The sequence below is a fragment of the Triturus cristatus genome, chromosome 2_1 (genome assembly GCF_964204655.1).
Source record: "Triturus cristatus chromosome 2_1, aTriCri1.1, whole genome shotgun sequence".
NCBI classification, from domain to species: Eukaryota; Metazoa; Chordata; class Amphibia; order Caudata; family Salamandridae; genus Triturus; species Triturus cristatus.
Window position 1 is genome coordinate 103,835,404 of NC_140581.1, and position 72,089 is coordinate 103,907,492.

The window sequence follows — 72,089 nt, forward strand, 5'->3', positions numbered from 1 at the left end:
ACAGAGGTCATTTGACGGGGCAGGTTTAAGCGTAGTTCTGTCCGAGAATGCCAGATTGTGAACGATGGAAAAGATCTCCTTGGACTGGTTCTCCGCTGCTAAGATTTTGGAGGAAAAATAAGCTGTTTTGGCCTCCAGGATGTTTTGTTTGTACTGGTTAAGAATATTGATATATTCCAGTTTCAAAGTGGGGCAGTAATTTCTTCTCCACGCCCGCTCTGCGCGGCGAACAATAAGTTTGGTGGCTTTAAGTTCTTGGGTAAACCACCGGTTGGCGTCTTTGTCGCGTTTAGAGGTAATGCGTTTGAGCGGGGCAACGGAGTCGCAGCTGCGGGAGAGCCACTGGTCTATAGCATCAGCCTGGGAGACGGTGGTGAGGCCCTGAAGAGGCGGGAGAGAGCCAGCAAGGAGAGAGGAGAGATTCTCAAGGTTGACTCGGCCCCATGATCGGACCCAGATGTTTTTGGGTCGGGGGGGCATAGCAGGGGGGAGGATAGGAAGGAGAAATGAAATCAAATGATGGTCGGACCAAGTGCAAGGGGAGATAGATAAGGATTCCACAGGACAGTTTAGGGACCAGATTTGGTCAAGCTGGTGACCCTTGATGTGAGTGGGGGTGTGAACGTGGGGAGTGAAATTGAGGGAGTGGAGGGTTTCAGAGAAATCCTTAGATGACAGACATTCGGCAGGATCGGAAGGCCAAAAATTAAAGTCGCCAAGGAGCAGGATGGAGGAGTTGTTGATTGCAATGGTAGTCAGGACCTCCAAAAAATCTGGGAGAAACTGCACGGGGGACTGAGGAGGACGATAGGTAAGGAAACAGGTAAGAGGAGGGGAGGTGGACACCGTGCGGATCACCAAGAAATCGGTGGTGGCAATGTTAGGTAGAGGGAGAATTTGGAAAGGGAAGTCGGTGCGTGCGATGACTGCCACGCCGCCCCCGGCTCTGCCCGAAGGGCGGTCAGCCCTGAGGGCGTAGTAGGAGGCAGGAAGAGTGGATAGGAGTGCGGGGAGGGAGTCATCGCAGAACCAGGTCTCAGTTAGGAAAAGGAGATCAGGGGCCTGTAAGTCCAATAGGACCGAGAGTTCGTGCGAGTGGGCAACAGCAGAACGGGTGTTGAGGTAGAGGGCTGTGATGGTTTTAGGGTTTGGCGAAGGAGCAGCCCTACAGGACGTAGGCGGGGTGTCCAGAATAGGAGGGGGGTGAGAGGAAGAGAGGGAGGCAATACCGAGAGCAGAAATGCGAGAGCTGGTACTGGTCGTGATAGGCCAGGGGCCCTGGTAGCTGCGAAGTAGGTCCGGGCTATAGGTGATGGGTGGGGCAGAGTGTAAGGCCCCTAGTCCCGGCCAGTCGCGGACGGGCGCAGACGGGCTTGCCTTAGGCGCGCCTTCGGCGCGCAATCGTCGCGCCCGCTGCGCTCGTCCGCTGCGCTTCCTACCAAGACACATATTTATGGTCGTGAGGCGGGGAGTAGAAAGGGGCGTGGCCAACAGAGTGGGCGTGTCTGTGGCGCGCCTCGCGCTCGAGAATGGCGTCTGGAGGTGAGGGGTCGTTGCAGCGAGGAGCGCTGTGAACGAGAAGCCAAGAAGTGCAGGTAGGGGGGGTGGGGGTGATAGGAACACGAAATTTACAGTATTTTAAAAGTTTTTGTTGAATTAAAAAACAGGGTTATGCATTCTCCCGGCTTCCGCCTCAGGAGTCCAATAGCTAGTGAAGCGGCTGGTTCAGCGCTCGCTTATATATACCAGGGGTCGAGGGGGCGTGGCCAACAGAGTGGGCGTGTCTGTGGCGCGCCTCGCGCTCGAGAATGGCGTCTGGAGGTGAGGGGTCGTTGCAGCGAGGAGCGCTGTGAACGAGAAGCCAAGAAGTGCAGGTAAGGGGGGTGGGGGTGATAGGAACAGATTGGAGTGAACAAGGCAACACCCACTTGGGAATGTTATTGTTGTGATGAGACTGCAAATACCAGAATGCAATTTAGCAAACGCCCACAGAAGCGGGAGTATTGGCCAACTGGGGCGGGACTAACCTTAATAAAATGCAGGTGTTCACACAATGGTTGCTGTTTGTTGCTCTGTGAATGGCTTGTGATCAAGGATGCAAATCTAAAACGCGTAAAGCTTAAGATACAAAGATCTAAGTGGTATGCAGAGGTTGCTGAAGACCTCACTGGAAGAGATGGTAGTTTCCAGGAGGGTGTCCTCACCTGGGCAACTTTGTTGTTGGATATAGATGTATATATAGATATATTTTTCCTACTGGCCAGTAGGTTGTGTGAGCTAGGACCTAGTTTCCATAGGAAAATCACTTATTGATTTGCCAATAACTTTGGCGGCATTTGACGAATCTTCGCAAATTTTTCAAAACAAATGGCTCATTCACTTCAGCTGCAGTTTTAAACGTTTCAGGGTGATTTGTGAAGCAGGGGCTAAGAAAAAGGGGAGGTCCCAAAACACTTTTTATCCATGTTAATTTCCATAGAAAACTTTAGACATGGCTACAGCCCGAACTGCTGGAACAGAATTACACCAAATTTGGCAAAAAGGTAGCTCTTGGTTTAGAAATCACTCTTTTTGTTTGTCACCTAGTGTAAATCCATTCAGTAGTTCCTGAGAAACTTAAATATTTCTCAGATATACAACTGTGGCCGCGGTAGATCCGCAAATCCTCCTGATCTCGCGCCTGAGATCTGATTGGCTGTAAAAACTTCAAACCAGGAAGTGTTGGCAGCCATCAGGTGAACTGAGTCACAAGAAAAAGGTGAAAAAACAAGAAAAGAAACACCCTGACCTCCAGGGCCTGCTCAGGGGCTCCAGAGGTACCCCAGGGCCAAATAAAGCATTTGTTTAAAACATTTGGCGTTTGTCGCGGTGGATCCATGAAACCCGCTGAAAAAAAATAATGAAGCTTGGTCTCCCGCGCTTAGTTTAATTAGGCCTCTGGGTGGGCCAGGTCCCGAGGGCAATTGAATTAATAATATGGGGGCAGTGCAGGCCTCTGCATCCCCGGGGACCGCCACTTCCCCGGAGCTATTTACATAATGGAAAACATGCAAGTCCCCGTGGCTGCATTAGGGGGAGCTGGAGTTTAAAATGTGTAGGGGGCATGTGCCCCCCGCTGCCTCAGGGACCACTACCTCCTCCAAGCTATATTCATATTAGAATGGGTGGGGGGGGCTCCAATCCCCCCACAGAGCCACGGGGACCACCACCTCCTTAGGGCTAATGTATTTAAAATGCGGAGGGCCACGAGGCCCCTCTCGGAGCCCCTGGGACCAACACCACTCTGGATCACAAATTAGGTGAAGAGGGTGGTCCATTGGGGCCCCCAGCCCTGGTGACCCCCACCTCCCCAGTGCTAAAAGTAGAAGGGAGGGAGGCCATGTGGATAGCCACCCACTGGGGATGGCTCCATCAATGTCCTGGGGTGCCCACCCCCGGGACTTTGCAGTTTGCTTTGGCTGCTGCCAAGCCATAGCAAACTCTGCCCACATGCCCCCCTACCCATTTGAAGAAGTTAGGGGCTGGCCCTGGGGGGTGGGGTCCCCGGCACCGCAATTGACCTCAGGCGGGAGGCCATGTGGCCCTCCTCCTTTAAATGTTAATTTAAAAAAAAAGAGAAATGGCCTGGCCCTGGGGGATGGGGATCCGGGCCTGAAAATGGCCCGGGAGGGGGGCCGTTGGGCCTCTCTCCCTTTTTATTTTATTTAAAAAAAAGAAAATGTGTCAGGCCCCGGGGGGTGGTGTCCCCAGAGCCAAAAAGGATAAAGGAAAGGGGGGGGGCACACTGTCCCCCTTCCTAAAACCAGAAGCCGGCAAATCGCATAGGCCCCGCCCCCTTGCCCCCCAAAAATTAAAGATAGGCCTAGCCCCGGGGTGGGGTTCCCGGGGCCGAAATTGGCCTTGGGAGTGGGGCAGCGTGCTCCCCTCCATTTTAATTTTAGTTTAAAAAAATTTAAAATGGGTCAGGCCCCGGAGGATGGGTTCCCCAGGGCCCAAAAGGATAAATGGAAGGGTGTCCACACAGCCCTCTTCCTAAAATGAAAATAAAAATTGGAAACCAGCAACTCACCGGAGGCCCCACAATTCTCCACTACTCTGCAAATGCGCCTCCTGGTGTGCTCTTGGTTGGGGGATGATGTCCCCTTTGCTGCTGAGGATCCTTAGGAGCCGACTAGCCCAACTGTTACCTTCAGTAAGCCTGACATAGTGGGATTGCTGAGAGGTGGTCGGAGGCCATGGCCCTTTTTCCACCACGATGCAAACGCACCTCTTGGCGCACTGCTCGTAGGGCAATGAGGTTCCCATTGCTTACTGTGGGCTCAGGAGTAAAGTGGACTTCATCCCCCAAGCAGCAGTGCACCAGGAGGCGTAGCTTCTGACCAACTCTCAGCAATCCAGCTGTTTGGGGCTTACTGGAGGTAACAGGAGAACTAGTTGGCCCTCCTGGTACCTCCTGAAAGTCTTACGCAGTGGAATTCCTGGGAGCTGGTTGGAGGCCCATCCCCCTTTCTCTAACACTCTGCCAACTTGACTACTATTAAAACACATGAAAATTCACTGAAAAAATCAAAGGTTACAAAGACGTTATAGTTGGGATTTAGCATTTAAAAAACCTTAGAAATTAACTGAAAAAACCCACAGGTTTCAGGGACTGCTGATGATGTCACATATTACATCACTCATCACATGGTCAGTGACATCACTGATTACATCACTGATGACACCTCAAATGACATCACTGATGACATCATCCAGAGACTGTGAGTGTTTCTAAAAAGTTTAAGAATGTTATAAATATATATATATGCCAAGGTGTATTGAAGAATGAGTGGGTATATGAGTTTCTGTTTGGATGATTTAGTGGGTGTGTCACTGACTGTATAAGTGAGTGAATATAAGTGTCTCAGTGAATGTATGGGCGAGTGAATAATCTGTGTGAATGTCTGCATCAGTCTGTAAGTTGGTGTGTAAGTGGCTGCATGGTATGTGAGTAGCTCTATGGGTGACTGATGGTGTGTGAGTGTCTGTATGGGTGCATGAGTGGATATATCAGTTGCTGTATTGGTGAGTGACTGGGTGTATGAGTGGCTGTATTGGTGAGTGAGTGGATGTGTGTGTAGACCTATGAATCAGTGCATGGGTATGTACGTACTGGTATTAGTGTGTCAATAGTTTCAAGAATGGTAGTCTGAAATTTGGAGTGGGTGTATGAAAGGTTATATTGGGGTGTGAGTAGGTGCATAAGAAATTATGGAGATTATGTCATCAGTGATGCCATCAGTGATATCATTTGAGATATCATCAGTGATGTCACTGACCATATCATGAGTGATGTATGATATGACATCATCAATAGTGTATTTTGGCGGTGCGAGCTATAGTGGCTGAATTTCACAGGTTTGGTACAAGTGAAATGTCAGCCTAACTATAACATTTATGCAAACTGTGGTTTTTTCCTTGAATTTCTAAGGTTTGTTTAAATGCTAATTCCAAACTATAACGTCTCTGAAACCTGTGTTTCACACTAAACTAACAAAACAACTGAAATTTACAAATTATAGTTATATCAAGTAACTGTAACTCGTCCCCTAAGGTAACTATAACTTGAACAAAATCCGGTCTTTTTAATCCTGGGATTGGGAATCTGGTGGAAGTTAGCAACAGACGAGCATAGAGTTCTGACAGGTATGTAGGGCTGATGGTCATCCTGAAGGTAACTATAAATGGCTCTGTGGCACAAGCATGAGTCTTCAAGAACAGTGCTCTTGACCACTAGAAGCAAGTGTAGAGAAAGCAAATGTTGCACATAGCAGACTGGTAATGAAGTAGCAGCAACATTCAGATCCATTTACAGATGTCGAATAAAGAGGGAAGGATGCCCATCATATAATTTACAATAAACAATTCTCCATAGGATAAAAAACCAAACCACAGCTTTACGGCAGTCAAGGGCTAAAAGGTATGATCTTGTATAAAATATGAATGTGATAAAAAGCAGCAACCGTGGTAATATGACCTCTTTATTTTATTTTAATTTACATTTCTAACATGCCTGTCTGCAATGTTAGAATTACAAATAAAAAATGTCCACCTGTGCCCTGAAGCATGTGCATACAGGTATCATGATAAACGCATGCATATATGGCATGACACGTGTGTGCAGTGGTGGCCATCTTGGAATGGGTTTTCTTTAATTGAAAACCCATTCCAACCATTCCAGCCAGTCTTGACCCATGCACATGGTTTGTTATTGACACATGGAATGGAAAAAGAGAATTGGCAAAGCCAACATCTTGGCCTTTTAGAGATGAAGTCTATTGGATTTGCAAACGCTTGTTTTAAACATGTACCTTTACAAACAAATGTATAACACATATTATGACAATCTGAAATACAACTTTAAATAGCATTCCACTGACCTTCCTGAACATCTCGACTGCTTTTACGCATATGTCCTGAAAGTGGAAAAATGACATTATACATATGGTGTGTGGGTCTGCGTGACTGAAAAAAGGTTGCACGTGTTCAAAGGAAATTTCAAATCTTAGCAAGGTATGTGCTACCAATAAAGAGAATTCCTCAAAGTTCAAAGATAGTTGGACCTTACCATTGACAGCAGTGGTGAAGCAAGTTCACACTGCTAACGTACCATACCACTGACAGCAGTGCTGAAGCAAGCTCACACTGCAATACCACAGTCATATCACTGACAGTAGTGCTAAAGCAAGTTCACACTGCTGAAGTACCATACCACTGACAGCAGTGCTAAAGCAAGTTCACACTGCTAAAGTAACATACCACTGACAGTAGTGCTGAAGCAAGCTCACACTACCATACCACTGTCATTCCACTGCCGGTAGTGCTAAAGTAAGTTCACACTGCTGAAGTACCATACCACTGACAGCAGTACTGAATCAAGCTCACACTACCATACCACAGTCATACCACTGACAGTAGTGCTAAAGCAAGTTCACATTGCTGAAGTACCATACCACTGACCTTAGTGCTGAAGCAAACTCACATTACCATACCACTGTCATACCACTGGCAGTAGTGCTAAAGTAAGTTCACACTGCTGAAGTACCATACCACTGAAAGCAGTGCTGAAGCAAGTTCACACTGCTGAAGTACCATACCACTGACAGTAGTGCTGAAGCAAGTTCACACTGCTGAAGTACCATACCACTGACAGCAGTGAGGAAGCAAGTTCACACTGCTGAAGTACCATACCACTGACAGCTGTGCTGAAACAAGCTCACACTGCTTGAATACCATACCACTGACAGCAGTGCTGGAGCATGCTCACGCTGCTGGAGTACCATGAAACTGACAGCAGTGCTGAAGCAAGCTCAAACTGCTGGCGTACCATACCACTGACAGCAGTGCTGAAGCAAGCTCACACTGCAAAAGTACCATACCACTGACAGCAGTGCTGAAGCAAGCTCACACTACTTGAATACCATACCACTGACAGTAGTGCTAAAGCAAGCTCACACTGCTGGAGTACCAGACCACTGACAGCAGTGCTGGAGCAATTTCACAATGCTGAAGTACCATACCACTGACAGCAGTGATGAAGCAAGTTCACACTACTGAAGTACCATACCACTGACAGCAGTGCTGAAGCAAGCTCACACTGCTGGAGTACAAGACCACTGACAGCAGTGCTGGAGCAATTTCAAAATGCTGAAGTACCATACCACTGACAGCAGTGCCGAAGCAAGTTCACACTGCTGAAGTACCATACCACTGTCAACAGTGCTGAAGCAAGCTCACACTGCTGAAGTACCATAGCACTGACAGCAGTGCTAAAGCAAGCTCACACTGCTGAAGTACCATACCACTGACAGCAGTGGTGAAGCAAGCTCACACTACTTGAATACCATACCACTGACAGTAGTGCTAAAGCAAGCACACACTGCTGAAGTACCAAACCACTGACAGCAGTGCTGAAGCAAGCTCACTCTGCTGGAGTACCTTACCACTGACAGCAGTGCTGAAGCAAGCTCACACTGCTGAAGTACCATACCACTAATGCACCAGTGTTAAAGCAAGCTCACACCGCTGAAGTACCTTACCACGGACACCAGTGCTGAAACAAGCTTTTACTTTTAGGGCACTGTAACATTATATCTGCTGTGCTGCTGCAGTGCCTAACAACACCAGGGGACTCTACGAAAGGCAGGGCAGAGCTGTGGCAACCTCCACCACCAGTGGATAACACTGTAGAGTGGTCAGTGTAGTGCTACTTCACTTCAGGGCGTTGCTGGAGGAACCAAACATCTCATGTCATCTGTGGTCCTGTATCTGTAAACAGGCAATGCTGACAGAAACACACACACACTGCTGGGGTGCAGACAAAGTGAGAGACGATACAGAGACATGCACAATCAAGTGCCTAAGGAGCTTGAGACTCAGCTGGAGGCACAGAATCACACCTGGGGCACAAAGGGCAGGGTTTGAAGCACATAAACACGCAATTTAGTGCACATGTACAGCATAGCGATGAGATCAGAGGTTGGGCCGCACTGACAATTTGAGGAGCGTGGGGAGGTGGACAGAATGTGTGACAAGCCTGAGGCATATGGACATGCATGTGATGAACTTAAGGTTCATTGAATACCATTCATAAATGCAGAGATGATATACCTCACAATAAATGCTTCATAAGAAGTCTGTTCTCCATTATCCTTTGCAGAATGTGAGGTGCACACTCAAATTGACTAATCAAATACAACATTTAGATGTCTGTAGATTTTGCTTACTTTGGTGACTAGAATACCATCTAGACACAGTGTTCAAGAGGTGCATAACGAACTACACAGGCTTCGGCTACAAATACAGTCCACTGAGTCACTGGTCGAGTACCCGCATACTTCAGAACCAGGTATCCCTTATGTTTAATGAACTTCGCCCTGATTTCCTGCCAGTAATCCAAGAGTATTGACTTCTCCTAAGGAGGGTTTTCACACCTCATAAAGGTTAATCACTATTCGGTGGAGAAGGGATAGGTTAGTTAACCCTGGTATAATTACTGTCCAGTCTTTCGGGTTTTAAGAAATCATCTTTGCAGTCTATTTAATAAATAACTCTGAAATGGAAAATCACATACACACTTATATTAGGTATTAGAACATTGGAATGTTGGAAGCTTCATTGAAAACATTGGAGTGCTCCGGGCTTCTAATGGCTTGTATAAGCCCGGAGCTCCAACATTCCAAAGTTTCTTTGTTCACAGCTCTGGCTGTGAACAAAGGCTTCAAGGAGCCTGAGGGAATTTTAATCCCCTCGCGCTCCCTGAAGGCTTTGTTTTATTTGTTAGAACATTCTGCCCTCTAGTGGCAGAATTTTCTAATAGCCTTATAGCAGGGCTATACCGGCTATTAAAGTCCCGCTGCTTTGTTAAAGTCCCTCGCCTTTGGCTCGGGCCTTTAACACTGCAGCGGACCATTAATAGCCGGTATAGCCCGCTTCGGTGGGCTATAAGGCTATATTAGACCATTGGAATGTTGGAAGCTCCATTGAAAACAATCGAGTGCTCAGGGCTTATAATGGCTGGTAAAAGCTCGGAGCTCCAACATTCCAATGTTTCTTTGTTCACAGCTCTGGCTGTGAATAAATACTTCAGGGAGCCTGAGGGGATTTGAATCCCCTTGCGCTCCCTGTAGGCTTTGTTTTATTTGTTAGAACATTCTGCCCTCTAGTGGCAGAATGTTCTAATAGCCTTATAGCCCTTCGTAGCAGGGCTATACCCGCTATTAAAGTCCCTCTGCTTTGTTAAAGTCCCTCGCATCCGGCTCGGGCCTTTAACACTGCACAGGCGGACTATAAGGTTATATTAAAGTACCGCTGCTTTGTTAACCCCTTCAGTGCCCGCCCCTTTCCCCGCCCTGTGCCGGCCGTTGTATTAGTGGGCGGGGTCTATGACGAGCTGGACTCGTCATGGGCACAGCGCCACCGCGGCCCATGACGAGTCCAGCTCGTCATGGGCACTGAAGGGGTTAAAGTCCCTCGCCTTCGGCTCGGGCCTTTAACACTAATAAGCTATAAGGCTATAATACATATTTGAGCTGGTGCAAATCATCTCAAGAAACAATGCTTTGTAACTAATACCAGAAGATAGATTTTCTTTAGAATAAATTGTAATTGAATTGAAATATATGTACAACTTTATGATTAGCAGACCATTTTGCATATGTTACATGCTTCATGTTGGTTGTACTCTCTTTATCATATTAGAATCTGAACTTGGTTAAGGGTCTGCTCAGTTACAAGTCCCTGAGAGCATTCCCCTAGAATCTTGTCAGTATAATGGAAAATTAAATTGATACTTCAGAACGGGTAGCCCTTCATCCTTTATGTTAAATACAAATCGTCTATGTAGCTGAGTTAATCTTAAGTGGACATTGTACATGTATATAATAACGAATGTTGTATATAAGGGTGAGCAAACAATTCTGCTCTGCCGGTGAAGTTAGCAGAGTTTTTCCCACTCAGTCCTTTGTGCAGTTCTCAGAGTTACGAAAAACTCAGCGTAGTGACGCAGAGCAGAGTTTTTTCCATTGAGCGGCTCACCATCGTTAAGTTGGTGAGTTCTCGCGAGAGAAAATCACTTGCTAGACCTCCTCTCTGCGAGATTTCTCAACGTGATCGGTCGTGGCACGTCACAACTGCTTACGTCAAAAAATCTGCTGCTCGCATTGAGGAAGCTACCGCACGAATAGAATATATACTCGAGCCACAGAAAGCAGCAATGCCCTCTCGCATGACACATAATACCATTTGGTCTGATTTTATAGTACGGGTCAAATTCCCAGCACTAAGAACCAGTGCGAGCAACGCGACTTAACAGACACTGCCGCTAGAGAAACTGCACAGAATGCAGTAGAGCTTTTCCGGCACTTCACAGAGTTCCGCAGAGTAAAACTCTGCGAACTCCGCCCAGGCCTAGTTGTATAGAAGGTTTAAGATTTTCAGTCTGTGTATTCATTGCTAATAGTAAGTGTTGGACTTGGCCCTTTTGAAGGGTCATCACAGAACTTTTTGCCTTCCTCTGGTATTTTTGCTGACCTGTTGTTGGTGGTTTTAGGACTCTGGGCACTTTATCACTGCTGTTCAGTGCTAAAGTGCATGTGTTTTCTATGGCAAACATGGTAAGATTGGTCTACACCTGTTTGGCATATTTAATTGACCTGTTAGTCCCTTATACAGTGGTATCTCCTATACCCAGGGCCAGTAAATTAAATGCTACTGGTGGGCTTTCAGCACTGCTTGCGCCACCCACCAAAGTGGCCTTTCAAACCTGTCTCAGGCTTCTGCCATTGCAGGGCCTGCATGCGCAGTTTACTGCCACTGTGACGTGGCACGGAAAAGTGGTTGCCACGTCCGTGACTCCCCTTTTACTACATGTCAGTCACCCCTAAGGTCGGCCCTAGCTAGCCCTATGGGCATGGTGCGGTGTAGGTAAAAGGTAGGACATGCGGCTTAACTGTGTGGCATGTCCAGGAAGTCACAAACAGCCTAGTTGGTTTCTCACTGCGGTGAGGCTGCCCTCTCATAGGAATACATTGGGGATACCCTGATATGTGCTTCAGTGGTAATTCCTGATCTGAGTGGGGTAGCGTGCTCAAGTTTGGTATGTTTGGAATAGTAGTGATAAATCCTGCTTATTGGTGAAAGTGGATTTATTATTACTATTTTAGAAATGCCACTTTTAGAAGTAGGCATTTCTGTATGCTATGCGTCTTTGTGCCTGCCTGTTGTGTATTGACTGTCTGGCTTGGAGTGACAGGAGCTGGAGAGGTGCAGTGGCTCCAGAGGGTCTGGGTGGGTCAGCGTTAGGCTGTATATGCCTGATCTGCATTTGGAGTGGTGGGAGGAGTAGCACCTGAACCTGAATAGGGCTGTGCCTGCCTTCCACAATGATGGCTCCGCCCCCCTGTGGTGTGTCAGGGCTCAGGGCCTACACTGACAAATGGTTGTGCACTTGAAAAGATGTGTGTAAGTGCCCCCCAGAACTGGTTTGGACTGGGCACAGAGCCCTGTGCCAGGGGGAGAACAATGACACTTGAGGACCAATTCCGATCTCGCTTGGAAGGGCTTTGAACGCGATCTGGCCGTAAAAAGTATGAGCCGTACGCGTGTTTACCAACCGACTCATACAGCTGTATGAGCGAGCAAGTACATTGCGAGAAACGCGAAATCGCCGACCGACTCGTTTGCGGGTCCGAACCGCTCCGTACACCTCGTCCGCAAGCACACTGTGCCGTGCAATGGAGACGAATTCCGACCGAGGGAGTACAATGCACGCGTCGGACAGCCAGATCGAGCCGAAGTTTCCGGCTTGCAAAACGTCTGGGAAACTGCCTTTGGGGCTTCGCGTCAGACCCCCATCACCCGCAGCCTTACGACTAGGACACAGGGGGAGACCCAAGGTCGCCACAACACAGGCATGTGTGGTATGGATGGCACCGACACGTACCCACTGTAAGGGGCGCCCTTGTGTGAGACGTACCCATTCAGTCAATGGGAGCCCATGTACGCGTTGTACGGCCGGCTCCCATTAACTTCTATGGGAGTCTGACCGAACCGAGTCCAGCAGCATGCAGCCGCATTGTACTCGCTCGGTCGGACTGCAGGAGCCCGGCTCGATCAGAAAACACTCCAGATCCGGCTGGGTTGGAGAGCTTTCAGACCCAGATCGGAATCGGCCCCTTGGTAGTATAAATATTGGGGCTGTGACCCAATGTTGGTTGAACTCACTGAACTAACTTGAACTTGAAGGAGTACTCTGCCAGGAGGAACTGCAGTGGGGCCCAGCTGCTGCCTGAGGGGGTTGGAGGGGCTGCCCTCTGCTAGGAGGCCCTGCCCTGTGGGACTTTGGGGGCCTAGCGCTGGGCTGAGCTTTCTATCTTTATTGACCTGGACCTGGGCTTGGAGCGCGGCAAAGGTTCCCATGTGCTTGAGTCCCTGGTATGGGCTCGTGTTGCAGTAGCTTGTGGTGAGCGCTTCTGCATGCTTACAGTTGGAGCCCCTCCATAGGTGTTCATCTGCATCCCTGAGGTGTTAGGACCGTGCAGTGTCTGCACACCAGAAGCGCAGTGTAGGCGCTTTATAATTTGCCCGCTGAGCCCGAGGCGTTGGCTCTAATCGAAAACGCAGCGAGATCAGGCAAAGAAAGCCTGACTGTGGGCAGAGCTCCCCCTGAGAAGGAGGAAGCTGACGGGTGCCCGATAGGAGGGAACAGCATCTCCCCACCCCCAAGATCGTGAGGGAGGCCCTGCAGCATGGAGTGCGTCGACGAGGAGAGAGCCACAACGGAGCTGTCCGGGCCCAGTTTCTCCACAAAGAAGTCCCTGGGGTGGCCATATGAAGAGGGGGCTCCTCAGGCAAGTAGGGGGTCACGGGGACCAGCCTTTGGGGAGAGGAGGGCTCCCACTGTGCAGAAGCAGTGTGGGTGCCTCCCACCTTTGCTGTCATGTACCGGGGGCATTGTGAAGGATCGTTGGGGGATTGAGTGGAACCTCTACGAGGTTTCCGCTTCAATGTCTGAATCCGGTGTGTTTCTGACCATATCACAGTTTCACCACATGGTCGCGGGCAGCTGCGGGCTTACCTGGTGTCCGGGGGCATTGTAGTGTTGTGGGCAAACCGGGGTAAACCTCGACGGAGGCCCACACTCCTCACTGAGGAGGAGGCGTAGTGTCAGTACTCCCCAAGTGGTAAGGAACCACTCAGTATTACAGCGCAGTCCAGGTGGTGAGCGCAGAGGCGCTGGGACTGCCGATTGGGGACAAAATGGCCAGTACTTCAGTGCCCTACATGTGTTGGGGGCCAGTGGGCTATCAGGGATATTGTGGCATTTTGTGCAGTTATGTTTATGTCTAGGAGGGGCATGATGTGTTATGGAAATTATGCATTGCTGATGATACTTTATGCCTAAAGGTGGTGTGCTATGTGCAAACCTGCCAGTAGTTACTGGTTGTCCTCACTAACGGTCATTCATGTACTGGTTATGACAGTGGCCCGATTGGCCTGGTGGCTTTTGCAAATACCTGTAAATACATGACACGTGCCTGGTGGCACAGTGTATATATGTGATATGTTCTAATGCGTTTTAAGGATAATACAAAGGCTTTTTTTATAGAACCTTGTGTGGTGTCTCTTTTGTGGTGTGCCTAGAGTGTCACTACTGTGTGACTGTGTTGCACAAACGTTTTACACATGCCTCTTGGATAAGCCTGACTGCTCTGCCAAGCTATCAAGGGGGTGAGCGGGGGTTATCTTCAGTGTGTAACTCCCTTGCCCTGACTAGAGTGACGGTTTCTGCCTGGCTTAGGCGCATGCCCTAGCCAACCAGAAATCCCATTTCTAACAGTAAGGAACCACATGATGTTAATGATGTCTTTATTTTGTATTTCTACTGATGTTAAGTAGAAGCTGTAAGAAAGTGGCTCTGGATATACTGTTCCCAAATAGGTACAGTGTGTACAGAGTCCACAGTCCCCTGAGGTTTGGCAGAGGTTAAAGTTAGATATAACCTTACTCTCTAAAGTGGTAGCTTGGTCGAGCAGTAAGGCAGTATCTGAGGACAGTGTAAAGCATTTGTTGTACCCACTCAGTTAGCAAATGGTCTCACACACTCAAGAACTGAACTCTAGGCCAATGGTTTGTATAAAAAAAATATAAGGTTGTTTTATTTTAGAACCAACAATAGGTATCAAAATATACTTTCTCAGAATGAGATGCTTTAGTTAAATACTTTGTAATAGACAATTGACTTTTGCAGGTAATAGTTACAGTTTCTTGCAATAGGCAACACAATTTCAAACACAATAATACATTGAGCTCAATGGGAATTTTAAGTTATGTGCAATTGATTACTTTCAGGATTACTTTTCTAACTCCAGGACTGGAGCCTAGATTCAGTCCTGTGACAGTTCTTGGAAACAAGTGAGTAAATTTGTTTTAGTTACTGTTGTGATTTTTAAGCAATATTTTGCTATTTTAAAAGTTGACAGAAACGTTTTCTAATCAAATTATCAATGTTATCCTATGGAAGGAAATTCACTTAGCAGGTAAGTGGGGTATGGTTACTTTTTCTAGGTCAGTGTTGGATCCTAGATCCAGCACTAGTGTACCACCTGTAAACAGTTGAGAAACTGCATTTAAGTTACACAAGCGATTTCTAAGGAATATTTATAAGTTTGAAAAATCGACACTTAGAAGAAATTTCACAGAAAAACAGTCAATGGTTTCCTATGGAAGAAAATTTGAGTTACGGGTAAAGTATGTTCTCATTACTTTTGTAATCCAGTGGTGGGCTCCTAGGCTCAGTACTGGGGAATCTGTCTAAAACAGGTAAGTAATTACGTTTTCACAGATGGTACGATTTTTAAAGAATATTTGTAGTTTGCAAAAATCGACACGTAGAAGAAATTTCACAGAAAAACAGTCGATGGTTTCCTATGGGAGAAAATTGAGTTAGTGGTAAGTACGGTCGTAAGTACTTTTTAGGGTCAGTGCTGGGCACCAAGATCCAGCACTGGGATCTCTCCAAATAGCAGGCGAGTATTTCCGTTTTCATTACTCGGTTGATTTTAGGTGAATATTTTAAAGTTTAGAAACTCCACACTTAGAAGAAATTTCAAGAGAAACCAGTCAATGTAACCCTATGGAAGAAAAGTGAGTTATCGGCTTTTGGGTAAGTACTCGACTGGCAGAGTTAAGGTTCTGGGCATAGACTCAGAGGTCTCCCAGGGTCAGGTAAGTACGGTTGTTGCACCCTCAGCGGCACAGGGGCAGCCGGTTTCAGAGTGAGTTAGGCCCAATGTTATCATATGGAAGGCAGGGGGCCCTTGGTTGGTGGCTGCTGACTAGCAGGCCACGTGGCTGTGGGAGCTGGGCTCCTGGTCACTTGCTCAGGGCAAATGGGGAAGTAGATAGGAGTAGACGTTGCACTGCCAGGGCCACTCGGGCGGCTGGGTGCAGGGTGCTTTTGAGCCATCGGGCGCTCAATGGATTGCTATGGAAAAGCTCAAGGACGAACAAAGGCTGCAAGCTCGGGAACGAAGATTCTCCAGGTGCCACCACCACTTCGAGAGGTAAGTTGGGTATTTGGAGGATAGGTAGGTACCCAGGAGTTGGGCACAGGGGGCCGCAGGGCTCTGGGCGCAGGGGTGCCTTTTGGTGTCGTGAAATCTTACCCTCTGTTGATCACTGTTGGGGGGGTCCCTGGTTCTGAGGCTGCAGGCTTTCGTCAGGAGCGTCGAGGTGGGTCCTTGGGTGCCGGATTTGGTGTCACAGTCGCCGGGGGACGTCCTCTGGGTCTTTGTCCACTCCGGCACAGGCCAGGCTTGGCGGGTGCAGAGTGTGCAGGATTTGCTGTTCCGGGCTGATGCCAGGGGTTAGATACTTGCTTTGAGCAGAGCGACTGCTCGTGGGAGTCCCAGGTGCTCAGAGTCACAAGGTAGCCAGGTCCTCCGGGGCTTGTGAGGTTGCTGGCCACAGGAGGTGCCGGGATTTAGCAGGAGCAGGTTCGAGAGTCGACAAGCCGGTAGGGCTGGGGCCAAAGCAGTTGGTGTCTTCCTCTTCTTAACAGCTGCATGGCAGATCTTCTTTCTTCCTGATCTTCTTTGCTGTTTTAGAATCTGGAATCTGAGGAAGGAAGGTTCAGGGTGCCCCTAAATACTAAATGTAGGGGCGTTACAGGTAGGTAAGGGGCAGAGACCACTGGGTCCCTGTCCTGGGGTGGGTAAACCCCCTATCCTGCCACTCTCCTGTGGGAGGGGGGCAGTGGCCTAGTCCTGATTAGGTAGGGCTCCCCATCTTCAAGATGGCGGGGGCCCGGAGATGTGCTTCACCTCGCCTCCCCCACCTGAGGGGTGGGGTTGGCAGGGCTGCGAGCATACGCGACCATTTGCAATGAGAAACCTGACCTCCTCGCATTGAGAATCTCGCCGGGAGGTTTATTTTCCACGCTCGCGATCGCCATCTTGATGTTGCTGATCGCGAACAAGGAAAAAGGCTCGCCGGGGTGTCATTTTGCTTGCTCGCGGTCGCCAACTTAACGTTGCGGACTGCAAGCAAGCAAAAAATTACCACTGCACTACGCAACACTACGCTACGCGTGTTTGCACTGTGCTACGTGCAATTCGCGAAGTAGCGCAAACTACGCAAGCGTAGCGTAGTGCTTTGCCCAGGCTTAGTTTCCAGCCAGTCTTCCCGCCAGAGTGGGGGTCAGAACCGGAGGGGGCCAGTTGCTGAGTACAGCAAGTGGTCTGGAGAAGCTCACAAAGGCGGCATGCCTTTGAAGCTTCCCCCTGCCCATCCTGGGGAAGGAGACCTAGCACCTCGCCCAGGTTGTGCATTGTTGCAGGCCCAGGAGAGCGGATGGCTCTCTACCCAGGGGTCCAGCAACATGTCTGCTGTGTGGCAGCCTAGGCAGCCCCTCAGACAAGACGTGGATTGTAGGTTAGGTTCAGGGGGCAACTCTAAGTTGCCTTCTGTCATACATTGTACATTAAATCCCACACTGGCATCAGTGCAGGCTTAATGTGCTGAGAAGTTTGATACCAAACTTCCCAGACTTCAGTGTTGCCATCATGGTGCTGTGGAGTTCATGTGGATGACCTCCCAGCACCATATACTCTTAATGGCAGCACTTTAGTAGTTTGGGATTTTCCCCTTTCATCTGCATTAGCAATCTGAGAGGTCTGTGGTCAGTTTGAAACAGGAAGTGAGTACCAAACAAGTATGGCCTCAACTTCTTCAGGGCCCAAACCACAGCAAAGGCCTCCCTCTAAATGGCACTTTCTCACAGAAGCTCTTCCCATCTTCCACAAAAGAGCATATGGTGACACAGCTTGAGGTAATTATTCCAAACACAGGGAGAAGTTTGAGTGTATCTGTATTTTGCAAGATATTTAAATTTACTTCTGTTTCATTTTAAGTAAATCGCAGTTACTTATCTAAGAGCATGGGGCATATTATCAAGAACGGCGTTAAAATTATTGCCGCTTTAGCGGCAGGAAACTGCCGCTATAGCGGCGATAATGGGCTTGATAATATGCCCTTGAGAATTCCAATAGAAGCCCATGTTCTGGTGTGAACCTGGGCTTCTATTGGAATTTTTAAGGGCATATTATCAGGCCCATTATCGCTGCTTTAGCTGCAGCTTCCTGCCGCTAAAGTGGCGATAATTTTAACGCCGTTCTTGATAATATGCCCCATAGAGTTGTTTATGCAGAGCTACTGCTAAGGTTTATCCAGAGCCACTGGACTTATGAGTCAGGAAGGAACACATTTTAGGGTTAATTTAATTATGTGCCAAGAAAAGCAAATAATGTGATTAAATGCAGTACATTTTATGCCTGTAAAACGTCAATATTTTGTCATTTTTTCAATGTTGGCACTGTCTGGGTAGAGGTTTCACCTCATTAGTATCAGCCTAACACTTAAATGCACCAATCAGCAAAACAAAGGTGACCTGTCACTGATCGGTAAAGAGCCTGTCACTGTGTAGCAACACTGGGGAAGCGCTTGTATTGATTTTTGAATCGTATGATCTAGAAACATTTGTTTTTGTTAAAATCTGTAAATTATGCAGAAGATAATGGATTATGTGTCAAATGTGGCTAATCCATAATTCAGTGGACAACGCCACAGAATAACATAATTTCATTGCCTCCTGGATATACCTATTTACAAATACAGTTATGTTTGGTATTCCAGTGACAATTGTTTTAAGACAACTCTTTATCTTGGAGAGATGTGCTGCCGCATGCAGGCCTCCTTGACCCCAGGAGTGATGAGGCAGGGCCTAAAGTCTCGAGTCTCTGTTTTCTCTCATATCCTATTTCCCTTTGCCCTCTTCTACCACTGGCCCTCATATCTTGCCATATGCGGCCATTGGTGGAAAGTTAGAAAAATGTATTCTTTTATGTTGTGGATACACGAGAGGCCCTTAATTGATGGCCAGTGTCTGTTCTGGAATGTGGACGGTGAGAATTCTGAAAGGGAGGCAGTCAGTGTGTGGCTCCTGGTTGCTGGTTTTTTTTGGGATTCCCTGCTGGGCGCTATTACTATAGGAGTTAACATCATTAGACCACTTCTGACTTCATGCAGGGTCACTACAAGAATTTTGGCGACGAGTCCACCGAGCACGGTTTTCTCACGCATATCCAGTCTTAGAATGCAATGGCGCCTACTCGTCATTAAAAAAGTTTAAATTGTCTCTGAACGGGTGCGTTCGAGAAGCTGCACAGTCGCCAGGTTGTCAGACTCCTTATGCGTGACATTTCCAGAGTTTCAGTCTAATTATAAGAACCATTCAATGGTCAGATGTGTGACACTTCGAATGGCACTTTCTAGCAAGTAGAACAGCAATCGAGTGCATGTAAAGAGATAAATATCTTCAATTTACAACCTTTTGACAAATAGAAGCTCTAAAAATTTCTTGAAACTGCTTCAAAACACCAGAAATGGAAGGTAGCCAGTCTACTGCCCCTTTCTAGGATGATCATACCGTAAAACAATCGTGTCACCATGATAATAAACAATTGACAAGTCTGTGTACATATGCAAACACAAATGCAGTTAAATACAAAAAATATCAATATCTTACTACTAGATGAGTCAGATTGCCCACTTCAATTCATAGAAAACAGTCCTTTTAACTCCCCCATCAACAGCGTAACGTTGCCCCAGGGCCGGCTGTAGGACAATGCGACTGGTGCAGCTGCACTGGGCGCTGACCTAGGGAGGGGTGGGGGGGGGAGGGGCGGGAGGTGGAGCTGTGTTTAGCAATAACTTATGATTGTAGCGATAAGGGGCACTTATGCCCGGTGGTAGTGGGAGAAACCGAGGAGGCGGTCATGGGGTGTAGGGACGCCAAAAATGATTGTTGCACCAGGCACCACCAGCGCTAACGCCGGCCCTGCGTAGCTCACTACAGCACCTAGTATGTATTCAATGTGGGAGCCTATGGGCCATACAGGGTGCTGTACTGGGCTACACTCTTGAAGAAAGTGTGACGCTGAGTGTAACCTGCTAGGGACTTCTTATGGGACCATGAGGGACCCCTTAATTGTATGCTCACATTTGGACTATTTAAAAAAAAAACAATAATTTGCCAGGCATTACCGAAAGTTGCGGTATCAGTATACAGAATAAATATATGTGTGGTATGCGTGGAGTGCACCGACCACTAAGGATATAGATTTTTGAATTGTGTGGGACTCGAATTGTCCTGAAGAATGCTGGTTAACCTGATAGGGTGAACCTCAACCAACTTAAACATGTTGACTTGGGGACGGGGAAGCCATTAAGCATCTTTGTTTTTATTGGAGCCAAGGCTGCCCCTACTGATAATAATAAAAATACGATATTCTTAAACTCATTTTTCCTTCCCCCCCCCCCAAAAAAAAGTAAATTACAGGTAATATTAAAGTTCCCCCGCTGCCCGAACAAGAGAGGTTGAGCTCACCCATACAGTAACAATGTACCGGGTAAGGACTCAATGGTGAAGCATTCCACATAGAAATGTGTGGGTGAGAGTACATTAAAAAAACAGGAGACCTAGCAATACAATTCCAAAAGATTCTGTTGTAAGAAGATTGCCTCTTTGGTTTTGTATGCCTTTTGCAAGGTAACTGAAGCCTATCTCTCTCTCGCCCTCTCTCCCTTCAGTTAGTTAGTAGTTATGAAATGAGGTAAGATTAAATCGTTGAGATCTAATTAGCAATGCCAGAGGGCGCTATAAATGCACATGCCACTTTTTACCTTGAAAAAGAAAAGTGGGAAAACCCACTTGGTACCTTGCACTGTTCACAAACTTGGGGATCCCCCCAAGAAAACAATTAAATCAAAGTTGTTTCAAATGACAATTCCATCTATGAAAAGCTGTACATATATTTAAGTGAACAGAGACATCTTTAGTTTTAGACCATTTGGTCCCAAAGAAAAACTTAATGAGAATTCACAATAGTACAACAAGTTAATGGTTTCTTAACTGAATGTACAAGTTGACTTATTCACTATCTAACAAACGTAGCTGTATTATACATAATGAAAAATGTTTCAAGTCGTTGATGGAAAGTGCCCTGTAAGTTTTATGTTCAGAAATTTTATGAAGCAATATCAATGCGATGATGCTCAGGTGGAGATTAGTAATAGCACACAGCATGCTACACGCTCAAAATCGTGTGGGTGGTTGAGAAGGAAAGACTCATATTGAAGTGCTCATGTCTATATGTGGTGACTATAGGCATAGGACATGGGTGATGTACTGGCCTGGTGAAAATAATTCGATTAGGAGTGGAATAATGATTGAAAATGCCAGAGCTTGGGACCCCTTAAAGGAGAATATGGGATAAAAAGGGTGCAAACTATAGGAAAAAACGCGTGACGAATAAAGCTCACCTGAGAACATGTGATAGCTATGTTTATCACAAAAAATTCCACAATCGAAAATGGGTTAAAAAAATCTAAAATGCAAAAATGTAGTAAATGACAGGCTAATGTATTCATCAAGAAGAAATAAAAGATCATGGAAAGGTAAACACATAATGTGTTTATGCGCTTGCCTTATTCACGGAGTGAAGTGGCAGCGCTGTTGAATCTATAACGTGTGGTAGCAACAGGTGATGCCTCCAATTGTACGAGTCACGTTGAGCCCTTGTTGCGGGCAGATCACTAAAAAAAGAAGAGTCTTTGTAGGGGCAAGTGGTAAACAAAAAAGCGAGCGGTAAATGATGACCCATTACGAGCAACGGAGTACCTGTAGCTGGAAACCCGGAAGCGTAGCAGCGAAAATCTGTGGTCCAAGGAGCGTGCTAAGACAAGCGCGGTGATAGGAAGATGAGACCCGGTAGTTAAATAGGAAGCGCAGCGTTGGAAATGTCACGTGGAACTATGGACAAGGAAGAAATACTCTCTGGTGCAGAAAGGGAGAAAAGAATCGATGAATTGATCGTGGAAAATACTGGAACATCGGGACGTGAAACAGAAAGAAAAAAAAGGGGAATATTAATGGAAAACTCGAAAATAAAGTGTGGCTCCCAATAAACTGATGAATATGGAAGGGGTGGAGGATGAACCCCAAGAAACAAACATGGCAAAAATGAAACTGCTCGAAAATGTCTAATGTGATGATACCATGAAACCAATCAGGATGTAGCTGTAGGTCAAAAGCATAGCATGTTCACCATGGAACGAGATGTGATGGCTTGAAAAACAGAAGGGTGTGTGGGTTAATAAAGTGCTCCGTGTATAGTTCGTGACAAATATACCTTACAAAACGCTCTGGTTGTGCGGAAATACAAATTGTACAATTGGATATAATACATAGACATGATTAAAATATTAGTGACATCAATATAAGATTATGTCCCCATTATGTTTGAAATGAAGGTAATGGAATAAAGGTATTAGAATGGGGTATTGTGTAATGCGGGAATCAAAAGTATGCGGTAAGGATACATGAGGTGTTCACAGGAAGCAGTTCATATCAATCCGGTCATTAAGGCCGGATGGAATCAAAGTGTTAAGGTGTTTGATCCAGTAGATCTCTCTTTGCAGCAGTTTTTGCGTTGTATCAGTGCCTGGAGTGGTACTAATGAGTTCAACTATCTGGAATCTTAATTGAGAAATGGTGTGATGTAGTTCATTCCAATGGGTGGCAAGTGGAGAAGAAGTGCTGCAATTCCTGATTTTACTTTTGTGTTCTGTAATTCTCACCTTGATCTTTCTTTCCGTTTTGCCAATGTAGGCTTTGCCACAAGGGCATTTGATGCAATATATTAGATTCATGGAGTTGTAATTACACAAATGTTTCAAAATGATTGGTTTGCCTGAAGATGGATATGTCAGGGTGTTCCCAGTAATCACATTGTTGCAGTGCACACAATTATTACATTTTGACATTCCTTTGTAGTGAGCCATAGGTTGTCTAGTGGATGGCGTGGACAGAAGTGATTTAAAATTTCTCCCACGAGTATACGCGAATAAAGGCTTGGTGGAGAAACTTTTATTGAAGTCGTCTTCTGACGATAACATTTCCCATCTGTTATTAATGATGCTTCGTATTTCTCTTGCAGCTGTGGAGAATTTTGACACGAAGACTGGGCGGTCAGTAGATTGTTGTATCTGTTTTTTGAGCAACGTGGTTCTGTCCTGTTGCTCTGCCCGTTGTAAACAATCTTGTAAAACATTGTCTGGATATCCCGGATTTTGGAAGCGGGACATGTATTCCAGTTCTTTGTTTTTGGTGATTTCTGGATTTGAACAAATTCGTCTGATTCTGAGAAATTGAGAAAATGGCAGGTTCCTAAGAAAACTGTTTGGGTGAAAAATGGTATAGTGCAAGGTACTGTTGCGGTCTGTAGGTTTCAAGAACACCGAGGTTTCAAGTTGTTATCTTCTGTTTTAGAAATGAGAACATCTAAAAAATGAATCGTATGTTGTTGGATGTTCCAGGTGAACTGGATCCTTGGGTCAATGGTGTTCAAGTCTGTTATCATAGTTTCTAGTTGGACTATGGTACCTTTCCAAAGGATAAATATATCGTCAATATAACGACAGTACATCAGTATGTTGTTCCACCACTCGGGGTTGGACATGATGTTCACATGTTCAAAGAGTGCCATAAATGTGTTGGCGTATGCCGGTGCTCCTGAAAAACCCATGGAAGTTCCAGTGAGTTGTGCGTAGAATTGTCCATCCCATTCAAAATAGCTGTGATTTAGGCAGAAGTGTAAGACTTTGAGGATAAACAGTTTTTCTGCTCCTATATCAGATGATCGGAGGAGTGCCCACTCAGTGGCTTCTAAACCAGCTTGGTGTGGAATAGACGTGTACAATGCCGTGACGTCAATTGTACATAGAATGATGTTGGAGAAATCAATGTTTTGGAGTGTGTTCAACTGTTGTAGAAAATGTGTTGTGTCTTTGATGTATGAAGGCCACTTTTGAACAAATTGTTGTAGATAATGGTCAACAAATTTTCCTAGTGGTTCAAACATGGATCCACAAGCTGAAACAATGGGGCAAAATGGAGGATCAGAGGGGTTTTTGTGGATTTTGGGGATCATATACAATTTAGGTCGTCTTGCATTTCTGATGGTGAGGAAATTTTTGGTTTGATCTGTGATCCAATCTTGTTCGACTGCTTCCTGAAGTAGTTGGGAAAGTATATTTTCCAATTGTGTAGTAGGGTCTTGAGGTAATAGCATGTAAGTGTTAGTGTCCATAACATGATTGTTGACTTTGGCCATGTAATATGAAGTATCCATGAGGACTATGGCGCCTCCTTTATCAGCTGGTTTTAAAGTGAGATCTGGATTGTTAGCAATGTTGGTAATGAAAGATCGTTCTCGTTGTGTGAAATTATTGTGCTTTGAAGTTTGGAAATTAATACGAGAAATGTCCTTAAGTACCAATCGTTCGAAGGTATCCAAAATTTTGTGAGACACCGGGGGTATGAATTTACTGCGAGTTTTGAATGGATTTGGAAGACTTGGTATTGCTTGATCACCAGGTGGAACAATGTTGGTGAAGAAGTGTTTCAGTCGTAGTTGGCTCATAAATCTATGTAAATCTACTCCGACATCTAGTGACGTAGTTTTATTAATTGGTACAAATAACAATCCTTTTTAGAGGATGTCTGTTTGATTTTTGTTCAAAGTGTGTGATGAAATATTAATCACTAAGTTACTGTCTTCCAGCTCCGAAGTGATTTGCCTGATTTTTCTCTTTCCTCGCCTTGTTTTTCTGGGGGACGGGTTAGATCCGTGGCCTGTGGTAAAAAAGGCGGTTGTGCCGTAATTGAAGAGGATTCCCTGATTGTGGTTCCTGTTCCTGATGTTGATGGTTGAGATGATAATGGTGTTCTTTTGGTGGTTAGTTCTTGGTCAGAAACTGTGCTTTCGTCTGATGATGTTGTTCCTTTTTTATCAAATCGCCTTCGGGAGTAGATATCGGCCCAGGTGTATACCTCATTCAATTTATAGTCTATTGTGTCTCTTTTGAATTTCCGAAGTTTGCCCTCTTGAAGTTCCTTTTCATATTGATCAAGTTTTTGATTAATGACCTCTAGTTGAAGTTTCCATGCTTCTGTTTCCATACGTGGTTGTAATTCACTTTTTAGGTTGTAAATTTCATCTTCTAGTTCTCTAATGGTCTTTGATAATTCCTCGATAATAAGTAAGATTGAATCCAGCGAACATTTATTTAATATCGCATACCATTTCTCCATAAATATGGGATTCAGGTGAAATCGAAATAACATGGGTTTTATTGCTAATCTAAGTCCTCTAGGTATGCGTTTGGCTTTGTGATACTGCACAAGAGTAGAAGCATGTAATTTTTGATTAAGTTGTCTCCTGGTGACAAACTCTAGTTGTCTGAGTTGTTGAGTGATTGAGCCTCCATGAGCATCCGAAAATTTGACGTCCTGCATTAATGAGTAAATTTCAGTGGCTTCGTCTGTAGTATAGGTCTTTGTAGTGGCTCTGTTATCTGTGAGATTAGTAATGGAGTCGAACGACATTATGTTGATGGGGTGCTTCCTTAATGTGACATGTGAAGTGATAGGGTAATGAAGGAAAGGAGCACACCCTACGGTAAGCTCTATTGGAAAATTAATCAACAAGTTTTTAAACTATTAGGCTTGTGGGTGCTAAGGTACTAGTTCCGCTGTCACTGCGGAAGAGAAACGTGGAAAAAGAAAAGTGGGAAAACCCACTTGGTACCGTGCACTGTTCACAAACTTGGGGATCCCCCTAAGAAAACAATTAAATCAAAGTTGTTTCAAATGACAATTCCATCTATGAAAAACTGTACACATATTTAAGTAAACAGAGACATCTTAGTTTTAGACCATTTGGTCCCAAAGAAAAACTTAATGAGAATTCACAATAGTACAACAAGTTAATGGTTTCTTAACTGAATGTACAAGTTGACTTATTCACTATCTAACAAACGCAGCTGTATTATACATAATGAAAAATGTTTCAAGTCGTTGACGGAAAGTGCCCTGTAAGTTTTATGTTCAGAAATTTTATGAAGCAATATCAATGCGATGATGCTCAGGTGGAGGTTAGTAATAGCACACAGCATGCTACACGCTCAAAACCGTGTGGGTGGTTGAGAAGGAAAGACTCATATTGAAGTGCTCATGTCTATATGTGGTGACTATAGGCATAGGACATGGGTGATGTACTGGCCTGGTGAAAATAATTCGATTAGGAGTGGAATAATGATTGAAAATGCCAGAGCTTGGGACCCCTTAAGGAGAATATGGGATAATAAGGGTGCAAACTATAGGAAAAAACGCGTGACGAATAAAGCTCACCTGAGAACATGTGATAGCTATGCTTATCACAAACAATTCCACAATTGAAAATGGGTTCAAGAAATCTAAAATGCAAAAATGTAGTAAATGACAGGCTAATGTATTCATCAAGAAGAAATAAAAGATCATGGAAAGGTAAACACATAATGTGTTTATGCGCTTGCCTTATTCATGGAGTGAAGTGGCAGCGCTGTTGAATCTATAACGTGTGGTAGCAACAGGTGATGCCTCCAATTGTACGAGTCACGTTGAGCCGGTGTTGCGGGCAGATCACTAAAAAAAGAAGAGTCTTTATAGGGGCAAGTGGTAAACAAAAAAGCGAGCGGTAAATGATGCCCCATTACGAGCAACGGAGTACCTGTAGCTGGAAACCCGGAAGCGTAGCAGCGAAAATCTGTGGTCCAAGGAGCGTGCTAAGACAAGTGCGGTGATAGGAAGATGAGACCCGGTAGTTAAATAGGAAGCGCAACGTTGGAAATGTCACGTGGAACTATGGGCAAGGAAGAAATACTCTCTGGTGCAGAAAGGGAGAAAATAATCGATGATTTGATCGTGTTGATAAAAAATGAAAAATACTGGAACATCGGGACGTGAAAAAGAGAGAAAAAAAGGGGAATATTAATGGAAAACTCGAAAATAAAGTGTGGCTCCCAATAAACGGATGAATATGGAAGGGGTGGAGGATGAATCCCAAGAAACAAACATGGCAAAAATGAAACTGCTCGAAAATGTCTAATGTGATGATACCATGAAACCAATCAGGATGTAGCTCTAGGTCAAAAGCATAGCATGTTCACCATGGAACGGGATGTGTTGGCTTGAAAAACAGAAGGGTGTGTGGGTTAATAAAGTGCTCCGTGTATAGTTCGTGACAAATATACCTTACAAAACGCTCTGGTTGTGCGGAAATACAAATTGTACAATTGGATATAATACATAGACATGATTAAAATATTAGTGACATCAATATAAGATTATGTCCCCATTATGTTTGAAATGAAGGTAATGGAATAAAGGTATTAGAATGGGGTATTGTGTAATGCGGGAATCAAGAGTATGCGGTAAGGATACATGAGGTGTTCACAGGAAGCAGTTCATGTCAATTTGGTCATTAAGGCCGGATGGAATCAAAGTGTTAAGGTGTTTGATACAGTAGATCTCTCTTTGCAGCAGTTTTTGCGTTGTATCAGTGCCTGGAGTGGTACTAATGAGTTCAACTATCTGGAATCTTAATTGAGAAATGGTGTGATGTAGTTCATTCCAATGGGTGGCAAGTGGAGAAGAAGTGCTGCAATTCCTGATTTTACTTTTGTGTTCTGTAATTCTCACCTTGATTTTTCTTTCCGTTTTGCCAATGTAGGCTTTGCCACAAGGGCATTTGATGCAATATATTAGATTCATGGAGTTGCAATTACACGAATGTTTCAAAATGATTGGTTTGCCTGAAGATGGATGTGTCAGGGTGTTGCCAGTAATCACATTGTTGCAGTGCACACAATTATTACATTTTGACATTCCTTTGTAGTGAGCCATAGGTTGTCTAGTGGATGGCGTGGACAGAAGTGATTTAAAATTTCTCCCGCGAGTATACGCGAATAAAGGCAGTGACAGCGGAACTAGTACCTTAGCACCCACAAGCCTAATAGTTTTAAAACTTGTTGATTAATTTTCCAATAGAGTTTACTGTAGGGTGTGCTCCTTTACTTCATTACCCTATCACTTTTTACCTTGAGCCATCTATGATTCAATTCCTTTTCTCTCTGATTACGCACACATGCATCTTTAGTGAGTGTATTAACCAATCAGGATTCAGAGTACATTTTCTCAATAACCCATCATTATCAAAGTCAGCTCTTCATTCTTTAGTAGAAATGTGCCAGGACAGGATCACAAGTCCTGTTACTTTTTAACCAGGCTTCCTTTGCATGCTGTTATTTGTATGCACATACTACATGATAGGAAGAGAGAAAACGGCAAGTCCCAACAAGAAAAGTGATTAGGGTTAAACGTCAGGACTCCTAGTGTTACAATTCACATGAAGTGCACAACAGGCAGCAGCTGGGACTGCTCACATTACCTTCATTGGTGCTATCTGATGCTCAGAGAAACCCTCTGCCACTAATGTCACATCATGTGTAAGGCCTCATTCCCACCATAATAGTAACAGGCTTGAGGGCTGGACTGGCCACTTGCCAACTGTGGTAGCCAAGTGCTCTGTACTTATCTTGACTGCTCCCCATCATCACAAAAAGAAGACGCTCCAAGACCAGGCCTGGACTGGCCACCAACTTGGCCTCCAAATGCTGCAGAATTCTCAGTCTGCACTTATCATGCTGCTCTCACCACAATACTAAGAGCTGAGACCAGGCTGGACCGGTCACTTTCGATGGCCTTTGCAGCACCGCATTTCATAGTAACAGGGTAGCTAGCTCCTGGACTGGACACGTACCTGCTGGGAAATGCTAGCCACTACATGTATAACGCTCCTTCCCACCACAAACACAAGACCGGAGATGAGCGCGGGACTGGTCAGTTCCCATAGCCCTTGGTGCACCACTTAACTGCGACAAGCTAGCTCCAAATCTCCCGCAAGTCAATTATTCACTCTGAAAGGTTTCATGCAACATGCTTCTTACCTCCTCAGCCACTGACAGCAGAATCCTCCTCAATAGGTGCCAACAGCAATAATTCATTCTTTTCCCTTGCACATTCTCCTTCAAAACACCAAGGGGCATATCTACAAGGCGGTGAGAAAAAACTTATTGCCGCTTTTGCGGCCGTTTGCGGCCGAAAAGCGGCGATAATTTTAACGCTATATCAGCAAGGTCACGCTAGCACGTGAAACCTTGCCTTAGCGCCTGAATTCCGAATGCCCATCTTTGCATCTCTACTGAGATGCAAAGTCGGCGTTCCTCCCCAGGATAACGGGAGAAATGTCGCTAAGCGACATTTCTCCTATTATCAAGCCTCACGCAAAGCAGCATAGCGACAACAAAAGTAGCGATAACCTCTGTTATCGCTACTTTCCTTACGCCTTCTTTGAAACGGACTTAGCCATGATATCCTATGGAAGGTGGATATCATGGCTAAGTATATGAGGCTCTATCAGCAAGCTATCGCCAAACTTCATGGGATTATCGCTGGTTTTCCAGCGATAATCTCACATTAGGCAGTTAGCGCAAGGATTTTTATTGCTTTGAGATAAGCGTTGCTAATAGCACGCTATCTCAGCAATAAAAATCCACGCTAGCCGGCGATAATTATCCTAGCGCTAAGTGCGCTTAGCGATAATTATCGCCGGTTGTTGCTGATATGCCCCTACATCTCTTCTCCAAAACGCTTCCATACGCTTGCACAATCTCACATCCTACATTTTACACCACTTGCACTGCACTACCATAGGGAACTCACACTGCTGTCTCCAAAGTAAAATTGGCAGACCACATCTGGTTAAAACACATTACCAGACTGATCATTAAATCTAAACTTTTCAGACCACAGTGCACTTATCCAAATAAAGATATCACTCTCAGTCAGCAGTACTTGCTTGCTTGCCCCTTCTGGACTGACCACTTACCACTGTCTGGGAAATTCTGGCAGCATAGTGGTCTGGCAGTTCTTGCACAGGCTGGAATGCTGTGTTCTGCTAAATTGTCTCAATCACATGATCTGGTGTTGGTGTTGCGCTGGTAGCAGCAGACTCTGAGCCTCTCTAGATTGGTGATCTCAGTGCTGCAGCTGAGAGATGGGGATATGCAGAGCCCGTTGCCACCACGGGTCTGGGTCATCAGCAGTCACTAGTAGTGGCTGCTACCGGACCCGGGCGGCGAGGTGGGGGGGCCCAAAGGGCACAACGAAAAATAAAAAATAAAAAAAACACTTATCTGAAACGCCTCTCCTGCATCCTCCGACATCCTCCTGCAGACTCCTGGACAGCATCAGGAAGCACCTGGCTCCCAGGCTCCCCTGAGCCAATGACATTGCTGCAATGCAGCACTGTGATTGGTCTGAGTGCCGCGGTTCGGCGCTCAGATGGGGACAGAGATGCTTTGCATGTCCCTCACCAGGCTGGGCAATGCAGCCTGGTGGCGAACATGCAAAGTGCGCATGACTGTTTGGCTGGCCCAAGAGGGATGGCCAATCAGTCGTGCGCACTTCACGAGTGCAAACCACTCCTCTCCTGCTCCGCCTGCCCCGCCTGAGAGCCACTGACAGCTATGGGGAAAATGAAATGATAATAACAATAGTTATTATCATTTGATTTTTCCTTTTGTTCAGTGGAATGATGCTCCTCCTCCTTAGCGGATGAGCCGCCACTGGAAGTCACAGGCTCTGGTCAGGCTCTGGTCAGGCTCTGGCCTATTCCTTATACACAAGTGATACCCCCCCCCCCTAACATGCACAGAGGGCAGGTGAAGAGTGCAGAAAACCTGTCTATAGCCTGGTCCCTGCCCCGGCAGCGGCGATGACTGCCTGGGGGCCGGGCTGCTGCGCCAGAGGAGTTGGGGCGGCATGATTTGAATACAATCTTGCCTGGTGGTAGTTTAAGTGCGACCTCCCCCACAGCTGAGCAGCACTGAGGAGGAACAAAGCTTCCGCCCGCCACCGCAGTGCCTAAAGGGGCAATCAAACACGCACTGGGTGGTCACAACGAGTGGGTCGCTTGTCGGAAAACAACAACAGGAAAGGCGGCCCCTCCAGATCCATGTGAAGGTACTGACAGGACCTCAGAATTGTTGTTTACAATAAATGCCACGCATTGACAGACCACATGGTATGCTGGTGAGAAAGTCCCGGAATTGGCTAGATTGAAGCTTTGGGTCACGTGTCACTTAAGTAACTGTATCGTTGGACTAGTCGGATTTCAGATGATTATTTGAATATACAAGTTCAAGAGGAGCTACAGTGTATTTGTGAGACAGCTGGGTGCTCAGGTATCACAGCGCACTCAATGTCGGCACACTCACTATTAAATGTCACTCTTTGTGGAGCGCGCCTTGTGGTTGGGCCTGGACCGCAATAAATGCATGGCTAATGCATTTTACTGTGAGATGCGGACATCACACTAAAATGCGATAGTCTAACCCTTGGTGCACGGCACCTGGCAAGTCTGATACAGTTCATTCAGGAATGAATAGAGATGCACCTCAATCACACATCAGCATGATAACGAATGACTTTACATGATCATTTAGGAGACATTACGTGCAGCCATCTTGATTTACATTCACAGCTTCAAACTAGGGGTGGGTGGATCTCACGGAATTTGACTCTGTGGAATTCCGTGAAGTTACATAAAACTCAGCAAAAGTCCACATAGTTCTGCCAATGAGCGGAAATAGGCATATAATAGGCTTTTACCACGCGGTACATAACAACGCAGTTGTTACAGCGACCGCATTGTTACCATGCGTGCCTTTACACCGCAAGACGTTTCAACGACTTGCGCTAGGTGGTGCGCTGGATTTAGGAATAGTATAAATTACTATTCCTACTCCAGTTAGCGCAACAGCAGGAGTTAAAATCCAACACATTCCCTGGTGTTGCACGCCACCTAGCGCAAGTCGTTGAAACGTCTTGCGATGTAATGGCATACGTGGTAGCAACGCGGTCGTTGTAACAACCGTGTTCTTATGTCCCTGCGTGGTATCATCAGCGTTGTAAATGCTGTTTCCCTGGAAAAAGCATTAGCTTTGACACATCTATAAGCCTTCTTGTGAACTGTAGGAGAACCAGTTTTGAGTTGGACACAGTGGAAGGCCTATTTCTTGAATTATTTTTCCATCATTGAGGATATCTTAACATTAACTTCAGATATAAAAAAAATCTAACTATATACTTACACCCACGAGTCATATATATTTATAATCAGAGGCATGGTGATGTATGCATCTAGATCAGTCCCCAGTAGAGGAAAAGCACTGAAAAGGAAACACTTTCTAGTGTTTCTTGAGTTTGGGTTATGAACAGTTTAGGAAATATATTTGGGTAAGTAGTGTTATTTTGAGGAGTGACCACAAGAAACTTAGGAGACTTCTGAGTGGGTTACAGAAAGCTTCTGGCGAAATCACTAGACATTCTGTTAGGCTGCTAGATTCTAATTTCAAAATAAAGTAAAAACACTATTTCAGACTTTTTAGGCAGGATGGCCACTAGCTGTGAGAGAACAAGATACAGACAAATGAAATGAATTTGGTCTTGCTAGAGTATTAGGTTTGGTTGAATGAGAGAAAATTGAAGTTACTAGTAAGGGATGACTGAAGACATACTGTGAGAATATTGTTTTGAAGAATGTGAAGGAATGCATCTATGTTGATTGGCCGAGCAAGTCACAGTTAGCTTCTCATGCAAAGGGCATTTTGAGAGGTACATGACAAGCTTAGTGATGAAGGATTGGTTTGAATGAGAGGAGTGAAGATTACCCCTCCAGTGTCCTTGAGAAACAGGATTATAAATGTATGCCATGAGGTTCATATTGGAATCGTGAAATAAAAGAAAAGTATGTGTGATGTTTATAGGTGGCCTGGGTGAGACATTGAGGTGGAGTGTTGTGTTAGGGGGTGCATAGAATGTAGAAGTGCAGAAAAGTCTTACAAAGCTTTGAATCTCTCTTCGGAACCAACTGATTGTCAAAAAATGCCCTGGCAACCGACTGTCAAAAAATGCTCTGGGAGTATCTGAGTTTTAACATCCTGGGTTCTGTATGTTGGAGGACAGGTAAATAAAATGTATTTTGGTTTTGGTAGACACAATTTTTAAATGGCCTGCTTGTTATGTTTGCTGGCAATGTCGATTCCCACACTGTGATCCTGTTTTTATTCTGTATTTTTCCTGCATGCGTTCTAACAGATAGTGGTACTAAGCTGAAATCAGATAAGATGGCAGAGGTCTTAAATACTTATGGTATTAAACATAAAACATATAGTATCAACAAGAGAGAGAAGGATAGTCACTCTTATTTCCCCTAAAGAATATACTTGAAAACAACAAAAGAACAACAACAAACATTCGGGCTGGTGAGGACCTGCGTTAGGTAACGAGCGGGAGAGTGCCAACATAGAAATACTATCAGCATCTCTAGCCCCGCTCCAGGACCCATGGCGTGAAACAAGCCTTCATTTCACAGACCAGAGGCCTTTGGCAATACCAGGAGACTGCATAGGTAGAACCGTGAGTTTTATCGTTCACAAGTTTCCACTGGTTAGGGTACGCCTTAGGGTGCGTATACTGCCGTGGAACGTTTTCAGTCCTGATGAATGTGTGATACGGGCTGTTCGGAAGCCGCCGCTTCCGTGCCCTTCAAGATGGCGGCAGCCGAGTTCCATGGAGGGGACTGTGGCGGTCTAGTCCTCCAGACGGGGGCGGATCGCTCGGCTCGCGATAAGACGGGAGGACGAGAGGAGGGAGGAGAAGCGGAGGAGGAGAGAACAGGAGGAGAAGCGGAGGAGGAGAGAACAGGAGGAGAAGCGGAGGAGGAGAGAACAGCGAGGGAGGAGACGACAGAGAGCGAAGAAACGTGGGAGAACGAATCGGCGGCAGAGACAGCAGCGTACACCGAGCAGCCCCAAGGGAATAACCGGGAAGAAGCTCCGACGGGCGGCGAGGCCCCAACCGAGATCCCTGCAGAGTCCAGCCATCCCTCGGAGGGAGAGAACGCCAAGACTCCCAACGCTACGGTCCTGGAGGACTGTGGCTCCAGGTCAGTGTCTTTCCTGAATTATTTAAGACCGAGTAAAACAGGGCCCTAGTCAGAATACCCTACTCCTCACACTCCCTACCCTCACATACCGTGGTGACAAAATGGTGAAGGGTCAATCACACCCATTAAGAGTCTAAAGGTCAAAATACTGACGGGAGGTTATTCTTTTCTGTTTCTTTACATACCGGGGACACCAAACCAAACCGAGAAAACTATAAAGGAGTCGTCTGGAAGCCTTCACGCAAGAGAGACTTATGGAAGTGGCTACCGGAACTGTTTTGTTGCTTCTCTAATGTCCTGGATCGTTAATGTTTTTCTGTTCCTCCCTTCCTTATACGGACTTCTAAGTTACCATACCCAGACCTTGTCCATAACCTCAATAAACCACCAACCTACTTTATTCTGTGTCTATTCCGTCTTATCTCGTGTAGTCAGAGTGCAGGTGTGGGACCTGAGAGACCTACAAACTTACAGTGGTGTCAGAAGTGGGATCGTCATCTGAGGCCTGAAGATGACACAACCCGTAACCCTCCAGGACATCATCACCCAGTTAGCTGAGGGACAGAGACATTTGCAATTAGTCCTGGAGCAACAAAATGAAAACGCCCAGAAGGAAAGGGAGTCTTTTCAGACGGCTATGACAGCGCAGGCCGCCCTGTTAACAAACAACCAACAGGTGCAAGACACCGCCATACTGAGACTAACGGATGTGATAGCCAACACCCGGGTACATCCCCACGTCCCTGGGAGCGTCTTACAAAAGTTCCAAGAGGGTGAAGACCCTGACTATTTCTTTACGAACTTTGAAAGAGTAGCAACGACTGCTGCCTGGCCTCCAGAAATGTGGGGTCAGTACATCGCCCCGCTCTTGTCAGGCGAACTACAGGCAGCCTACCAGGCGGCCAACACCGCAGGTGTCACCCCCTACCAGGACATTAAGAGAGCCATCTTGGAACGACTAGGATGTGATACCGAATATTACAGAGCCCGATTTCGCAAGGAAAAATGGGCGACCAGAGACAATCCCAGAGCTTTGTTCTATCGCATCAAAGATTTAGGGACCCGTTGGCTTCAACCCAGTACTGCCTCTGTAGAGGAGGTGGTGGAGAAAGTGTTCTTGGAACAATACTTGGATGCCCTACCCTATAACACGACAGCTTGGGTGAAACAGCATCCGGCTCTAACTCCACAGACAGCCATCGAACTAGCTTGTGCATACCATAGGTCTCCGGACTTTAAAGCTCAAACAGCCAGAGCCCCGTTAACCTCCCTTAAAACCCTGTCCAAACCCTCCAGAGAAGGAGATAGGCGACCCTTGCCCGTAACAAAACCAGTTCCCAAACCATCTCCAAAAGCAACTCCCGCACATCTGGGTCCCCAATGTTTTCGTTGTGCTGAGTGGGGACACATAGCCCGGAATTGCCCCTTGAACACAGACCACGCAGAGCCCATGGAGGTGGGGTGGTCCCGCGGAAAGGTCTTACTTACAGGAGGCATTAGACAGAGGTATAAGAAATCGGTCAGGATAAATGGGAAACCAATAGACGCTTTACTGGATACCGGATGTCACCACACCGTAATAGCCAAAGAAGTGCTTCCGGGGGCAAAAGCGTGTGATGGGGAGACAGTGCTTGTGTCCTGTGTCCATGGTGATGTGAGGGCCTATCCCTTAGCGGAGGTAATGTTAGAGATAGATGGTTACCCACAAGTGCGAAAGGTGGGGATGGTATCGGGACTTCCAGAAAAAGTTTTGTTAGGCACCGACCTTCCTCTTTTTCATGAGTATTTAACCGGACTTATGCAGTCAGGAGAGGAGATAGACTGGTTACAAGAGGCCCCGTTCTGTACTGAATCCATAACGAGACCCCAAGACAGGGAAAAGAAATCCCGTAGCGAGAAAAGAAGAAATAAAGAACAATACACACGAGCCTGTTCTAGTGTATCTTCATGTATGCTTTCTTCCCCAGACGACAGCAATACCCCCGCCCGCAGCTTCCGAACAGCTCAGAAAGACGACAGCACCCTGGTACAAGCCTGGAAGCATGTTCAGGAAACTGACCCCGACAAGGTAGGCCCTTATTTTTTTGTAAAAAACGGTCTGCTGTATAGGGCCGTTGGTGGTCCAGGTCGGAGGTATGAACAACTGCTGATACCAATAGCTTTCAGGGAACAAGCCCTGCAATTAGCTCATAGTCACGCGGGAGGGGGTCACTATGGTCAAGAACACACCCTAAAACACTTCTTAGAACGATTTTATTGGCCAGGAGTATATCAAGAAACCGCTAGATTCTGTGCAACTTGTCCTAAGTGCCAAATGATCAATCCTTCTACAGATAAAAAGGTACCTTTGTGTCCTTTACCCATCATTGACGTGCCTTTCCAGAGAGTTGGTATGGATTTGGTAGGGCCACTCATAAAGTCAGCAAGGGGACACCAGTATATTTTGGTCCTGGTGGACTATGCTACTCGTTATCCCGAGGCCATTCCTCTCACTAGTATGACCACGATAGCAGTAGCTCAGGCTATGATTTCTTTCTTTTCCCGAGTAGGTTTCCCGTTGGAACTGTTAACAGACCAGGGAACTCCTTTTATGGCCAAGTTAATGAAAGAAATCTGCAAATTATTAGGGGTGCGCCAAATCCGAACCTCAGTGTATCACCCCCAGACGGATGGTCTAGTGGAACGGTATAACCGAACCATCAAGACCATCCTGAAGAAGCTGATTGGAGACACAGGAAAAGACTGGGATCGGAAATTGCCTCTGGTCTTATTCGCCATCAGAACACACGTGCAAAAATCCACAGGATTCAGTCCTTTCGAACTCCTGTTTGGACGTACTCCTCGCACGTTATTAGAAATAGCAGCAGAGCAGTGGACTGAGGAGGAGGATGAAGGGAAACCTCTTTTAGGGTACATCAATACCCTGAAGGAAACCTTAGCGAATCTGTGGGACACCGTTCATCAAAACATGGAGAAAGCACAGGCTAACCAAAAAGAGCAGTATGACCGCACCAGCAAAAGGAGAGAGTTGAAAGTGGGAGATAAAGTGTTGATTCTGTTGCCTTCTTCGGAAAAGAAACTGTTGGCAACATGGCAAGGACCGTATACAGTGACCCAGAGGGTCACTCCGGTCTCTTATCGAATAGCGGTACCCCACACCAATAGCCCAGGACAGACATATCACATAAATCTGTTGAAGAAGTGGGAGGAGAAGGAGGCCGCTACCAGGGATGATAAGAGGATACAGTCAGTATGCCAAGTAACCCTAAACAAACCTTTGGATATATGTCTGAAACTCGAGGGGAGGTTCAATGACGAGAGACCCCAGTTGGGATCTAGGCTACATCCTGAACAGAGAGTGCAAGTACACGATTTATTGGACCAATACCCCGGGTTAAGTTCTGGGAACCCGGGCCGTACATCACTAGTAGCACACAACATTATCACTCAAGAAGGAATGGTGGTGAATCTCAAACCATATAGGATACCACAGGCTAGGAGAGGAGCTGTAGAGGCAGAGGTAGAGTCCATGCTCAAAGCCGACATTATCGAACCCTCACACAGCCCATGGCGTTCACCCATTGTGTTAGTGCCTAAACCTGACGGAAGTCTCCGCTTCTGTATAGACTTTCGCCAGGTGAACGCACACTCCAAGTTTGACAACTACCCAATGCCCCGGGTTGACAAACTAGTCGAGAGGTTAGGCGAAGCACGAGTCATGTCCACCATCGACTTAACAAAAGGGTATTGGCAGATCCCTTTGACAAAGTCAGCCAAAGAAAAAACGGCGTTTTCAACTCCATCCGGTCTCTATCAGTTTAAGGTGATGCCGTTTGGTCTCCACGGAGCACCTGCCACTTTTCAAAGACTGATGGACGTTCTGTTAAAAGCACATCGGGACTATGCCGTCGCCTACTTAGATGACATAGTGGTATATAGTCCCGATTGTGACACACACTTAACCCATCTCAACAATATCTTCAAAACCCTGAGGCATGCAGGGCTTACTTTAAATCCCAAGAAAACCACACTTGGGACACACCAAATAGAATATTTGGGTTACACAATCAGGGACGGTACGATTCTACCGCAACACAACAAACTAGAGGCTATACAGAAGATTCCCCGCCCTTACACCAAGAAAGACGTTCGAGCCTTTTTGGGGTTAGTGGGTTATTATCGAAGATTTATTCCACATTTCTCCGAACTGGCGAGTCCCCTCACAGACCTACTGAGACACACAACCCCAAAGGCCAAAATAGACTGGGGGAAGAGGCAGGAAGACAGTTTCAATACCCTAAAGACCGCTCTATGTAGCGCACCTGTTTTGTCTTGTCCAGACTTCCATAAACCCTTTGTGTTACAAACAGACGCCTCGGATAGAGGGGTGGGTGCTGTCCTATCCCAACCTAATACCCAAGGGCTTCTACAACCTGTGTTATTCCTAAGTCGGAAACTGTTCCCCAGGGAGACCCGATATGCAACCATGGAGAAAGAATGTTTAGCCATTAAGTGGGCCATAGAGTCCCTGCAATACTATCTATCAGGGAGACATTTCTTTCTGCTAACGGACCATGCTCCCTTAACCTGGCTAGCCACGAATAAGGACACCAACGCCAAAATACTAAGATGGTTCTTAGCGCTACAACCTTTTTCGTTTCAGACCATACACATTCCGGGAAGGTTGCAAGGCAACGCGGACTATCTCTCCCGATTTCCCGTATCTGAATGGCCCGATCGGCCATCCCGAGGAGAAAGGCAGTGTGATACGGGCTGTTCGGAAGCCGCCGCTTCCGTGCCCTTCAAGATGGCGGCAGCCGAGTTCCATGGAGGGGACTGTGGCGGTCTAGTCCTCCAGACGGGGGCGGATCGCTCGGCTCGCGATAAGACGGGAGGACGAGAGGAGGGAGGAGAAGCGGAGGAGGAGAGAACAGGAGGAGAAGCGAAGGAGGAGAGAGCAGCGAGGGAGGAGACGACAGAGAGCGAAGAAACGTGGGAGAACGAATCGGCGGCAGAGACAGCAGCGTACACCGAGCAGCGCCAAGGGAATAACCGGGAAGAAGCTCCGACGGGCGGCGAGGCCCCAACCGAGATCCCTGCAGAGTCCAGCCATCCCTCGGAGGGAGAGAACGCCAAGACTCCCAACGCTACGGTCCTGGAGGACTGTGGCTCCAGGTCAGTGTCTTTCCTGAATTATTTAAAAGTGCTGACTGGGAGGGTGAAAGCTGGGAGACCGAGTAAAACAGGGCACTAGTCAGAATACCCTACTCCTCACACTCCCTACCCTCACATACTGTGGTGACAAAATGGTGAAGGGTCAATCACACCCATTAAGAGTCTAAAGGTCAAAATACTGACGGGAGGTTATTCTTTTCTGTTTCTTTACATACCGGGGACGCCAAACCAAACCGAGAAAACTATAAAGGAGTCGTCTGGAAGCCTTCACGCAAGAGAGACTTATGGAAGTGGCTACCGGAACTGTTTTGTTGCTTCTCTAATGTCCTGGATCGTTAATGTTTTTCTGTTCCTCCCTTCCTTATACGGACTTCTAAGTTACCATACCAAGACCTTGTCCATAACCTCAATAAACCACCAACCTACTTTATTCTGTGTCTATTCCGTCTTATCTCGTGTAGTCAAAGTGCAGGTGTGGGACCTGAGAGACCTACAAACTTACAGAATGCTTAGCACAATTGCTCTGATAACCAGAAACATGTCGAGCACTTTTCACTTGTTTTTCTAAATCGGACGGGTCTGGTCAACCTAACTATCCATCCAATCGTCCGTCACACCTGTTTTTAATGGTCGCTGGTTTTCCACCATTAAAATTATTTTTGGATAAAACCAGCCACCTTTTAAATTTGCACCACCTTTTGCCCTCACATCTCTTCACAAAAAACCTGCTCCGCTGTAATTCAGGCATCGTAGCACACCAGGGAGGCACTCGGCCTCTCTGGTGGGAACCCAATGATGAAGCATGTCACCAACTAGGTTGGTGAGTAATGGTTCTTTTAAACAAATAGGTTTATCCTTGTGCTGTTCTATTCCCTAGTACTTTCTTAGGAATTTTTCAGTCACTCTTTTGTTGTTTTCAATTAAACATAAAACCACATCTCTTTACCATCCAAGTGTTAGGAGTGCCATTGAGCATTTGAACTGTGTGGTTCAGGATATTTGCATTTGGTGTGAATGGTAAGAAAATCGAGCTTGTATTTGAAATGATAATGTCGGAACATTGCACTACACTTTTAGTTTCTACCTATGAGTGAAGTTAGAAGGTAAAGTGATGAAGACAAAATGCACATTCTCTCAATCCATTTTTTTAAATCCAGTTCTCAAACAATTCTATGAGGCTGTACAATGGAAAGTGATAGTGTTTGTGTCGGGTGGTGGTAGCAAGAAGGAATGACAATTTGAAACGAAAATGTTAAATAATACTGGCCGGTTGACAGATGTCATGTCCTGTGTTTGTGAATATGATGCCTCTAATAGTCCTTGACATACTCCTTACAAGTATTAAATGATCCAGTGGATGTGACTGGGTGTGGTTAATAAAGTTTGTGATGCTGTGTGTTCAGTTAACGGTTGCACGCTGAAGAATAAAGATGTGCAATCTAGAGTTCGATGTGTGGCATAGTCTGTTACATACTCCTGGGCTGTGGCGGATGCTACAAATGGCGACGAGATAGGGTACACGTACCCCCAAGGATGGAAGACTGCTCTTCCTGAGAGTTTGCTGTGGTTCAGCAAACTGCTCGTGCATTCCATGTGTGTCTCATGAAGCGGTCTACAGTTGGTGTATGTGGTGGCAAAGTGAAACTGCAGCTTTTGAGAGGCCCTCGAAGATGTTGAAGGCCCTACGGAGGACATAATCAGTAAACCTTTTAAACATCTACTGGTAGGCAGAAAGAAGAGATACTGTGCCACAGCATAACACAGAGACAGCATCAATACATTCAATTCAATTCTTACTTTATTTCGATTTTTGTTACAAATCATAAAAGCATACAATAAAATAATCATTCATAAAAAACACACGATAAAATTACCAGTCTTAAAAAACATGATTGTTTACAAGTTAAAAAATCTTTGGTTTAAAAATTTCTGAAACCACATTACAAAACCATTAAAGTTGACGCAGTAATGACATTAAGTAGTCTCAGTGGCTTTTTAATCTAAGTTCTTACGATAACGAACAATAGATTTAAAAAAACTGACTACTATAAATACCGACAACTCTCCCTCCAACATCTGTAAAAAGAGTAAGGCTGGACGACATTGTCTATGACCAATATGCCTCAGAAACGGGATAAGCCATTTTTTCCTTGGTTCCGTATAAAATTTACAAAAAAGAATAGTATGCAAAGTCGATTGTAGGGAAATAAGATCACAAGGGCAAGGAGAAAGAATTTTAGCCCAATTATTTTGCACTGGAAATGTGACCATTCGATGAAAGATTTTCATCCTAAATCTTACCAATAGGTAGCGCTCATAGCTTGTGATGTTGAAAGTAAGGTACGGCTGTATTGTAGGTACCAGTTGTATCATTAGACTGTGAGTGACAGAAGGTTTAACGATTTCGCTCAACAGTCTCAACTCCTCCAAATGGGCGAGGGCTTTATTTTTTAAGATCTTCCTCGTAACCTCACATATTGAGGAGGGATTATGAAAATATTTATCCCAGCCCAAATCATGAAGAAAAGTTGCAATGTACCACAGCCACTTAGACCTATGAACATTATCCATGGTTAAGCAGTCGGACAAGAGAGACTGGGAGAGGGTTGCTTTGTCTGAGGACCATATTTTGCGCCATAATAAAAGTGGTTCGACTTTGGCTAGGTCCGTCACATGAACAAGACCCAGCTCTGTATGGCATGCAAAAGTACCCGTACTCCCAGGAACTGAGAGAAGGAACCTCAAAAACGAATTTTCCACTTTCTGGATGTTATCCATACTCACAAAGCCCCAAAGACCCGCCCCATACAAAGCCACGGATAGACATTTAGCTTTATAGATCGGAATGATTTCGGTTGGAGCGCTATTTCCCAACTTCCTGGTAAAATTAACAAGGGCTGTTGCTGTTCTTAGAAAAAGAAGTTTTCTAGTTTCTACAGCCGATTTCCAGGATAATTTGTGATCTATTGTTATGCCTAAATAAGGGTATGTTTGAGTGGTAGCTATTTTCTCTTGGTTCAGATAGATGCCCCTCATTTTAGTTATACTTTTGTGGCCAGAGCTTGCCCTCATGACAAAGGTTTTACTAATATTTATCTTCAGGTCAAGGCTTGCCATAAATGTGGAGTATCTATTCAGATTTTTTTGAAGTTCACGGGGGGTACGAGCCAAAATGACGGCGTCATCTGCATAAAGGAGTGCAGGTATTGGATGATTGTTTGCCATAGGAAGATCCTGGGATCCCCTCAACATCTCTCTTTCCAGCCCATTTGTATACAACAAGATTGTTCCCACCACGAATCCACGTAGGTGTCTAGCAGAACTGATTTAGCGTGTTACTTTTAAAATTGTCTACTGTGTTTTTAAGTTTACCGCTTACCGTTTTCTGCTCTACTCACTTCATTGGTGTCCCCTAGTCCGCCGCGGCTTGTGTCGTTTGAGCGGCGGGGCAGACACGGAGCTTACAAATCCTCACTTCCGGTGAGAGAGGAAGGTAGCGCTCCATGCTTGTGCGGTCCCGCCCACTCCCCACTTAAAACCGAGTGCGCAGAGCGGACGCGCACAACAGATTGTTCCCACCACGAATCCACGTAGGTGTCTAGCAGAACTGATTTAGCGTGTTACTTTTAAAATTGTCTACTGTGTTTTTAAGTTTACCGCTTACCGTTTTCTGCTCTACTCACTTCATTGGTGTCCCCTAGTCCGCCGCGGCTTGTGCCGTTTGAGTGGCGGGGCAGACACGGAGCTTACAAATCCTCACTTCCGGTGAGAGAGGAAGGTAGCGCTCCATGCTTGTGCGGTCCCGCCCACTCCCCACTTAAAACCGAGTGCGCAGAGCGGACGCGCGCAGCGGGCGCGCCAGCGGCGCGCCGAAGGCGCGCCAAAGGCAAGCCCGTCTGCGCCTGACCGCCGCCAGACGCCAGGACCCCTGCCCGTTTGCATCTTCCCCTTTCCATGGCTCTTACTAAATACTCCCGCCGGGATCTACTGGCCATGAACACCAGCAGCCCAGCCACAAGCATTGCAGGTCATGCCTCCTCTTCCTCCAGTAACAAAGTACCGATCGGACTATCGTCTCGGGGAAGACACCCTGTAAACGCACTTACTACCAGGAAACCCCCACCCGTCACACCGATGTACCTTTCCTGTTTATACTGCAATGTTCGATCCCTTCCCAAACACGCTCTCGAAATCTGGTCACTCCTAGACTCTGATAAGCCCGACCTTCTCTTTATCACAGAAACCTGGCTATCAGAATCCTCACTACCAGATATTGCGACTGCCCTTCCCCAGGAGTATAAAATCTCAAGACTGGATAGGCCAGATAAAAGAGGCGGCGGAATCGCCATCGTATACAGAGCCAACATCAAGCTTCACCTAGTCAACTCACTTGCCGCTGAATGGGGTGAAATCTGTACTTTTACGGTAACACTCGGGAACAAAGAAGCCTGGAAAGGAGCCCTCCTCTACAGACCTCCAATAACTAAAACTAATTTCGTAAATAAACTTACCGAAACCATCGCCTCACATGCTCTATCCTCGACTAACTTCTTCCTATTAGGCGATTTTAACCATCATACTGAACTTGCACAAGACCCTCACACCGTCGAGCTCATCACCAGTATGAATGCGTTAGGCCTAGACCAGCTAGTAACCGGCCCCACCCATTCTGCCGGGCACACCCTAGATCTCCTTTTCACCAACTCCAACAAAATAACGATTGACTGTTCTGTACCCGTCCTTTGGTCAGATCATTTTAAAATCCATTTCCAGATTCAACTTACCTCACCTACGCCCCAACCTAGTAAAGACCCCATCTTGAGTAGATCTTGGAATAGGATCAACTCTGAAGCATTTTCCTCCCGTTTTTCCCCCCCTCCCACGGAACTGCTCAATGATCCTAACCTGGCAGCCATCGACTTAGATCAAGCTATCACTACTACTCTCGATATAATCGCCCCCAATAAACTTAAGAGATGTCCTAATAAATTGTCCCCGTGGTTTACTGCTGAACTGAAGACCATGAAACTGGCTGTAAGAGCCCACGAACACAAGTGGCGCCACACCAAAGACCCTAGTGACAGATCTCACTATAAAAAACTTCACCACCAATATATGAGCGACATAGCCCTAGCCAAAAAAGCCTACTTGGGGAATAGGATAGACCAGGCTGCAAACTCGCACAAAGAACTCTATAAAATAGTCAAAGAGTTCTCCAACCCCTTAACCTGCCAACCCGTCACAAATGTGTCCCGGGAATGGGCTGTTACCCTTTCGTCTTTTTTTTACAATAAAATAAATGATATTTACAAATCATTTATCAACTTCAATGCTCCTACTCCATCTCCTGATCCACCTATCAATATATCCCTGCCTGTCCCCATCACTATCCTTAGCCAATTTCACCCATTCACGGATGAAGAAGTCACTAATACCTTGAACAGAATTAAGTCTGGCTCCCCTGCTGATCCAGCTTCTTCTCTCATCCTATCTAAAATTGCGCCTATCCTGGTACCTCACCTAACTAAAATTTTTAATGTCTCACTTTCTCACACAACGGTCCCTTCACACTGGAAAGAAGCCATCGTCAGACCCATCCTGAAGAAGCCCTCTGCCGATCCTTCCCTTCCTATGAATTACAGGCCCATTTCTCTGCTCCCGCTGTTTGGCAAGATCATGGAATCCCTAATTAATACCCAACTCATTAAACACCTTGAGTCTAATAAAATTCTAGATCCATCCCAGTCTGGATTCAGGGCATTCCACAGCACCGAAACCGCCCTACTAGAAACAGTCGATAACATCAGGTTAGCATTGGATGCTAAACAATCTGCCATTTTAATATTACTTGATCTATCTGCAGCCTTCGACACCATCTCACACAGCATTTTGATAGAACGGCTGACAGAGGTTGGTGTCGAGGGCTCAGCCTTGGCATGGATCAAAGCTATCTGACTGGACGTACCTCAAAGGTTCAGATTGGCAAATTTTCATCTGCTAATCAGGAAGTAGATAAAGCTGTGCCCCAGGGCTCTATCTTGAGCCCCACGCTTTTTAATCTTTATGTCTCTCCCATTGCAAGATTAATTAAAGCCTACGGATTTGAGACCGTGTCTTATGCTGACGACACTCAAATCCTTATCACCCTGGGACCAAACGCCACCGACATCAAATCGAGATTCCAAAAATGCATGCTAGCAGTAAAGGACTGGATGACAGAGAACTATCTTCTACTCAATGCGTCTAAGACGGAGATTGTGCTTTTTGGTAATGCTCACAAGCATTGGTCCGACGAATGGTGGCCAGCACCGCTGGGTGCCTGTCCTCCTCCCAAACCAGCAGCCCGCAACTTGGGGATAATGCTAGACAATAAGCTTACCTTGGCAGACCATATTAATAACATCTCTCATACCAGCTTCGGTCTCCTGCGCAACCTAAAGAAAATCTTTAAGTGGATTCCTCTGTCCTCCCGCTTACCTTTAATCCAGGGACTAATTATTAGTCGCCTGGACTATGGCAATGCTCTTTTTGCCTCTATTAATGAGAATCTCCTGAACAAACTACAGGTTCTTCAAAATACAGTAGCCAGAATGGCCCTTGATCTACCCGCCCGTACCTCCTCTGCCCCCTGTTTGAAGGCGCTTCACTGGCTCCCCATCAAGAAACGTATTAAGTTTAAAATATGCTGCCTAGTCCATAAATCCCTGAATGGCAATGGTCCAGTCTAGCTAGCAAACAAACTGACGAACTACCGCCCTGCTAGAACACTTAGATCTTCCAGCCTTCACCTCTTAGCGGTCCCCAAAGTACGAACCGTCAGAAATGGAGATAGATCCTTCTCCAAAATTGCCCCAGAAAGCTGGAATACTCTGCCTCTACACATAAGACTTGAACCCAGCCATCAGAGATTCCGCAAACTTCTAAAAACATGGCTATTTTAATTCTGCATGTCTCCTACCTCACCATCTGAACATCTGTCGGCGCTATGAGACCTTCGGGTGATATACGCGCCTTACAAAAACCAATGCATAGACATAGACAATGTAAAGAGGAAAGGGGCCAGGACGCATCCTTGCCTAACCCCTTTTTCTACTGGAAAGTCATCCGTCAACTACCCCCCCACCCCATAACGCACTCTTGCGGTGGCATTTGCGTAAAGTTCCCTAATAAACTTAAGCAAGATCAGTGGAGCCCCCATATCAGCCAGTATAGCCCAAAGTTTGGAATGGGAGACACAGTCAAATGCAGTCGATAAATCCACATAGACCATATACAGGTCTCCTCCTTTAATATACACATACTTGTCGATCAAAAGTGAAAGGTTTAGGGCCTGTTCGATGGTCCCCAGGCCCTGGCGAAACCCGTACTGTAAATCTGAAATAATCCTGCCGTCATCCGCCCAATCTTGTAATTGCTCTAAAATGACTCGACCTGCCACCTTACCCAGGGAGTCTAAAAGAGAGATTGGACGATAGCAGGATACTGACTCCCGATCACCTTTTTTAAAGATGGGGACTAGTACGGATTTTGACCATGAAGGTAGTAAACCTATTTTACAAGATGCATTCAAGACTCTGGTTAAAAGGGGGGTCCAGAGGTCCATTTGGTTTTTAAATAAATCAATAGGCACACCATCTGGGCCCGGTGCCTTTCCTTTTTTACTTGCATTCAGAGCCAGGGCAGTTTGTTTCAGAGAGAACTGTAGGTCAATAGTATAGATGGTATCTAAGTCATTCCAGGAATTAAAGTTCTGAGGATTTAAATCCTGCGATTTGAGTGACTCCCTACCAGCTGAGAAAATCTTGGAAAAATAAAATACCCATTCCTTTTCTTCGACTGCTAGATCTAACTTGGCATGATACGTGTTATCGGTTAGGAAAGGAGACTTTACCACTTGCCAAAAGGCTGCCGAGTTTTTTTGAGAGCAGGTTTCGTGCAGTTGCTTCCAAAGTTGATTTTTTAATTCTTTTTTCCTAATTTTTAGTGCGGAATTATAGGCTTTCCTTAGTGATGTTATCTCATATGGTACCCTAATCGGTTTTCTCAATGCAGCTTTTAAATTTGAGTATGCAACCGTGCAGTCGTGATTGAACCAGCCTTTCTTCTTTTTTGAAGTATGATTTATTTCTACCCACAGGACCTCATTGATCGCTTTGACAATCAGTTCAAAGCTTGCAATGACTTCTGTATGGGTAGTATCTGGATTAAGACATTTCATAATGGAGGGATAGGCCCTCATTATTACTTGCTTTGTTGTTTCCATGGGGTCTACTTTCCCCCATTTAAGTGCATAGCCATTTAATCTGCTTAACGCCAGATTATTTTGTGATAAAATGGTACCCAAACCACTCTTCAGTTTATAAATTAGAGATAGGGAAATGCTGAGGGAATAGTGATCGCTGAGCGGGATTATGTGTCTAGTGAAACCTGCATCTAGAGTCCTCTCGCCATTTGAGACCAAAATATAATCTATAGTTGTTAAATATCCTCTCCCATGAAAAGTAGGAGCCAGAGTTAAGTTCTTATCATTCCAGGTATTTGCCTGGACCAGGTCTAGGTCAAATAAGGTTTCATGTAGATCATTACCTAAGACGGAATGTCTAAAGTGTGGGATTGGATTTCCAAATTCATCCAGAATATTACAAATATTGTTATTATTTGTAGTAAGGCATGGTCCCAAGTTGAAATCCCCCCCCAGATAATTACCTCTTCACTTGTTGACTTCCTAATTCTAGTTTTTAATATGGACCGGATCAGGGATACCAAAATGATTGCCTCAGCATCAGAGAGATTATTATAAAAATTCACTATAAGGAAGCTGTCCCTATTGTTTAAAATTAACCTAAGAATCTGAAAGTTTGGATCCAGATTTATAGGGACTACTTCCTTTATATTAAGGAGCTTTGAAACATAAATTGTTAAACCTCCTTTCGCTCTACCTGAAATGGAGGGTTGGGCAGGTGTAAAATAGGTTTTAAAACCTTCCATGTGTATCACATCAATGGCCCAAGTCTCTTGAAGTGCTAAGATGTCAAATTTAGAACTAAAATCCCTCCATATGTCATTTCTGACCTTTGATCGTTGGCCTGCTATGTTCCAAAACAATACTACAATTTGAGATTTAATTTCCTCCCCTATACATTTCTTCATATCTGATTCGTGTCCCACAATAGGGTTAAGATTTGGGTCCCGTTCTATGACCAAAGTAAGTTCGGCTTGATTTAGACCTATAAGCTTGCCTGATAGATCAATGGGTGAGGACTGATGCTGATCATGTCTTGAATTAAAGACATGAGAAGCATACGAAGTAGAGTTAGAGTTAACTTCTATGCTAATGGAGGGCGCCTTTTGTAGGGTATCGACTGCATCTTTTATTACTCCACATGAATTAAGTCAGTCCACTCCTTCCAAGCCTGTTAGTGCCGCATAGCGGTTATAAAGAGGTAAAAAATGGTCATCCTGATGACAAGGTGGAGGCCCAAAACGATCCTCCTGGTGCGGTAATAAGGACCTGAAACGAGCATCCTGATGTTGGGATGGAAACCTTGAGTGACCTGTCTGATAGTGAATTGGAGGGATGAGACGATCAGACTGAGGGTAAAATTGTGAAGCGGAACAATGATTTTGATTTTGAGGAAAAGGCCTAAAAACGTCATTCCTATGTTGATAAGAAGAATTATAATGATCTCTCTGGCCTAAAAAAGGGGACCTGGGACAATCCTCCAGATGTTGAAGTGAATGAGTGACGTGGTCAGCTTGACGATTAAACAGGGGCCTAGGGTGGGCATCCTGATGTTGAAATAAGGATCTAATACGATCATCCAGATTTTGAAATGGTTGGTTCAAATTATTTTCAACGATCGGGTGTACTCTGGGATAAAAGTAGGGCAGGTCATATACCTCAATTGTATTGGTGGAATTAAAAGGAAACCAATTTAAGATGTATCTGACTGCCCTTTTATCTCTAAAATTAATTATTATGAAATCCCCCGTAATATCTTTTTTTCTATGTCCTAACCAGGGAAGACGCCTAACACATAGAATTTCTCCGTTTATATCTGGAGGAAGTGGACGATTCTGCTTAAGCCAAAAAATAACCTTGTTTTTTAGTTGGCTGTGGTCTTCTCTTTTTCCATCCTCTAGGAAAGGAACTCCTGTAAGGACCACCACAAGGGGAGCTGCTTCCGGAGGAAGATCTACGTTGAGAATTTTAGGTACGGGTGTCTTTACAGGATCTTCAATCTCAATTCGTTTTTGGGAAATTTGTTGAGAGTTGTAACTTTTACTTTCACTCCCTCTTGGTTAATGGTGTTTGAGGCCGGTGCAATAAGTGGAGGCACTAATGGGGATTTAGATAAATCCTTATTTCCCTCCTTGATCTCCCCAATTGCCTGTTCTAAGTTCTCCAGCTGTAGGGCTATTGTTTTTAGTCTTTCTAGTAGTGGCAATGTGAAAGATCTAATCAATTTTTCAATGTTCCTCAATAAATGAATATCTGGTATTTCAATTGTTGGGAGGTGTAAGGGAGTAGCCAATGTAGCTAGTGTAGACGCTTTTGATGTGGGGGTCTTAAGATTGCCGGGTTTGGTTAATTTGATCTTATCTTTCTTTAATCCACTCCCCCTCTTTCTCCTTTTTTTTGGTGGGGGGCCTTGTAATCGAGAGCTTTTCGGGGTACTAATAGTTTTTTGTTCGATCTGTACAGATGATAACAATGCATCTAACAAAGCATCTGACTCAGATATAGTATTACTCAGGGAAGGAGATAGAGTTATAATTTGGTCATTGTTTAAATCAAGTGGAGGAGTTCTATCTCGAAGGAGTAAGGGTATGCTGTCACCGAGAGAAACGTCATAACCCTCACTTCCGCGGGGCGTACTAAGTTGTGGTGACATGACTAGCTGCGACGGGCCCAGGGATGAACGTCTGTTCTTCACATACTCAACAGAACGACGTCTCTCGGCCCGTCCCTCATCAAGAACAATGTCCCTATCTATTCCTGTAGTAGCCCTGATAACATAATTATCTAGTGTCCCTCGATTGACAACTCCTCCCACCAAAGATTTCTCTTTAGAAACAGGCAAAGTCATGGTACGGGCTGCAAACAATATATTTGGGAAGTCAGATTACACTTAATCTTTAGTAGTGGACAACAAACAGAGGTAGTTATACAAGTAACAATGTACGAGACAACCTAATGAAGGGCCTTGACCGAATCAGCTTACTGTTATCATTAGCGAATAGTTCATATTCGTCACCAGTTTACAGCCGAATGGGGGGTGGCCCAGCCCAGTCTTCACTGGCCTCTGAGGGCCGCAGAGGGCCCACTCTTTGCCCGGGCTTAGCCCGGCGCCGCCTGCGCGCGTCCCGCATTGCGGAGGAAGCCTCTGGCTTTTAAGCGCCTCCGGGCGCGATGATTCTCGTCAGCTGTGGCGCAAAGCAACCTGGGGGCTGTAGTCTCCCCCTGCAATGGCAGGTAGCGGCAGCAGGGGAGACACACAGCGTCCAAATCCCAGGAATGTCAGGAAGGCAGGTAAGGCGGACAAATCCCCTGCACAGGCGAAGGCAACTACAATTATGACACCCACTCCACCAAGGGAGCCTCTGGCTTTTAAGCACCTCCGGGCGCGATGATTCTCGTCAGCTGTGGCGCAAAGCAACCTGGGGGCTGTAGTCTCCCCCTGCAATGGCCGCGCGATGGCAGGTAGTGGCAGCAGGGGAGACACGCAGTGTCCACATCCCAAGAATGTCAGGAAGGCAGGTAAGGTAGACAAATCCCATGCACAGGCGAAGGCAACTGCAATTATGACACCCGCTCCACCAAGGGAGCCTCTGGCTTTTAAGCGCCTCCGGGCGCGATGATTCTCGTCAGCTGTGGCGCAAAGCAACCTGGGGGCTGTAGTCTCCCCCTGCAATGGCCGCGCGATGGCAGGTAGCGGCAGCAGGGGAGACACAAAGCGTCCAAATCCCAGGAATGTCAGGAAGGCAGGTAAGGCGGACAAATCCCCTGGACAGGCGAAGGCAACTGCAATTATGGCATCAATACAAAGCAGGAACGCTAAAGACAGTGACAAACAGGCATGAAGAAGCTCCAAAGGCAGCAACAGCCAGGTGAAAGAAAAGCAAAAAAGACAAAAATGACTAGTCATAGAAAAACACTAAAGGCAGCGACAGTCAGGCATAGTGCACAAAGTCAAGAGCAGTGACGAGCGTGTCCAAGAAACAAAACTATTACTCACCGTGAAGAAGGAAGACTGCTCCCTCCGACCTCAGCTCGAGCGCAATAACCAGAGAACTAGTGAGCAGGCTGATGCTTGCAGAGGTGCTACCAGAGCAAGAATTGCTGGAGTACAATTGCTGTCTGTACAGCACACACTAGAACAAATGGAGAATGGGAAAAGTGCCAAATAAAGCTTAGCCATGTTCCTAAAACCACCGCCTCCATTCAACACAGTCAAAAAACAGAATATTGGTTCCAGATGGACTGCTTGAATTGAAACGTCTGATGACTTCATAGATGCTATAGAAGTGGATGACAACAAGATCATCAAATACTTAAAGAACCTTGAGGTGACAGAGTCAAAGAAGTGACAAAGGAGATGTCACAAGCTGATGAAGTATCATGCCGTCACATCAAGAAAACATTGGAGGCCAAGTTCAATCTAATGCAGAATGTCAACTATGAAAGGTACACTTTCAACCAAGCAACCAGCAACCTGGTGAGCAGATGGATGAGTTTGTTGAGAGACTTGAAACGCTTATAAAGCACTGCAAGTTCAGTGAATTCAATGATGAAGAAGCCATTCGTGTTAGAGTTATCAATGGTTGCCTCTCAGATTCATTCCAACAACCCATTCTGTGAGAAACGGTCAGCTTGGAAAAAGTGCTCAAGGTTGCAAGAGCAGAGGAAGGTGCCAATCGTCAAGCTGCTGATATGGAAGCTCGAAAAGCACAATATGAATCAGCTTTGAACATGGAAAGCAAGCTGAAACACAAGGCAGAGGCTTAGAGAGAGATGTCTCCGATATTGTTTCCGCTGTGGATTCTCCTTTCCACATGAAGGTAAGTGTTACATCATCAGACAAATATGCAAAGGCTGTGAGAAGGAAAACCATTTCATAACAGTTTGCAAAGCAAAAGAGAAACTAAGTGTATCACGGCGAGATGAGAAGATGGATGCCAGAAAGTTCCAGAAGCACTCTATCACTCCCACAAGGCTAAATGGCAGCATCCACTAAGGCAAGTGGGAACAAAATGAAGTCAATCGTTATCAAATTCATCTTCCTAAGGTTTGTTAACATCATCATCGAGTGATGTTGAGGGATATGGATCTGCGATGGAGATGTCTGTCACAGACCGACGTGCACTAGTAGGATTGGCCCCTTTCAAAGAAGAATACCAATCTAAAAAGAATTGTCAAATGAAGCAACAACGATTGTTTGGACATTGCCCCAACATCACACTCAAGGTGAATGGTTGCCCTACAACTTTTATTATAGACAGTGGTGCGTGGATAAACATTATGACAGCAGAAAAGTACAAAGAACTGTCTCCGATACCACATCTCATACGATCGAGAACAAAGGTGTACACATGGGCAGATTCCACGCCCTTGCACAGTGCAAGTACCACTTAATGTCCTCCCAGGTACGTCGCTGAGTGCGTGCTTACTAAGTTTTGATACTGCTGCTGACATTGGACTGATCTCAATTAACTACAACTTAAATGCTCATTCTGAATATCTGACTCAATTTCCAACATTGCACAAAGGTGCAAGGGTGCCTGCATTGTAGGGATGATTGTGTTTGTACAAAACAATCAATAATGGGGTTTTACTTCAGCCCAGGCGGAGTTCGTGGAGTTCCACTCTGTGGAACTCTGCAAAGTGGCAAAAAAACTCCACCAAGCTACACAGAGTTCCGCGAGCGGCGGAGTTGGTTACCTAGCACCGTTCGCACTGATTTTTAGTGCTGGGTGTTTGTCTGGCGCTGTAAGATCAGTAAGTATGGCATCTCGCACAGTGCAAGAGGGTGCTGCTTCTTTCTGCTGCTCAGGTAGAAGTTATACTCAAGAGGCAGCTTCCTCAGCTCCAACGGTGGGTTTCTCAGCGCAAGCGGTATTGACCATCCACGACAGCCCGTGTTGAGAATTCTCACTGGGAAGTGGTCTAGCAATGGATTTTCCTAGCTTGCGCTCCTGAGTGAACGGAGCAGGTTTCACCAGCCAGGCTTAGTTTTGCTCCTTCTATGTGTGCTGCAGAATGCAGTATACCTAGAAAGAGCAAAAAACAAGGAGAAATAAAGGTATTTCTCCTTGTTGCGCCACATTAATGCCTCCTTGTGATAGGCGTTAGTTTCTGGCGCTGCCTCAGATTTACAGATCCATGTGAATCTGGAGCAGTGTCAAAAAGCCATGGGTGTTGCTGGGAAAGCCCACAGTAACACCCATTGAATGCCCATTTGCTACAGAAAACTGTGTTGAGCCTTAGATTGTGGTGGATGCAAGCCCAGTGGGGTTGGGTGTGATCTTTGCCCAACACAATGGACAGCCCAATGCTCAGAGACACATTGTGGCCTATGCTAGTCAGAACTTATCGCAGACTGAATGTTCCTATTCTCAACCTGAAAAAGAAAGCTTGGCTGTAGTATGTGCATGTGAACACTTCCATGTGTTTCTGTATGGAAAGCACTTCAACCTTGTCACTGATCATCAGGCGTGGCTTACCATCTTTGGAAATCTGAAAGCCAATATGCCCCCTCACAAAAAGGGGGCAGATTTACAAGCCCCGCACACCACATTTGCACCGCCGTTACGTCACTTTTGTGACGCAGTGGTGGCGCAAAGTCAGCACCATGCTGCGGGGTATTTACAACATGATGCACCTAGGGAGATGCGTCACGTTGTAAAGCCCTGCGCCACATGTGAGCGTTCCGGCGCAGGAACGCCTCCTAAAAGTGGCTGAGTGAAATCTACAAGATTTCACTCAGTCACTTTTACGGCCATGCTGCGTCAAAACCCTGCGCCTGCTTGAAGCAGGCGTAAGGATTGACGCAGCATGTTAGGCATAGGGGCACCCCGAGGCTTGCTAGAGCTGCATCGTGCTTGCGACGCGACTCCAGCAATGTGTCACCTTTACGGCAGCAGATGCATCACGCATCTGTCTATTCTTGCCCCATGGTGCGCCTCATTGTAAATGCAAAAAACGACAATTGATGGACAGAATGCAGAACAATGTCATACATTCACCCCAGTACAGAGATCTGGGCTTAAATCCATCGTTTTTTTGCTCCACATGCCATTTCAGTTTGAACCCAGCCATATGCAAATCAGTCTTGACCCTGTGCCTCATGGGAACAGTCCAGCCCGAACTGCCAAGCCAGGTCCCCCCTTGACTGGAAACAAGCATCCTAGGACCGGTTTCGGGGATTCACACCTCTTCAGCCAAGATAGCTTGATTCCAGTGGCATGGAGAGCACGGGACTCACGTCTGAGCCTACCCGTCTCACTCGGGGTGACAAATGCAAAAAACAACAATTGATGGACAGAATGCAGAACAATGTCATACATTCACCCCAGTACAGAGATCTGGGCTTAAATCCATCGTTTTTTTGCTCACCATGCCATTCCAGTTTGAACCCAGCCATATGAAAATCAGTCTTGACCCTGTGCCTCATGGGAACAGTCAAGCCCTAACTGCCAAGCCAGGCCCTCCCTTGACTGGAAACAAGCATCCTAGGACCGGTTTCAGGGTTTCACCCCTCTTCAGCCAAGATAGCTTGATTCCAGTGGCATGGAGAGCACGGGACTCACGTCTGAGCATACTCGTCCCACTCGGGGTGACAAATGCAAAAAACAACAATTGATGGACAGAATGCAGAACAATGTCATACATTCACCCCAGTACAGAGATCTGGGCTTAAATCCATTGTTTGTTTGCTCACCATGCCATTCCAGTTTGAACCCAGCCAAATGCAAATCAGTCTTGACCCTGTGCCTCATGGGAACAGTCCAGCCCGAACTGCCAAGCCAGGTCCTCCCTCGACTGGAAACAAGCATCCTAGGACCGGTTTCGGGGTTTCACCCCTCTTCAGCCAAGATAGCTTGATTCCAGTGGCATGGAGAGCACGGGACTCACGTCTGAGCATACCCGTCCCACTCGGGGTGACAAATGCAAAAAACAACAATTGATGGACAGAATGCAGAACAATGTCATACATTCACCCCAGTACAGAGATCTGGGGTTAAATCCATTGTTTTTTTGCTCACCATGCCATTCCAGTTTGAACCCAGCCATATGCAAATCAGTCTTGACCCTGTGCCTCATGGGAACAGTCCAGCCCGAATTGCCAAGCCAGGTCCTCCCTCGACTGGAAACAAGCATCCTAGGACCGATTTCGGGGTTTCACCCCTCTTCAGCCAAGATAGCTTGATTCCAGTGGCATGGAGAGCACGGGACTCACGTCTGATCATAACCATCCCACTCGGGGTGACAAATGCAAAAAACAACAATTGATGGACAGAATGCAGAACAATGTCATACATTCACCCCAGTACAGAAATCTGGGCTTAAATCCATCGTTTTTTTGCTCACCATGCCATTCCAGTTTGAACCCAGCCATATGCAAATCAGTCTTGACCCTGTGCCTCATGGGAACAGTCCAGCCCGAACTGCCAAGCCAGGTCCTCCCTCGACTGGAAACAAGCATCCTAGGACCGGTTTCGGGGTTTCACCCCTCTTCAGCCAAGATAGCTTGATTCCAGTGGCATGGAGAGCACGGGACTCACGTCTGAGCATACCCGTCCCACTCGGGGTGACAAATGCAAAAATCAACAATTGATGGACAGAATCCAGAACAATGTCATACATTCACCCCAGTACAGAGATCTGGGCTTAAATCCATCGTTTTTTTGCTCACCATGCCATTCCAGTTTGAACCCAGCCATATGCAAATCAGCCTTGACCATGTGCCTCATGGGAACAGTCCAGCCCGAACTGCCAAGCCAGGTCCTCCCTCGACTGGAAACAAGCATCCTAGGACTGGTTTCAGGGTTTCACCCCTCTTCAGCCAAGATAGCTTGATTCCAGTGGCATGGAGAGCACGGGACTCACGCCTGAGCATACCCGTCCCACTCGGGGTGACAAATGCAAAAAACAACAATTGATGGACAGAATGCAGAACAATGTCATACATTCACCCCATTACAGAGATCTGGGCTTAAGTCCATCGTTTTTTTGCTCACCATGCCATTCCAGTTTGAACCCAGCCATATGCAAATCAGTCTTGACCCTGTGCCACATGGGAACAGTCCAGCCCGAACTGCCAAGACAGGTCCTCCCTCGACTGGAAACAAGCATCCTAGGACCGGTTTCGGGGTTTCACCCCTCTTCAGCCAAGATAGCTTGATTCCAGTGGCATGGAGAGCACGGGACGGCTGAAATGCCAGAAACCGGTCCTAGGAAGCTTGTTTCCGGTCCAGGGAAGACATGGCTTGGCAGTTCAGGCTGGACTGTTCCCATGAGGCACAGGGTCAGACTGATTTGCATATGGCCATGTCTGAACTGGGGTGGCAGAGTGGGGTAAAGAACGGTGATGGATTAAACCCAGATCAGTTGACTGGGGGTGAGTGCTTGCAATGTTCAACACTCCGTCCATCATTTCCTTTGGTTGTTGCTTTGTTCGCCATAAGTTGGCAGGGTATGCTCAGACGTGAGTCCCTTGCTCACTTTGCCACTGGATTCAAGCAAGCCTGGTTGAAGACGGCTGAAATGCCAGAAACCGGTCCTAGGAAGCTTGTTTCCAGTCCAGGGAAGACATGGCTTGGCAGTTCGGGCTGGACTGTTCCCATGAGGCACAGGGTCAGACTGATTTGCATATGGCCATGTATGAACTGGGGTGGCAGAGTGGGCTAAAGAACGGTGATGGATCAAACCCAGATCAGTTGACTGGGGGTGAGTGCTTGCAATGTTCAACACTCCGTCAGTCATTTCCTTTGGTTGTTGCTTTGTTCGCCATAAGTTGGCAGGGTATGCTCGGACATGAGTCCCTTGCTCACTTTGTCACTGGATTCAAGCAAGCCTGGCTGAAGACGGCTGAAATGCCAGAAACCGGTCCTAGGAAGCTTGTTTCTGGTCCAGGGAAGACATGGCTTGGCAGTTCGGGCTGGACTGTTCCCATGAGGCACAGGGTCAGACTGATTTGCATATGGCCATGTCTGAACTGGGGTGGCAGAGTGAGCTAAAGAACGGTGATGGATTAAACCTAGATCAGTTGACTGGGGGTGAGTGCTTGCAATGTTCAACACTCCGTCCATCATTTCCTTTGGTTGTTGCTTTGCTCGCCATAAGTTGCAGGGTATGCTCAGACGTGAGTCCCTTGCTCACTTTGCCACTGGATTCAAGCAAGCCTGGCTTAAGACGGCTGAAATGCCAGAAACCGGTCCTAGGAAGCTTGTTTCCGGTCCAGGGAAGACATGGCTTGGCAGTTCGGGCTGGATGGTTCCCATGAGGCACAGGGTCAGACTGATTTGCACATGGCCATGTCTGAACTGGGGTGGTAGAGTGGGCTAAAGAACGGTGATGGATTAAACCCAGATCAGTTGACTGGGGGTGAGTGCTTGCAATGTTCAACACTCCGTCCATCATTTCCTTTGGTTGTTGCTTTGTTCGCCATAAGTTGGCAGGGTATGCTCAGACATGAGTCCCTTGCTCACTTTGCCACTGGATTCAAGCAAGCCTGGCTGAAGATGGCTGAAATGCCAGAAACCAGTCCAAGGAAGCTTGTTTCCGGTCCAGGGAAGAAATGGCTTGGCAGTTCGGGCTGGACTGTTCCCATGAGGCACAGGGTCAGACTGATTTGCATATGGCCATGTCTGAACTGGGGTGGCAGAGTGGGCTAAAGAACGGTGATAGATTAAACCCAGATCAGTTGACTGGGGGTGAGTGCTTGCAATGTTCAACACTCCGTCCATCATTTCCTTTGGTTGTTGCTTTGTTCGCCATAAGTTGGCAGGGTATGCTCAGACGTGAGTCCCTTGCTCACTTTGCCACTGGATTCAAGCAAGCCTGGCTGAAGATGGCTAAAATGCTAGAAACCGGTCCTAGGAAGCTTGTTTACGGTCCAGGGAAGACATGGCTTGGCAGTTCGGGCTGGACTGTTCCCATGAGGCACAGGGTCAGACTGATTTGCATATGGCAATGTCTGAACTGGGGTGGCAGAGTGGGCGAAAGAAAGGTGATGGATTAAACCCAGATCAGTTGACTGGGGGTGAGTGCTTGCAATGTTCAACACTCCGTCCATCATTTCCTTTGGTTGTTGCTTTGTTTGCCATAAGTTGGCAGGGTATGCTCAGACGTGAGTCCCTTGCTTACTTTGCCTCTGGATTCAAGCAAGCCTGGCTGAAGACGGCTGAAATGCCAGAAACCGGTCCTAGGAAGCTTGTTTCCGGTCCAGGGAAGACATTGCTTGGCAGTTCGGGCTGGACTGTTCCCATGAGGCACAGGGTCAGACTGATTTGCATATGGCCATGTCTGAACTGGGGTGGCAGAGTGGGCTAAAGAACGGTGATGGATTAAACCCAGATCAGTTGACTGGGGGTGAGTGCTTGCAATGTTCAACACTCCGTCCATCATTTCCTTTGGTTGTTGCTTTGTTCGCCATAAGTTGGCAGGGTATGCTCAGACGTGAGTCCCTTGCTCACTTTGCCACTGGATTTAAGCAAGCCTGGCGGAAGACGGCTGAAATGCCAGAAACCGGTCCTAGGAAGCTTGTTTCCGGTCCAGGGAAGACATGGCTTGGCAGTTCGGGCTGGACTGTTCCCATGAGGCACAGGGTCAGACTGATTTGCATATGGCCATGTCTGAACTGGGGTGGCAGAGTGGGCTAAAGAACGGTGATGGATTAAATCCAGATCAGTTGACTGGGGGTGAGTGCTTGCAATGTTCAACACTCCGTCCATCATTTCCTTTGGTTGTTGCTTTGTTCGCCATACGTTGGCAGGGTATGCTCAGACGTGAGTCCCTTGCTCACTTTCCCACTGGATTCAAGCAAGCCTGGCTGAAGACGGCTGAAATGCCAGAAACCGGTCCTAGGAAGCTTGTTTCCGGTCCAGGGAAGACATGGCTTGGCAGTTCGGGCTGGACTGTTCCCATGAGGCACAGGGTCAGACTGATTTGCATATGGCCATGTCTGAACTGGGGTGGCAGAGTCGGCTAAAGAACGGTGATGGATTAAACCCAGATCAGTGGACTGGGGGTGAGTGCTTACAATGTTCATCACTCCGTCCATCATTTCCTTTGGTTGTTGCTTTGTTCACCATAAGTTGGCAGGGTATGCTCAGACGTGAGTCCCTTGCTCACTTTGCCACTGGATTCAAGCAAGCCTGGCTGAAGATGGCTAAAATGCTAGAAACCGGTCCTAGGAAGCTTGTTTACGGTCCAGGGAAGACATGGCTTGGCAGTTCGGGCTGGACTGTTCCCATGAGGCACAGGGTCAGACTGATTTGCATATGGCCATGTCTGAACTGGGGTGGCAGAGTGGGCTAAAGAAAGGTGATGGATTAAACCCAGATCAGTTGACTGGGGGTGAGTGCTTGCAATGTTCAACACTCCGTCCATCATTTCCTTTGGTTGTTGCTTTGTTCGCCATAAGTTGGCAGGGTATGCTCAGACGTGAGTCCCTTGCTTACTTTGCCACTGGATTCAAGCAAGCCTGGCTGAAGACGGCTGAAATGCCAGAAACCGGTCCTAGGAAGCTTGTTTCCGGTCCAGGGAAGACATGGCTTGGCAGTTCGGGCTGGACTGTTCCCATGAGGCACAGGGTCAGACTGATTTGCATATGACCATGTCTGAACTGGGGTGGCAGAGTGGGCTAAAGAACGGTGATGGATTAAACCCAGATCAGTTGACTGGGGGTGAGTGCTTGCAATGTTCAACACTCCGTCCATCATTTCCTTTGGTTGTTGCTTTGTTCGCCATAAGTTGGCAGGGTATGCTCAGACGTGAGTCCCTTGCTCACTTTGCCACTGGATTTAAGCAAGCCTGGCGGAAGACGGCTGAAATGCCAGAAACCGGTCCTAGGAAGCTTGTTTCCGGTCCAGGGAAGACATGGCTTGGCAGTTCGGGCTGGACTGTTCCCATGAGGCACTGGGTCAGACTGATTTGCATATGGCCATGTCTGAACTGGGGTGGCAGAGTGGGCTAAAGAACGGTGATGGATTAAATCCAGATCAGTTGACTGGGGGGTGAGTGCTTGCAATGTTCAACACTCCGTCCATCATTTACTTTGGTTGTTGCTTTCTTCGCCATAAGTTGGCAGGGTATGCTCAGACGTGAGTCCCTTGCTCACTTTCCCACTGGATTCAAGCAAGCCTGGCTGAAGACGGCAGAAATACCAGAAACCGGTCCTAGGAAGCTTGTTTCCGGTCCAGGGAAGACATGGCTTGGCAGTTCGGGCTGGACTGTTCCCATGAGGCACAGGGTCAGACTGATTTGCATATGGCCATGTCTGAACTGGGGTGGCAGAGTCGGCTAAAGAACGGTGATGGATTAAACCCAGATCAGTGGACTGGGGGTGAGTGCTTGCAATGTTCATCACTCCGTCCATCATTTCCTTTGGTTGTTGCTTTGTTCACCATAAGTTGGCAGGGTATACTCAGACGTGAGTCCCTTGCTCACTTTGCCACTGGATTCAAGCAAGCCTTGCTGAAGACGGCTGAAATGCCAGAAACCGGTCCTAGTAAGCTTGTTTCCGGTCCAGGGAAGACATGGCTTGGCAGTTCGGGCTGGACTGTTCCCATGAGGCACAGGGTCAGACTGATTTGCATATGGCCATGTCTGAACTGGGGTGGCAGAGTGAGCTAAAGAACGGTGATGGATTAAACCTAGATCAGTTGACTGGGGGTGAGTGCTTGCAATGTTCAACACTCCGTCCATCATTTCCGTTGGTTGTTGCTTTGTTCGCCATAAGTTGGCAGGGTATGCTCAGACGTGAGTCCCTTGCTCACTTTGCCACTGGATTCAAGCAAGCCTAGCTTAAGACGGCCGAAATGCCAGAAACCAGTCCAAGGAAGCTTGTTTCCGGTCCAGGGAAGACATGGCTTGGCAGTTCGGGCTGGACTGTTCCCATGAGGCACAGGGTCAGACTGATTTGCATATGGCCATGTCTGAACTGGGGTGGCAGAGTGGGCTAAAGAACGGTGATGGATTAAACCCAGATCAGTTGACTGGGGGTGAGTGCTTGCAATGTTCAACACTCCGTCCATCATTTCCTTTGGTTGTTGCTTTGTTCGCCATAAGTTGGCAGGGTATGCTCAGACGTGAGTCCCTTGCTCACTTTGCCACTGGATTCAAGCAAGCCTGGCTGAAGACGGCTGAAATGCCAGAAACCGGTCCTAGGAAGCTTGTTTCCGGTCCAGGGAAGACATGGCTTGGCAGTTCGGGCTGGACTGTTCCCATGAGGCACAGGGTCAGACTGATTTGCATATGGCCATGTCTGAACTGGGGTGGCAGAGTGGGCTAAAGAACGGTGATGGATTAAACCCAGATCAGTTGACTGGGGGTGAGTGATTGCAATGTTCAACGCTCCGTCCATCATTTCCTTTGGTTGTTGCTTTGTTCGCCATAAGTTGGCAGGGTATGCTCAGACGTGAGTCCCTTGCTCACTTTGCCACTGGATTCAAGCAAGCCTGGCTGAAGACAGCTGAAATGCCAGAAACCGGTCCTAGGAAGCTTGTTTCCGGTCCAGGGAAGACATGGCTTGGCAGTTCGGGCTGGACTGTTCCCATGAGGCACAGGGTCAGACTGATTTGCATATGGCCAGTCTGAACTGGGGTGGCAGATTGGGCTAAAGAACGGTGATGGATTAAACCCAGATCAGTTGACTGGGGGTGAGTGCTTGCAATGTTCAACACTCCGTCCATCATTTCCTTTGGTTGTTGCTTTGTTCGCCATAAGTTGGCAGGGTATGCTCAGACGTGAGTCCCTTGCTCACTTTGCCACTGGATTCAAGCAAGCCTGGCTGAAGATGGCTGAAATGCCAGAAACCGGTCCTAGGAAGCTTGTTGCCGGTCCAGGGAAGACATGGCTTGGCAGTTCGGGCTGGACTGTTCCCATGAGGCACAGGGTCAGACTGATTTGCACATGGCCATGTCTGAACTGGGGTGGCAGAGTGGGCTTAAGAACGGTGATGGATTAAACCCAAATCAGTTGACTGGGGGTGAGTGCTTGCAATGTTCAACACTCTGTCCATCATTTCCTTTGGTTGTTGCTTTGTTCGCCATAAGTTGGCAGGGTATGCTCAGACGTGAGTCCCTTGCTCACTTTGCCACTGGATTCAAGCAAGTCTGGCGGAAGACGGCTGAAATGCCAGAAACCGGTCTTAGGAAGCTTGTTTCCGGTCCAGGGAAGACATGGCTTGGCAGTTCGGGCTGGACTGTTCCCATGAGGCACAGGGTCAGACTGATTTGCATATGGCCATGTCTGAACTGGGGTGGCAGAGTGCGCTAAAGAACGGTGATGGATTAAACCCAGATCAGTTGACTGGGGGTGAGTGCTTGCAATGTTCAACACTCCGTCCATCATTTCCTGTAGTTGTTGCTTTGTTCGCCATAAGTTTCGCAGGGTATGCTCAGACGTGAGTCCCTTGCTCACTTTGCCACTGGATTCAAGCAAGCCTGGCTGAAGACGGCTGAAATGCCAGAAACCGGTCCTAGGAAGCTTGTTTCTGGTCCAGGGAAGACATGGCTTGGCAGTTCGGGCTGGACTGTTCCCATGAGGCACAGGGTCAGACTGATTTGCATATGGCCATGTCTGAACTGGGGTGGCAGAGTGGGCTAAAGAACGGTGATGGATTAAACCCAGATCAGTTGACTGGGGGTGAGTGCTTGCAATGTTCAACACTCCGTCCATCATTTCCTTTGGTTGTTGCTTTGTTCGCCATAAATTGGCAGGGTATGCTCAGAGGTGAGTCCCTTGCTCACTTTGCCACTGGATTCAAGCAAGCCTGGCTGAAGACGGCTGAAATGCCAGAAACCGGTCCTAGGAAGCTTGTTTCCGGTCCAGGGAAGACATGGCTTGGCAGTTCGGGCTGGACTGTTCCCATGAGGCACAGGGTCAGACTGATTTGCATATGGCCATGTCTGAACTGGGGTGGCAGAGTGGGCTAAAGAACGGTGATGGATTAAACCCAGATCAGTTGACTGGGGGTGAGTGCTTGCAATGTTCAACACTCCGTCCATCATTTCCTTTGGTTGTTGCTTCATTGTAAATGCGGCGCATCCATGGTGGCGCAAGAGGTGTCTGCCGTGACGCAAAATAACTGGCGCATCTCTGCTGATATGCTGGGATGCGCCAGTTATTGTAAATCTGCCCCAAAAGGCGGAAATTGCATCTGCAGGAGTATGATAACACTATCGTGCACAAACTGGGGTAGGATCAAAACCCTGCAGACTACTTTTCACGACAGCATCATAGTACAATGTCAAAAGCGGCTGAAGCCTACATCAATTTCATAGTAAAGTGCACCTCATTTTACCATGGCTACTGCACTTTGGGCCGTATGCGAACACCCTCAATCTGTCTGTGGTCCATGCAGATTCAGACTCGTGGCCTCCACGGCACCGGTCTTATTATAAGGAGGGGAGCTCTTTCTATTGAACAGAATTAGACAGCTATTAATACTGACAAAGACATGCTTAAGCTCAAAGAAATCATTACAATGCAATCATGGTGGAAACATAGGGAAACAAAAAGATGATGGACGGAATGTGGACAATTATCAAACTTTCACCCCCAGTCACAGATCTGGGTTAAATCCATTGTTTTTTTGCTCGCCATGCCACCCCATGTTGGACCCAGCCATCTGCAAATCATTCTTGACCCTGCTCCCCATTGGAACAGTCCAGCACGAACTGCCAAGCCAGATCCTCCCTGGACCGAGCAATGCGTTGCTTTTAAACAGGCGAAATAACGAATGCGGCTGAACTATGCATTACGTTTACAATGCAAGTCGTTACAACATCATGCGTTAGGTCAAGGGCGTTGGACTTTAAAGTCCAACACTTTCCCTACTGTTAAGATGACTGGAGTTGGAATAGTAATATATACTATTCCAAAGTCCAGCACCCCTCAAGGCAAGTTGTGTAGCGACTAGCGTTGTAAATGGAATGCGTGGTTCAGACGCATTCGTTGTTCCGCCCAAGAAAGTTTGGAAAAAGAATGCATGGTCGTGTCTTACAACCGGTTTCGGGGTATCATTCTTTATCAGTGTGGCTAGCTTGAATCCAGTGGCACAGTGAGCATACTGGAGCATAGGTACACATGATGGTGTCATACTAAGAGGAGCAAGAACAGTTATACCTGAAATCCTGATGCAACAAGTTATTGAACTGGAACAAGAAAGACATCATGGCATTGAAGAAAAGAGCCCTCAGGGATCGAATGTGCTTTCTGCTCCTTGATGAGCGATTTGAAAAGGAGGTCACAGCTTGTCAAAGCTTGTCATCTGTGCAACTATCTCCCAAAATGACTCAGCACCCACTGAACATGTCTGTTCTTCCTAAGTTAGCCTGGGAGAGGATTGCCATTGACTTCTTTGAACCCCTCAGTAATGGACATCATCTCATGGTAGTTGTTGATGAGTACTCACGTTTTTCTCTAGTGGAAGACCTATCATCAACCAGATATGAGTCATTGAGAGACTGGATTACATTTTCACAATGTTAGGTGTTCCCTCCATTCTCAAATTAGACAGCGGTCCCCCTTCAATAGCAGAGAGTTCAAAGACTTTCTTAATCGCTTGAACATCAAACATTAGAAAAGTACACTTCTCTGCACGCAGGCAAATGGCTTTGTTGAACGATTTATGAGTACTTTGAAAGGGGTGGTTCAGCGTGTTGCACTGGAAGGCATTACCCTCAAGTCAGCTTTACGCCCAGCCCTCTATGCATACTATTCCACTCCTCATTCCATAACAGGAGAAAGTCCTGCCACCTTGCTGCTTATGAGAGCTCTTGGAACGAAGATGCCTCAATAGATCACCAGTCCGTCAATAGACCCTGACGAGATTCAAGTCACCGACACCTCTCACAAATGCAAAATGAAGGCTTATGCCAATAAGCACCACTGCACTTGAGGCATGGTCTTCGAGAAAGAAGACCGATTTCTTGTCAAGTGGACACGCAAGACTGATGCTCTGTTTGATGCTGATTCGTAAAGAGTTGTGGCAGGCAAAGGACATATGGTAACTGCCCACCAACCTGGAAAATCTATAACCAAAGACTCGTTATACTTTAAGCCTTTGCCTCGATGTTTGTCAGCTCTAGACCGCATGAGTGAGGCAAGTTCACCTGAGTGCCCAAGTTAAGCATGAGACTCTTCTCCAGATATGCCAGAAGAAGGCACCTCTACAGTTACAGTGTATATATATATTTTTTATATTTTATTTGCACTTTTTTTTAATGAAGGGGGAGATGTTGCGTTCTGTGTTTGTGTATATGAGGCCTCTAGTGGCCCTCGGCAGACTCCTTGCAAGTCAGTGGTGGCTCGCAGAGGGAGTGCTGCAGGGCAGTGGGGCGGGGGAGGGTCAGGGCTGGGGGATAGTGGAGTCGGACATACAACGGCCAGGAGTAAAGTAAATAAAAAAATAAAACTATTTACCTTGCGCTCGCTGCATCGCCGATTAGGCCCCACTTCCCCGCAAAACTCCCTCTGCGAGCCTCCACTGTTACTAGTATTATGTAATCTGGTGGATGTGACTGAGTGTGGTTAATAAAGTTTGTGACACAGTGCATTCAGTTAACGGTTGCATGCTTAGGCGTAGTCGGATGCATGCTCCCGAGCTGGGGAGGACACTACAATAGAGAGGATGATTCCAGTGCTAATGATGAGTTGAGTATTAGTGGGAAAGACACTGAAAAGTTAGTGAGATAAAGTGTTTTTGCTGAAGATCAGATGGTTGAGAGATTGCTGTTCGAGATCAACCAATTGAAGATGATGTACCCATGGAAAGATTGTGGTGGGTGCTGAGGAGTAACTTAGAGGCAGAGAGTGGAAGAGTGGAACGTAACAATGATATTTTTTGTTTACCTGGCCCAAGTTATAAAACCACTCTTGAGATTTTGGAAAAAATGTATAGATTTTACAATATTTATAGAGTACAATATGCAATTTAGATGCAAATTTTCCTTGTTATTTTTCACCAATATTAACTTGATATGTGATTGTCAATATGTTTTTCACATTTGTTCTGTTAATAAAAGGGAAGGTTTGATTTGTCTTTTATTGTGCATATGTGAGTGGCAGTTTAATTGAAATCAGTGTGTGTTATGGAATGTGGACAATGTAAATGGTGTGAGGAATGTATGAAAGGTTATTGCTGTGTAACACGGATCAGTGGTGGATACTTTGGTGGTATTCAGTGGATTCCATGCTGTGTCATTGTACTTCAAGACTGAAATTGTTAGTTTAGTTCTAGCACCGTATGTGGCCACTACTCGGAGAAGACAGAAGTCCTCGTCCTTGGACCTGTTGTAAATTGGCAGCGATTGGCTTAGCATTAGCGGAATCCATCTTGTATTTAGAGGCTATCTTGTCCATTTTGCGGAATCCATTTTGTATTTCTGACAGCCATTTTGTTTGCCATGTGGTCACCATGTGCTTTGTCCTCCCTCAGTGTTGACTGCTCTTGTAATCTGCCTAGAAACGAACTATGTTTCGCATCTTCCACCTTTGCACATGCCCAGTGAGTTTTCAACTGTCCTTGCAGCCGTTAGTAGTATGTAACCGTCAGGATGTGTTTACTAGCATTGGCAAACTGTTAACTCCTCCTACTTGTCGACTGTGCATTTCTATATGACCTTATATGTACATAAAATCTTCTGCTGTACTTGTGCCGCCCTCTTTCAAGCCCCTGTGTGGGTATAAAAGGACCATGCTCCTTCTGTTTGGTGTGCTACTTCATTCAATACCGAAGGGTGCTGTGTGAATGTAGTTCCACCTCATGAGGTTTATTAAACTTTGTATTTTCTACTCCAGTTACTGTGCCAACTTCTTCCTATTGGTCTGAGGACTCTGTGCAGAGAAGGGCGAACCCATTGCACTGGTAGGCCTAGCTGAGGTCCACTTCTACAAATTGGCGCCCAACCAGTGGGGCTCATCGGCGACTCGGATGCCCAAAGGATTGGGCGCGACGAAGGATTGGAATCTCGCTCTGGACGCGATCGCTGCCCGATGAGACCCGAGTCTTGGCAACCACAGCGTTTTTCCTTTCTTTCTGATCTGACCATCCAGGTGGTGCCGGTCCTCGACTGAGATATCTTCTGTTGATTCGCCGTGCAGTGACCATTTGGTCGATTTTAGAACTTGGCTGTTGGAACCTGGACACCAAGTGATTGGTAAGTGTCATTCTGCGGTGCTTGCTGTTGGTTTTTATGCCTGGGATTGGTAAGGTAGTTTAGTAACACTTACTGCGGCTTTTGTATCTTGGATTTGTGTTGGCCAACTTAGATTTCTATGTGATTCATATATAAATGCAATTTATATAGGCAGGTAATGAGGAGAATTTTCTCTATCTGAATTGATTTGAACGGCACATCGTACTAAAGGTACCTTAAGTGCTACTTTCATTATAATACTGCATATTCTGCACTATTTTTGGCATGCCTGTTTTTAGCACACTTCGTAGGATGTGTTGCTTTTGTAGTGGTACCATGAACCCACCCCCTCAGCTTGGAACAACACCTGGTGGCCCACCGCCCTCGGCAACCCCCCTACCCCTACAGACCATACCCGAATCCTCTGCATCATATTCGCCTCCTCCCTCACTATGTCCCACCCGATAAATGCCGTTGTCTCCACCTGCTTCAACACCCACCGCATCCTTCGCAAGATCTTCAAGTGGATTGCCCCCGAAGCCAGAAAAAACATCACCCACACACTCATAACAGTACAAAAAACAGAGGTCCTGGACCTTTCCTAAATGTCAATTACTTCTAAACACAGTTGTTATTTAACACCAACTCTGAGCATCTCATTGATTATTTGATATCAATCATACTTACAATTCTTGACGAATCTTTGCTTTCTGATTTCACCTGGGAATTCTTTCCCTTCTCTCCTCACTCACTCCACACCAGAGCACCATCCTTTGCACGCTCCCTTGGAGCAACCCTTTTTAACTCTTCTTTGTAAATATTTACAGTGAAGTCAAACAATCATTGTTTGTTGGTTTAATTCTGTGTGATTAATAAACACATGCCTTTTTTGTAAACCAATGGTTGTTGCACATCTGAATACATTAATCAATTCGGTTCAACGCAACCGTTAGCTAAACTTTTGGATGCTCAGAGTTGGTGTTAAATACCAACTGTGTTTAGAAGTAATTTTAAGAAAGGTCCAGGACCACTGTTTCCTGTACCATTAGACACCCAGGTCCTAGGACTTTTGTGGGTTACCCCATTTATTATAATGGCACACACTCATAACAAGCAGACTGGACTACGGAAACGCCCTCTACACTGGAATCAACAAATCCCTACGCAAACTCCAGACCATCCAGAACACCGCAGCCAGACTCATCCTCGGCATCCCACGACATGAGCATATCACCCAACACCTGCGAGACCTCCACTGGCTTCCTTTCGAGAAAAGAGTAACCTTCAAGCTTCTCACCCATGCCTACAAGTCTCTCCACAACACCGTACCCAAATACCTCAAAGAAAGAGTCTCCTTCCACGTACCCAAAAGAAACCTCCGCTCTGCCGACCTCGCCCTAGAAGAAAACCTGCGCATCTGCAGAACCAGAGCGGGTGGAAGAACCTTCTCCTACGTCACAGCTAAGGCATGGAACAAGCTCCCGGTCAACATCAGATGCTCCCCTACTCTGCACACCTTCAGGAAGAGCCTCAAGACATGGCTCTTCAGCCGCCTCGAAGCTGCACCCTCCCCCCCTAGCGCCTTGAGACCCTAACTGGTGAGTAGCGCGCTTCACAATTCCCTGATTGACTGATTGATTACAAATAACCATAGCTTTCTCTAACATTTAATGTTTCTGCAGAAAATCCTAAAACATTTCAGAAATCAAGTCAAAGTGGGCAAATAGATTATTTAAGTATACCTTTTATATATTCCCCACGGTATCACTTGAAATGCATTTGCTCACACATAATACATCAGGAATATTGTGGGCGCTCTAGGGTTAGTATGCTATTTGAGTAGGTGGAACTCACACTAACTAATTGTTGGGACAGGGAAAGGTCCCCTGCTTGGCTCAGGAGAGTGTGTGCTGTTGTCCGAAATTCATGATAACCAGATGCAGATTTTTTTTACCCCATCTCAGTGCACATAAAAATGATGCATGCTTGCTACAGGCATTTTTGTAACATGGATTGAGAACCAGAGTATGTGCACCTGCCCTATCGAGCTACCGTCTGCTCAGTGGTCTATAGAGAATTGACATTGATGGCACCTGTTCATGCCTGGGTAAACCATCTACTGGCATCTCCGCCTACTATTAAATTGGTCTGCTAGTTTCTAGCAGTTGGGTCTTTCACCATCCATGTGGGACATGAATGTCATATGTGTATATCTTTCTGTATTGAAGATGCAACAGAGCAAGAGACAACAAGAGGAGGCATGAAGCAGTTAAGGCAACCTCTAATCCAGCTCCAGGGAAGGGCCTGTACCGCCCAGGTCAAGGTACCTGCAGTGACCACACAGCGACAACGAGACTGTGGGCAGGAGATCCTGAGGAACTCGTGTCCAGTTGTGTTCCATTGCAAGAGCAAAGAACAAGAAACCAAAAAGTGCTAAGAGCGCAGACCATAATCCACGGACCCTTTAAAAGAGACACCAAGAGTGCTGGAGCAGTACAGTAATGAGAGGCTTGCACCAAAACCTAAGTGCTTGCCGTTACATACAGGGGGGAGCACCTTACTTGTTTGGATGGTGTGTTTTTTGTCTGGAGCTGAGGAAAAGTCCAAGAAGAAAGATTCAATGAGCTGTGAGCATTGCATCTCTACAGGAGCATTCTCGAATGGCGCTGGCCCTGCCTGTGTTGTGCGGTGCAATCATCCCTAAAAGAGCGGCATTGAACTGTCTGAGAATACAGATCTTGACTCCATCTCCATTGAACTAGCGAGTCAATGTAAAGGTACTGTGTAAACTCGGGAGAATATAGGTGAAGGAAATATCGCACAATAGTGGCCAAGGACCAAATCAGCATTCCCCAGAGACCATCCATGCTCCAACCCTTGCATGGAATGCCCCATTGACTGATAACAAACTGTTGCACTATAGATACCAAAGAGTGTATCCCATGGGACTTATGTAAGCAATTTCCCTAGTAATAACTAAAAGTTTCAGTACACCCATTATAATTTTGATATAATCTGTAATATTATGTGTTGCATTGAATTCTGTTTTATGAGTAAATTATTTATTCTGAATGACTGAGGGGTATATTCACAAGAACGTGTGATAACTACCCCAACAGTAGCTTAACGCAACTGTCAACATCGCAGCCCATCTCGGGAAAATAACCCTGTGTCAACGTGGAATTCACAAGGCGGTACCATGCGATAGTCTGTCAAAATCACTGACAATGTCCGCATTACAACCACCTTGATGGAGATAAAAACACAATCCACAACACAAAAAAACATGCGATGGGCCAAAGCGCGATGAGGAAATCAGCGATAAGCAGCACCAGGCCAGCAACACACACCTGGCAGGTGGGAAAAATCACCATAAAAGTAGAAAAAAAAACCCAAACACAAACTGATCAACACCCAAGCACCATGAAGGCAGCCGGAGCAGGCTCAGAGGACGAGCGCAACCCCACAAGCACCCCGGACGACCAGCCCGTGACCTCAAGGACAGGGAAGGGCAAAGACAAGAAGAAGAGGAAGACGAATTTCAGTCCGCAGGTGAACAGGATCATAGTCACGGAGGTGACGGAACACCATCAACAACTGTTCGTCACCTCCAACGTGTCATTGTGCACCAAAACTGGAATATGGCGGGACATCGTGGACAAGGTGAATGCCGTCGGAGAGCACAAGAGGACAATGGATGAGGTCAAGAGGCTATGGAATGACATCAAGAGAAATACCAAGGAGAAACTCGCAGCCAACCAGAAGGCAGCAATGCAGACTGGAGGTGGGGGCCCAGCGCCACAGCTCGTGCTGGATGACATGAGGGGCTGGTGTCGACAGTCATTAGTGTGGATACTGTGGCCGGAGTCGGGGGACCGGACACTGCTCGACAGGACACAACACAACCGAAACAGGATGACTGACCACCAGGTACTGGGGGATGGGTGGAGATGGCCACGATGGCACACATGCACAATCAAGCAGAGCACAGAGCACACTCTCAATGACTCTGGGTCATCGCCCATATCCACAGACAGTCACAATGTACAATGCCATGCTGTCTGAATTTCAACATGTACCATGTGGCTACATACATGTGTACACATTGCAATACACCATCTCCCCTTCACATTGCAGGGCCACCGTCAACACCCCCTGCAGAGCAGTCCCAGCCACTCTTCACTGATGATGAGGAGGACAACCCCAGCATCGACGCACAAGCCCTCCTAGACATCGACATCATTCGCGACTCACCTCCAGGATCAGGCCTGACCAGCTGCATCGAGAAAACCCCACCCACCACCCAAACCACCCAGTAGGAGGCACCCATGGCTCGGCAGTCTCCCAAGATCCCCTGGAACAACACACGGCCTTCCAACGCCGTGTGCTGGAGGCCCATAGGGGGACGGCTGAGCAGGTGCGGGAGGGGTTCAACCCCATGGCCACCAAACTGGATGCTATCCATGGCTGTCTAGGCCCGCTCCATGGTCTCCAACG